At 41.7% G+C, this 72,089-nt stretch overlaps 2 protein-coding genes across 2 annotated transcripts; one reads left to right on the top strand and one right to left on the bottom strand.

Annotated features, from left to right (window-relative positions):
* The first annotated feature begins 14,437 nt into the window (after positions 1-14,437).
* cldn23l (claudin 23-like) lies at positions 14,438-15,031 on the top strand. Its single transcript, XM_060847178.1, has one exon. The coding sequence runs from the start codon at positions 14,438-14,440 to the stop codon at positions 15,029-15,031; it is 594 nt and encodes a 197-aa protein (XP_060703161.1).
* Positions 15,032-23,011: 7,980 nt separating this feature from the next.
* LOC132830096 (cation channel sperm-associated protein 4-like) lies at positions 23,012-70,857 on the bottom strand. The gene is made up of 7 exons (XM_060847568.1): positions 70,804-70,857; positions 46,641-46,770; positions 40,043-40,176; positions 36,038-36,218; positions 31,997-32,208; positions 30,238-30,400; positions 23,012-23,365 (listed from the first exon to the last, which is right to left on the bottom strand). The coding sequence occupies exons 1-7, from the start codon at positions 70,824-70,826 to the stop codon at positions 23,258-23,260; spliced, it is 951 nt and encodes a 316-aa protein (XP_060703551.1). The 5' UTR covers positions 70,827-70,857; the 3' UTR covers positions 23,012-23,257.
* Between the last annotated feature and the right edge of the window lie 1,232 nt (positions 70,858-72,089).

Below are 72,089 nucleotides of genomic sequence, written 5' to 3'. Positions count from 1 at the left end.
TTCTGCTTGGGGACCCTGCAGCCTTCTAGACTCAATATCAAGTTAAGTAACTTTAAAACTTGAGCTCTCTCATGTCCTTGCCCCTATCCCAGGCCGTGTTATCACATAGTCTGCTTTTACACATAACCCATTGTTCCTCAGTAGCAGTCCAAATTAATTGCTATTCACCCTCCAAGCCAGATCATTATCAACTCCCTTGTCTGTCCAACTGTTCTTCTCTGTCTGAACTCTTTCCCCCCCCTATTGTTTACTTCTTACCCTCTCTCCTATCCTCTCTTCTGCATATAAACTGACATTTCCTAGCTACCATCAGTTCTGAGGAAGGGTCACTGGACCTGAAATGCTTACTATTCACAGATGCTGCCAGACCTGCTGCTCTTTTCCACAGTTTTTTTTCCTGTTTTTGTTTTTTTTACAGCATCCGCATTCTTTCAGTTTTTGTCAATAATCTGAAATTGTAAGATTCCCAGTTCCTCTACTCTTTATTCTGTGTAGAGCAGTTTTGAGAGGCCTGCAAATTAGTCTTTGACAGATTAGTGTCAACAAAGATAATTAGAATTGTACTTACTTCGGCAATTTCTATAGTTGAAGGATTTGCCTACACAATCCAAGCATTGTACATTGGCACTGGCCATTGTGTTGCTAAATCTTAGGTAGTAGCTTTGGAAAAGTATATCACAAATAAATGCCTTTGCCTTTTCGAAGTAGTGGGTGTATTCAGGTGGATATCTGTACACTCTGACTAGTTGATTTCCCTGCATTCCTGGTGACAGTCAGCATATACCATTGGTGAATATCATTGTGTTCTGTCAGGTGGTTATCGGGTGTGAATTAACGGATATATTGAGAAGGGGGTGCTTGGTAGGTTGAGTAATGAAGCATACGATGAAAGTTTATAGTGTATTATTATTTTTTGGAACTTGGATTATAAAGTGGGGATAAATAGGATTTTGGTTTTAGATGCTGTGAAGTCCTATTTCTTTTTAAATAAAGAATCAAAAAGTAATTTGGATCAGTGGGCTAAATAAAGAGAATAGAGAATAGGAAAGTTCTCTTGGTATCCAAGAGCAATATTTATCCATCAACCACCATAACTAAAACAGATTATCTGGTCACTTATCTCTTGCAGTTTGTGGGACCTTGCTGTGCGAAAACTAGTTGCTACGTTTTCCATCCTGCGGCCTTACTACAAAATTGCCTCACATGTTGTGAATTGGTTTGGGACATCTGGAAGTTTTGCTACAGAAATGCAAACCCTTACATATATTTACTGTGGACACAGAAAAATCCTTTCTTCCAGCAGTGTCTCCTTAGAAAGCTTAATATGTACAATGGTGCATGACCAGCAGAAATAGAATGAACATGCCAATTACCAGTGTAATGTGGCAGGAGGTTTTAATGAGTTTTAAATAGCACTTTTGGGCCAGTTTAGGAGCACATTGAAATGAATTACACACTCAACCTTTCCACTGATCCCTCCTATCTCATTTAATACACTTTTATCACCTTGATCTCTCTCAGTCATACTTACAGCTGCATTACAGGCAGCACAGAACCTTGTTCTATTTATTGCATGGTACTAAAGCCTTTTGTAGGACCTCATTCACCAGCACAGTAGAATCTGATATGGGATTTAGGCCCAGGGACGGTTATTAGACACAGTTGGAGGTCAGGAGACTTGTTGATATTTGGCTCATCATTTGACTATAGGCCACACGTTATGCATCTATAGGGATAGCTGCAGCAGAGTTGTTCATGGGGAGAAAACTCTGCACCAGGTTAAATCTGATCTTCCTGGTCCTGGGTAGGCAAGGTGAAACAGCATCAGGAATGTTGATGCTGGACACAAGATTCTGCTAAACAAGGGAGACAGTTTACTTCAGGGGTCAAAGCTTGATGTAGGAACCATGGGAATGGCCCTGCATGGGCAAGAGGCATGATTGATGCCAGGTCAAGTCCAGTGACGTTTACAGTTTGGAAAGGTTCAACAGTCCTGAACAAAGTGGAACATAGGAAAGTTGTGAACTCACAACAGGTGTGGGAGCAAAATGTGCCCAGCTCCTCGGAACAGTCAGAAAGGCTGTTGTAACCTGTGGGTTCTCCCTCTCCATCAGGTGTTGATGAGGCCTTGGAATCTGAACTGGCCATGGAGGATGTTGCTGCCTGAAGAAGAGAATGAATTTCTTCCGGAACTCTCCAGACATGAGGCCAGCTATTCTGCCTTATACGCCACCCGTATCTGAGACTGAGGTGGAGGAACCTGACCCAGTGCTAAAACACCCCAGGAAAAGCTACAAGAAAAAGAACTAGCCTATGCCCTCAGCCTCAGAAGAGGAGGGATGTAGTGATTATAATGAGGAAGGCCAAGTGGACCTCAGAGAATATGAGTTCTCTGATTGGGGTTGTTAAACTGGTCCAATCAGGAACCCCTGGATAATCAATAAAAATAGGAGATCAGATATCCTGTTCATTATGAAAGCTGGCTCTGAAAAAGCTGGCTTGGTGTCAAGGGCTGTCTGTGTGTAAATAATGTGTGACTTGATGATGGGTCTTGGCCTCAGTGGAGTTAGTTCATCCTCCTTCTTGAGTCAAGCTCCTGTTGCACTAATCCCCAGCTCAACACCTCCCTCTTCCCTATGTTATTTTGTATACATACTTATTATAATCTTGTAAATGTGATTTGTTAGACCTTGGTGATTGGCACATTGGTGTATGCTATGATCCCAGCTGTGGGACTATAAACTGGTGTTGTGTGATTTTTATCATGATCCCAGCTGACAGTGACATCGGACAAGTCAGATTCCAAAGTGAAACCTGGCTTGATGGACTGTAGGTATTATATTTGCAATTTGACTACCATGTTGTTCAGTCACTGAATATAATCACAAGATGCTGTCAATGATTTTTAAAATAAAAGAATACACGTTTGTAATATAAAAGAAAAGGAACAAAAATGTTATGTATAAAACAATTTGGACGATGTTATCATAAATAGTGAAAAGAAAGATTCAATCTCTGACCAAAACTCTTTAATTTCCTACTGAATTGACAAGGCTGCAAGCATTTCCTTTCAGTAACCTTGGGCACATTTATCAGATGTGATTCTTTTCATTGCTCCCAGAGACACACAGACACAGGCTGACTTACTGACATTTTGCACTGAATTCTAAAAAAAGCTCAGGCATTTTCCAGTGCAGTTCTCAACACTACTATTCTAGGACTACTAAATCAGCCTAAGAAGTCTTTCCAGCACTGATGGTATGGAGATTGCTAAGACGAAATTGCCTTTCTGCTGCTATGAACCTCTGCCCTGTCCTTATGTAGATGATAAAAGTTCAAATTAGTTAACAATTCATCAATTATCTCACCAGCCAGCTTTATGTTGTCATTTAGCTTACGTCACATGATTTCTTAGAAATGCTGTTTCAATCCTTAAAAATAAAATCACTTTCACAGAATTAAAACCAAAATCTTAGAAGCCAAATTCCCGAATAATAACAATGTAGTATAAACCTTCATCATATCTTCCACATCTCAAAGTGAAAAGATACTTCTAATTTGCATTAAGGTCCTCATCATTATCGGTATTCTACTTTAGTACACACAATATGTAATAACATTATTACATTAAGTACACAAGCAATTTAATAACAATTATATTCTTTACAAGTCCATTTGTCCCACAAGATTCATTTCCCTTCATATTTGCTCTTGATAAAATATCCACTATAATATTCGCTTTTCCTATGACTTGAATGATTTTCAAATTACATATTTGTAGCATTGAACTATGATGAAAGAATCTTGAATTCTTGATGTGGAATCTTGTTAAAACAAACCTGATGGATTATGGTCTGAGTCTGTATAAATGACAGTCTGTGCACAATTGTTGAGTATGTAGACTTTAAAATGTTGGAAACCCAATGATAGACTCAGTGGCTCTTTCTCCAACATTGAATATTTCTGTTGGCACCAACTCAGTTTTATAGAAACATGAATGACTGGTTTATAGGTCTCCACATCTTATAGCAACAGTGCACCAACAATGGTGTGACTATAACCAAAAGCCAGTGTTAAAGTCTTATCATAATTTGCTGATATTAAAGCTGGTGTGATAGTCAGTAGAGCGTTTAGGTTGTTAATCAGATATTCTTTTGTCCATTCAAATTTCTTGCCTTTCTTTAACAAACTTGTTACATGAGCCACTACAATGCTGAGATTTAGAAAGTGCTTCTGATAAAATCAACTCATTAATATATCACAAAATTTATTTTTTGCCTTAGGTACAGGAAAATTTTATTTTGGTACTACTTGGTCTTGTTTCACAATGTGGCCAAAATAAATCATAGTTGCTTTGGCAAATACACTTTTAGCTAAATTTATGACCAATTGTCTCACTATAATCGAATAAATGTTTTGTTCAAGGGTGTAAACATCCCTCCTAGATTTAGCCAAACATTACAACATTGTCTATATGTACAGCACAGTTGTAAAGTCCTTTGATGATCTTGTTGGTTAATCATTAAAAAAAAACATTTTACATTTCATTGAGTTTGCATTGATAAAGTCCATCTAGTGTTACAAAAGCTGATTATTTCTTTGATTGTATCAGTCAATGGAACTTGCCAATAACCTTTTAATTAGTTAATTTTGTAACATTCCAGACTTGTACAATCCTCTCAAAACAGTCCTCTTTGACTTTATGCTAATTGAACCATGATAGTTATGGTCTGTTCACTTTTAACAATGTCACAGGAGATAAGCTCCAGCTATTATGTCACGATTCAATAATTTAATTGACCATCATAAAATTGATTTCTTCACTTACTTAGGTGAGATTGTAAGGCCATTGTTTTATGGGTAATACTTTCCCGACATTAAAATCAAATAAAGTCAAATATCATTTTTTTTCTGACCAAGGTAGAGAAGCCAATTAATGAATCTGCAAAAGCTTTTGTACTAACTTTGATAGTTTCTGAGAGGTAATCATATAACCCGTTGAACCTTTTAAGCACAAATGTTTTGTCCAATCTGATAACTGTACAGTCAACCTTTCAATTTTCAATTTCTGATTAATTCTTGAATTGTTCTGAATTTTGTTTTTACTTCACTCTATTTATTTCACCACTATAAAAATACACTTCTATTCTTGTGATCCTGCCTGTAACAGTATTGGTTTAACATATGAACATGACACGCTTGCTGATTTTTCTTCCTGTCTTGAGTACTCATTGCATAATTCACATAATTGAGTTTCTTTTTGACTTGTTAAGGCCCAGAGAATCTCACTTTTAATGGTTCCCTGAAGACAGGTAATAATACTAACATGTTGTTTCCATCAAACAAAATTCTGAATGCTGGCCTTTTTATCTGCTTTAGTTTGCATTGTTATCACTTCTTAAATGTTTTAGATTTTTCTTTGAACTATGGCACATAGGTCGGAAGTGCAGCCTCTGAGCTTTCGTTAATGAATTTTTCTGTGTTTCTGTTAAGAGGTCCTCTTATACCATGTTTGTTTATCAGCTCAAAGGGTCTGAAATTTGTGGATTTATTAGGAGCATACATGGCAAACAATAACTAGGGAATTATTTTACCTAACTAGTCGGGCATTCTTGTGAATAACCTTTAGTCATTTGCTTAAAATTTTGATGACAGCGATTCTTGAGATTGTAGATGATAAGCTGAAGATTTAAGTTGTTTTATTCTCAAACTATCTATTACTTTATTAAATATTTGCAACATAAAATTTGAACCTTTATCTGATTGTATTTCTTTGGGAAACCATATGTTTAACAAATTGAATTGACTTCTCCACTGTAGTTTTTGCTGTAATTTGTTTCCTAAAGGCATTGCTTGAGGAAGTCTGGTTGAAAGATCTGTGACTGATAAAATATATTGATTACCATTCCTGGTTTTAAGTAGGCACCCGACAAAATCAATTAAGACACTGTCAAAGTGTTCTTTGAAAGCTGGTACTGGAAGGCACAAGTTTAATTGATGGTTAGGCTTTTCCCACTACTTGGACTGTATTGCATGCCTGGCATAAATGTATTTATATCATCCTGGCCAGTAAAGTTTGTAGTATTGGAACCTCCATTTCAAAGTACTTAGGTGACTTGCTGTTGGAATTTTGTGAGACTTTCATAAAATCTCATGGTACTCAAATATGTCCCAGGCCATAAAAGAGACAAACATGCATACGCACAGAGAATACGCAGCCCTTTTCAGGGGAGTGGCGATATGCAGAACATGTGGAAGGGTATTCAGGCCATTACCAACCACAGAACAGCATCGCCTGCTTGTGCTGGTGATATCTCCCTCCTGGATGAGTTGAATAGCACCTATGCACGGTTTGAGGCACAAAATGACGTGGCAGTGAGAAAGACCATCCCCTCTCCTAATGACCAGGTGCTGTGTCTTACCACGGCTGACATGAGGAAATCTCTATGCAGAGTCAACCCAGATAGGGCTGCTGGACCAGGTAACATCCCTGGCAGAGTGATCAGAGGGTGCTCTGATGTGCTGGTGGATGTTCTCATGGACATTTTTAACATCTCCCTGAGCTGTGCCATACTTCCAATGTGCTTCAAAGCTGCTACCAACATCCTTGTGCCGAAGAAATCTTCAGCATCCTGCCTCAATAACTCCTGCCCTGTTCACTTACACCCATCATCATGAAGTGTTTCGAGAGGCTTGTGATGCAACATATTAAGACCCTGCTGCCCCCCTCAATGGACACCCTGCAGTTTGCATATTGTCCCAACCGCTCAACAGATGATGCCATTTCCACCACACTCTGTCTGGCCCTCACCTGCCGGGACAAGAAGGACACCTACGTCAGATTACTGTTCATAGACTTCACTTCTGCATTTACACTATCATTCCTCAGCACCTGATTGGAAAGCTGAGTCTGGTTGGCCTGAAAACCTTCCTCTGTAGCTGGATTCTGGACTTCCTGACTGGGAGACCTCAGTTAGTCCAGATTGGGAATAGCATCTCCAACACCATCACACTGAGCACAGGGGGTCCCCCAGGGTTGTGTGCTCAGTCCACTGCTGTTCACTCTGCTGACACATGACTGTGCAGCAATGCACAGCTCGAATCACATCATCAAGTTCGCTGATGATACAATGGTACTGGGTCTCATCAGCAGGAACAATGAGTCAACATACAGAGAGGGGGTGCAGCGGCTAACGGACTGGTGCAGAGCCAACAGTCTGTCTCTAAACATGGACAGAACAAAAGAGATGGTTGTTGACTTCAAGAGGGCACAGAGTGATCACTCTCCACTGGACATTGATGACTCCCCTGTTGAGATTGTGAAGAGCTTGAAATTTCTTGGCATCGACCTGGCGGTGAATCTCACCTGGTCCCTCAACACCAGCTCCATAGCCAAGAAAGCCCACCAGTGACTCTACTTTCTTCTTAGGTTGAGGAAAGCCTGTCTTCCATCCCCCACCTCCCACCCCCCATCCTCACCACGTTCTATAGAGAGTTCATTGAGCAGCTGCATCACTGCCTGGTTCGGGAATTGCACCATGCCGGATCGGAAGACACTACAATGGATCGTGAGGACAACTGAGAGGATCATCAGGATCTCTTTTCCCTCCATTACAGACGTTTACTCCACACGCTGCATCCAAAAGGCTAATGCATTGTGGATGACCTCACGCATGCTTCATTCAAATTCTTCTCCTTCCTGCTATCTGGCAGAAGACACCAGAGCATTCGCTCTCTCACGGCCAGACTGTGCAATAAGTTTCTTCCTTCAAGCCATTAGGCTCCTTACACAATATGTTCACACTCTATTCCATTTACAATTTTCGGACGACCTTTTGAATTGCTGCTATAAAATGTTTTATTAATGATAATTCATTGCTACAGTGTAATTTGTCCACCACTGTGCCTATTGTCTTGTCAAGAATTACTGTGCAGTCTTGCATGTTTTCCACTTCTGTTTGCCCTTTATGCTGCCTTGTGTATGACTGCAATCTCGTGTCGTCTGTGTGTTTAAATAGCACCTTGGTCTGGAGGAACGCTGTCTCATTTTTATTTTACCGACTGTATATGGTAGAAATGACAAATAAAGTTTCTCTCTCTCTCTCTCTAAAACGGAACCGTCATCTGATGGATTAATGCCCATTCTGCATTGGTTGGTATCAAGGTGGTTTCCATTTCTCACTAGCACCTTACCTTTTAAATAATGAAACTCAGGTTCTGATTTAACATCTGAGTCAGCTTGAGAATGTATATAGTGTATAAGCAGGCAGAGAAGGAGTTAAGTTCTGAGTTTGTGAAACAAAAGGTTCAGCTGAGCATGACTCAGATCAGATAAGAACTTACAGTTAACAATGGGGTGCTGGAGGTAAGGGTAACGGGTTAACAAGGGGAAAAAGCAGCCATTACCTAAAGCCATTTAACAAGATGAGGTAGCATTCAATATGTGAGGTCAGTTTAACAAGGTGTTAAGTATTTATTATAGGACAAAAAGTTGTTGAGTTGAATTGTCAACAATGGCACGGTGGCACGGTGGTTAGCACTGCTGCCTCACAGCACCAGAGACCCGGGTTCAATTCCCACCTCAGGCGATTGACTGTGTGGTGTTTGCACGTTCTCCCCGTGGGTTTCCTCTGGGTGCTCCGGTTTCCTCCCACAGTCCAAAGATGTGCGGGTCAGGTGAATTGGCCATGCTAAATTGCCCCTAGTGTTAGGTAAGGGGTAAATGTATGGGTGGGTTGTGCTTCGGCGGGTCGGTGTGGATTTGTTGGGCTGAAGGGCCTGTTTCCACACTATAAGTAATCTAATGTAAATATACAAATGTAGGCATTAAATGCAGCTTTCTAGTTAAATGAACACCTTAATTGGAATAAGAATCATTTTCTGAGTCATTGCTGCTTCTTTCATCCTTTTTATTGCAAGCTTTTCTTGAGAGTTACTGGACTCAAAATGTTAACTGTTTTCTGTTGACAGATGCTGCCAGACCTGCTGAGTTTCTCCAGTATCCACATTCTTCATCTTATTCTAGCTGAGCCATATTGTCTGATTTACTTCTCTCTTTGAATTCAGTCTTTCTCAGATTGTATTTCCTATTCTATTTTTCCCCTCATTTTCCTAAGTTCGAGCAATATTATTTCTATAGTTCTCCTTTCCTTTATTTCTCCTTTCTTTTCTATGTTCTTTTCTTCTCTTTTTCTTCTATTTCATGTTTGTTTACATTTCAAACTGAACTCTACTTATGATTGGAGGTGCTGGTATTGGACTGGGGTGGACAACGTTAAAAATCATACAACACCAGGTTGTAGGCTAACAGGTTTATTTGGAAGCACTAGCTTTCAGAGCGCCGCTTGTTCATCAGGTGGTTGTGGAATCTGATGAAGGAGCAGCGCTCCGAAAGCTAGTGCTTCCAAATAAATCCGTTGGACTATAACCTGGTGTTGTGAGAATTCTACTTAATTATAATAGTCATGATTTGGAGATGCCAGTGTTGGACTGGGGTGTACACAGTTAAAAATCACACAACACCAGGTTATTGTCCAACAGGTTTAATTGGAAGCACACTAGCTTTCGGAGCAACGCTCCTTCATCAGGTAATTGTGATGAAGGATTGTGATGAATCACCTGATGAAGGAGCGTCGCTCCAAAAGCTAGTATGCTTCCAATTAAACTTGTTGGACTATAACCTGGTGTTGTGTGATTTTTAACTTAATTATAGTAGTTATGCATCAATTTCTGGTTTCCCTCTTTTTAATTCTAAATGCTGGATAATCACTTAAAGCATCTCATCCTTATGAGATCTTAACTCTGCAATGTGACCTTGGTATATTAATAATATTTCCTAATCCCAATAAAGTCTCAGTGAAGGTCAAATCCATTTTGAAAGTTCAAATCATGTAACATAATTAACAACAACTTTGTTTTTATGTCCACTACATCCATATACTTGTTCTCCTTCAAGAGTCACACATCTCTCTCAAATCCAAAGAATTTCTATCCCACTAGGAATTCCCATTATGTAATGTTCGCAGTTGATGGGAGCAGTAGAAAGTTAGATTCCAGTCCATGACTTCATGGACTGTAACTTTTGTTTTTGCAATTTGGTTACCGTGATGGTTAGTCACTGAACACATTTATGAAAGGCTGCCAGTATACCTTTAATGAAAAAAGTTGTTACATGAAAGGAAAGGAGAAAAAGCTACATTAATGACATTTGAGAAAGATGAGTCATATAGTACTGAAACAGACCCTTCGGTCTAACTTGTCCATGCTGACTAAGTTTCTCAAACTAAACTAGTCCCATTTGCCTGCGTTTGGCCCATATGTCATTAAATCTTTCCTATCCATGTTCATGTCCAAATGTCTTTTAAATGTAACTGTACCTGCATCTGTCACTTCTTCTGGCAGTTTGTTCCATACATAAACCACCCTTTGTGTGTAAAAGTTATCCCTGATCTCTTTTAAATCTTCCTCCTCTCACTTTAAAATTATACCTTCTAGTTTTGAACTTCTCGGGAAAAGACCTTACTATTCACCTTATCTATGCCTCTCATAACTTTATAAACCTCTATAAAGTCATCCCCAACCTCCCACATTCCAGTGAAAAAAGTTCCAGCTTATCCAGCCAATCCTTATAACTCATATCCTCCAATCCAAGCAATATCCTTGTAAATCTTTTCTGCACCCTCTCCAATTTAATAATATCCTTTCTATAGCATGGTAACCAGAACTTTACACAGTACGCCAAAAGTTGCTTTGACAAGATGTTGCACAGAAGGCTGCTAAATAATAGCCCATGGTACTAGGGGCAAGGTTCTGGCATGGATAGAAGATTGGCTGGCTGGCAGAAAACAGAGTAGGAATAAATTGGTCTTTTTCAGGATGGCAGCAGTGACTAATGGAGTTCCACAGGGGTCAGTGTTGGAACTATAACTATTCACATTATATATTAACAATCTGGATAAAGCAACTGAGGGCGCTGTCTCAGTTGAGACAGAGTACATTTCATGTGATTGAGACAGAATACACTTTGTGTGATTTATCAAACAAAAATGTTGTTACAAGAATGGTTCCAGGAATTAGAGGTTTCCAGGACTTGAATAGACAAGAAAAGCTGAGATTGTTCAGTAGGGAGCAGAGAAATCAAAGAAGATTTTCTGTCAAAGATTGTGAAGTGTTTAGACAGAGTTAAGAAAGAGAAACTGTTTCCTGTAGTTAAGATTTGGCATGTTTAGCATGAAAGAATATTGAAAATAGGCTCATTAGTACCTTTTCAAAGAGACAAATACCTGAAGGTGAAAGCTTTTCATGGGGGAAGAAACTATTCTATTGTCAAACAATCCTTGTTTTAATTTATTTATTGTTATGTGCTTCATTGACAAGGCCAGCAGTTGTTGCTCATCTATAATTGCCTCTTTTAATGATCTTGTTTGTTGATAAAATCCCAAGCTGCCTGGATTTTTAATTGTCACTTTGATGCCGGACTCAATCATTTTGTCCACTTTCTGATTTAATTATCCCTGCATCTGTTTTACTTTTGTCTGAAGCCCTTCCAAGTGAGGTTTGAAAATGTTTGGTAGTTTCTGTTGAGTTTCAAAATGCCTGAGGATATTTTCTTCCATTAGCGATCCTACATAAATGTATCTTGTTTTTGTCATTTCTATTTTTCTTGTTGCTGATGTAGGTTCTTAAGGTCCCCTGCTCCTGGGCCTGGGGCAGTTGGATTGATACTGTAACTGGGAAAGTACTTATAGGAATCTTTTGCCAATACATGGAGTAAATGGGCACAGAGACCATTCATCTTGGCAAAAGGCCAGCTTATTAAGTATCGCTTAATTTATGAGATTGGTGTATGAGGAAACAAATGCTGTTCTGGTTATTTTCATGAAAAGAGTTGGCTGAGAAATGGAGTGAGAGACAGCTAGACCTCAGAGTTGAAATCTCAAGACATTAATTAGTTGAATTATTGCTGGACTGTTAATCCAGAGACCCAGGTAATGTTCTAGAGATATAGGTAGAATCCCACTATGGCAGATGGTTGAATTTGAATTCATTAAAAATCTGGAATTAAGAATCTAATGATGACCTTGTATTCATTGGCAGTTCTTGAAAAAATGATTATGCTCACTAATGTCCTTCAGGGAAGGAAACTGCCATCCTTACCTGGTCTGGCCTACGTGTGACAATGTGGCTGACTCTTAACTGCCATCTGGGCAATTAGGGATGGAAAATAAATGCTAGCCTAGTCAGCAAGACCCTCATCCTGTGAATGAATTTTAAAAAAAGAGATGACTGATGACTTTGACATTTTTTCTTTTGAAATTGGTCTGCCTAGTTCTGGAGTTAAGGACATCTCCTTGACTCTGGAGAGAAACTTGGAGTGGGATGGGAAAATCGAGCTGTTGTGTTCCACTTTCACACCAACTACATAGATTAAGAATAAGGAAAATATTATGTTCAGGCTGTATGAGCAGCCAGGGACTTAATTAGAAACCAGACCACAAAGTTAATATATGGATTACCCCAAGCAATTTGCAAGTTAGCAAAGGGTTAATAAAATCAGACAGTTGAATGTGTGGCTTTAAGATTGGTGTGGAACAAATGGTTTCCAATTCATGGGGACTCACAGACTCACAGAAACAGATAAAACTGAAAATTGAAAATGATGGAGAAACTTATACATCTGGAAGCATCTGTATAGAGTGAGAGCAAAATAGTTACTGGGTCAAGGCCTTTTATCACTCCTCTTTGGAACTGAAGAAGAGTTCCAATGATATAGGACTCAAAACTTATCTTTCCCAGGTGCTGTCCGAGTCGCTGAGTTTCCCCAGTAGTTTCTGTTTGAGATTTGTTGCATCAGCAGTATTTTGTTTTTACCTTTGAAAGAGGAAATCTTTTGTTGGGGACAGGTTTCGATCGAAACGTACTGGGAGCACAGTCCTGTCGAATGCCTAAGGTGAAGGGGAAATTTATAAAGTTAGAGAAAAAGGACAAAGCAATAGTGCAGGGTAGTGTCATGGTAGCAATGAAAACCTGAGTATGACAAGGGGAAGAGAGCATATAGACATAACAGAGATCTGTCCAAAGTAGGGGAAAATGGTAAAAAGTCAGAATTAAAAGCTCCTTATCAGAATGAAATATAGAGATACATGAAGTGATTACACAAATAGAAATAAACAATATGATCGTCATTATAGAGAAGTTATTACAAGGTGTCTGATGCTAGTTGTTGAATATTTAAAGCTCTAGATGTTTAAGGATATTTGACATTCTAGTGGACAGGAAAATAGGAAATGGAAAAATAAAGAGTTGAGTTAGCTCTGTTAACAAAGATTGAGTGCTGTACAGTGGTGAGATGTGATCTTGGTGTAGAAGATTAAGGTGTAAAATTCACTTCAGTTGATGTAAGAAATATCAAAGGAACAAATACACTGATGAGACCTTTAATAATAGTTACACTGTAGATCAGAGTATGAGTCAAGAAATATTAGGAGATTGCAAGAAAGATACTGTGATAATTATGAGTGATTTTAATCTTCATATGGATTTGACAAATCAAATTGGACAATCTATTATTGATGTTGAATACATGGAGTATATTCTTAATTTCCTAGACCAAAGATAAAGAAGTTATAATCCTACCAAACCATAGAGCTGCTCTCTCACTTGAGAGAGAGAGAGAGAGAGAGAGAGCTTGTGGTGGTTTAATCTGAGAATCACCACACCTCAGATAAGGTAGAGGTTGAGAAGGAAATTCCTTTGTGATAACCTCAGCCAGATTCAACCCTCTGAGTGAAAAATAAACTGTTCATCTTTACCTCAAATGGGAGACCCTATATTTTGAAACAGTCCCTTATTCTAGTCTCTTCCACAAGGTGTGGATCCTTGAGGCATCCATCCTGTGAAAATCCATAGGGATCTTATATGTTTCAATAATAACACCTCTCACCTTCTAAATTCCAGTGGATACGATTCAACCTCTCCAACATTTCATTATAAGATAACCCTCTAACTCTATGAATAATCGAGTCAACCTTCAGGGAATTGCTTCCATTATAATTCCATCATCTTTTAAATAAGACCAAAACTATCCACTGTATTTGAGATGTCATCTCACCGATGATCCATACAACAGTACCAAAAGTACATTCCATTCCTCTTGCAAATAAATACAACATTCTAATTGCCTTCCTAATCACTTGCTGTATCTGCATATTAATGTATAATGATCTATGCACTAGAACACTCAGATCCCTCTTTGCCGTAGAGTTCCTCAGTTTTTCTCAATTTAAATGATATGCTGCTTTTCTGTTTTCTTGTCAAAACAAAACATCCATTTACTAGTCTGCAGCTGGTCACTTTGCTCAGAATGCTCTTCACAATATGCACTGACCTTTTGTCTCTTCTCCTTGCAGGTTCTGGTTGGATCCTGATTAGTCAAAACATGCGGACCCCACCGCCGATGATCATCGGGATTATCAGTGCTCCTCTTGGGCTAGTCTTGGTATTTGTAGCTGTGTTAACCCCACAGTGGCGCCAGGGGTCTGTTAATCTTGGGAAAAACACAGCCATGAAGTCTGATGGTCTGTGGGAGTCGTGCCTGGAACTGCAGGACACCAAACAGTGCTGGCCGGTGACCACAGTGTATCAGAGGGATGAAATTGTGCAGTGGTCCAGGGCCCTCATGCTGAGCTCCCTCTTGGTCTGTGGAATGGGGATCATCGTGGCCAGTGTTGGGATACGTTGCTGGATGGACTTCCCCCTTCGTAATGTAGCTGGAGCTAGTGGAGTTGTCATTATCCTGGCTGGATCTTTGTGTATCACCCCACTGACTCTCTACATGATGTCCATGCAGGAAATCAGCCCTGACACCCACACCCAGTACCAAAGTGGGAGTTCACTGTACTTTGGCTGGGCTGGAAGCTGTATTGAGATCTTTGGAGGAATAGCTCTCGCTCTGAGCTTCACCTGTCCAACATTTGAGAAATGTAGAGAGTCAGGACAAAATGCCAAAAGACCCTATGAGGTTGATTACTAGATCAAATAATTGGGCACCAGCCTACCCTGATCATTTTTAACATGCTGCTGTATATTAAGGCATGTATTAAATGTTAAATCCCAACCAACTGTATGTGGCATCATCATTTAATTACTAGCTTTAGTGTCCTAGCTGGGTATGTATTAACTATGATGAATAAGATTGCCCTTGGATTTTCCTGAACTAAAGGTTAATTTCTATTCACTCTTGGGAGCACTTAGGAAAATAAATTACTTGATATTAAAAAAATTCTTTGAACAAGTGTTCTTCAGTTTTAAACCTATTTGCAAAGAAGAGGCTAAATGGCAGGTGAGGATCATCCAACAATATATGAAGTGAATGTAGCCAATAGGAAGAAGTGGGACAGTGCAGTAAAGGGGCATTTAAACCTCCAGTCATGTATGCAACCAGGTTAGCAACCCTAGTGACTCAAGTAGTCCTACCTTTGTTCAGTCAGAAAACTTAATGCATCTAAATTTTCTCTAAGGAGGGTCACTTGCACATTTTCTCGTGAATGAACCAGATGCTGAACCAGATGATAATACCTGTCATGTGTTAAATTAAAATAAAAAATGAATTGAACCAGTTGATTTCATTCCAGCAGAAGCTAGAAATGAAACATTAAACATGAGCCCTGCTTCTTTATCTTCTCAAAAAATATAGCTTACATATAAAAATTTTGCAAAAGCGCATTACATATCAGTTCCAACTTAGCATTACACAAAAACGCAGTAAGGTGCAATGTCTTTCAGTATAGTACGTGACAATCACTATCCTTACGATTACTGCGTGTGTTAGCTTTACAATACACATCTGATATCAAGCACCTTCTCATGCTTATGGTTTTCAGCCCGATGGACTTTTATGTTAGTGAAGGTGGGCGGTCCTTCGCTATGGTTGTCCTAAGCCTTATTTGCATTGCTTAGCACAACACTGGCTTGCTTTGCAAAACCACCAGATTTCAGGCAGAACAAAGCATTTCCTTCATCCATTGATGGTCCTCCAGGAACAGTTATGTTTATCTTGAAATGCATTTCTGAGAACAACCCAAGGAGCTCAGAGTCCTGTGTTACGGAGCTGCTCAGAATGAACCTTAACAAAAGTAATTACATTCTTTTCTCCACCAGAGTTCAGTTGCAATTGCTATTCATTGATCTCTGCCTGGGTGGTGGTACGTGATTGGATCGAGCTCAAATACGATACACAATCAAATATCCTGCTGGTGTTTATTGTCAGAACTCTTACTTGGCTACTTGAGTGAGGTAACCAGGCACAACCAATGTTCATGGATCTGTATCCCGGGATCAGGAAGAAAGTGAAACATTGTATAAAAGGAAACACTTGAAAATAATCTGTCGCACACACACAAAATGGAAGATTATTCATGATGTCTGCCCACAATCTGATGATAGGTTGGGGAATCACCAAGTTCTACTTATCAGTGAAGGAAGTAACAATTGCAATTTTCCCTTAGATGCACTCTAAGACAGGGGTCTTTTTACTTACTGCAGACATTTATTTAATCTGGCTTCTGTGTTGGAGAACATAGTATCTGCTCTGTGCTTTGATGGAGAAGGAAAATATTAGTATTGGCGATTATAAATTAGATTAGATTACTTACAGTGTGGAAACAGGCCCTTCGGCCCAACAAGTCCACACCGACCCGCCGAAGCGCAACCCACCCATACCCCTACATTTACCCCTTACCTAACACTAAGGACAATTTAGCATGGCCAATTCACCTGACCCGCACATCTTTGGACTGTGGGAGGAAACCGGAGCACCCGGAGGAAACCCACGCAGACACGGGGAGAACGTGCAAACTCCACACAGTCAGTCGCCTGAGTTGGGAATTGAACCCGGGTCTCAGGCGCTGTGAGGCAGCAGTGCTAACCACTGTGCCACCGTGCCGCCCAATATGACTGGCATACTCACCAGAAACTGGACTGCTCTCTGTTGTGCACATCCTTGTGTGTTATGGCTTCCTTCTTGCTCAGCAAGCTGATGGACATATTTATCCTGGGTAATGTCACCATTCAAAAGGAAATCTTACTGCATGATCAATTTCATATTGACTTCAATCAATACCTCCCCAGTTGTTATTAGCTTCCCTTAATGGAGCTGAACTTCAGTCCAAAACTGGTATCAAGATTTCTATAGTTACAGGGTAGGCTATTACTCACATTCTAAATGTAATAGACCAATGTATTCTAGCATCAGTCAATAAAACAAGACTTACAATGGCTAACGCCAATGCATGGCAAATCTGCCACGTTATGGTTTGTGAGAACTTCTGCAATAAACAGAATGGAAAATAGAAGGCACCAATAAGGTGAAATAATGAGAAGTTAGATAAATGAAATTGAGTTTATCAAATTGACAGAAGATTTTGAGATGGGGTAAAAAACATGAAAGAACATTTGATAAATCAGCAATAAAGCCACAAAGGATTATCACATTACCATCCATTTGAGTAATGCACTGTAAATCAACTCTGCTATTCTCAGAACTGGAGATGTCGGTGTTGGATTGTGGTGTATAAAGTTAAAAATCACACAACACCAAGTTATAGTCCAACAGGTTTAATTGGTAGCACTAGCTTTCGGAGCGCTGCTCCTTTGTCAGGTGGTTGTGGAGCACATGATTGTAAGACACAGAATTTATAGCAAAAATTTACAATGTGATGTAACTGAAATTATAGTGCTTCCAATTAAACCTGTTGGACTATAACCTGGTGGTGTATGATTTTTAACTTTATTCTCAGAGTCATATTAAATTTTTTTAAGGTGCGCACTGTACTCCAGTTTACAATGGTTCAGACAAAGGTTGATAGAAAGTACACACCAGGTTTCTGTGCTAAACAAGACTTACTATATATTATAATTAATTAGATTTCAACTACAAGTAAACAGATGTAAATCATTGGCATATAACACCACTAACTAAAACTCTAATCCCCTTATAAGCTTCCCTTACCCACACACATTGACAAACAAGTAGGGAAGGTAGATTATTGGCTGAGGTAGAAAAACCAGATAGTCAGTTCAATGGTCTTTGCTTTCCAATATTGAAGTTGCAATGATCTTTCTTTGGTTGGCCATGCCCTTGACATTCAGTTGTCTTACCCTGAAGGGTTTTATAGGTTTGTAAGAAATAGGGAATGACTGATTAACTTGCAAAATTTCTCTGATTAGTCAATTCAAAAGTCCCAGCTCATAGCAACTTTTGCAGGCAAGGTTTACTTCAGGTTTAAACTGAGATTTTTTATTGCAGAGAGCAGACATCTTCTGATGTGGAGAATACTAGCACACTGTACTGTGTCGCTTTCTTTGTATCTCTGTAACTTATTTCTTAACCAACTTGTTCAGCTAGCTGAGAACCAATTAGCTTCACTTGTAATCAACTCTTCAGCTCCTGATCATCTGCACATTGTAACAAATTCCTTACTGCGAAATTATGCATTCCCTGTTTTTAAAAACAGTTCTTTCTGCTTGCAGTCCCAGTTTTGGACTCAAAACATACACACTAGGACAACAGGGGTGACATTCGAGGAAAAATTTCATTCGAAACATTAATGGGACAAAGGGTTAAAGATGTTTTAAAGATTATTGGATAAATATTTGAAAAGGGAGGATGTAAAAAAGAAATGGAATTTTGCAGCTGAACCTTGAAACAGCCAAATTATTTTATAATTGTTTTTATCTTTATCACAAATTGCCTTCTATTTATTTTTGTCATTTGCAAATATTCCATCCCTTCCTTTAAATCATGAATATATATTGTAAACAGATGTGGTCCCAGCACTGATCCCCATGAAACTCGACTGGTCACAGATCACCAATTTGAATAAGAACCCCTTATCCCCACTCACTGTGTCTTCTCCATGAGCCAATTCTCTCTTTGTGCCAAACTACTACCTTCGTTTAGTAGGAATAGGAACTTCACTTTAATTTAGCTCATGTGCAGTGCTGTATAGCTGCCAGACAGGCTTATTGTTAACTCAATACCAACATTTCTCTTCGGGTGGGCAAGTGAGCTGACTGCCCCACCCCACCTCCTTTTTAACATTGATCTCAATTTTAATATTGAGTCTTCCCAATATTTAATTGGAAGAATTTTCTCCTTGTCCAATTCTGAATGTTGGTCAAAAGATTTGACAATTTAGAGACAGGAGCAGGATTTAGAAAGGTGAAGAAGAGGTAAAGTCTGTGTGCATCTGAAAACAGAAGTGCTTCCGATGATTTCATTGCCAACAGTATATGACTGAAAAACATCAGGAGGCCAAGGATAGTTACTTGGGGGCATTGGAAATAAAGATGTAAGAATCAGAACAAATATGTTACAACTCACTGGGATATCATACTGGAAATCAAGTCCCAGTATTTATGGAGTCATCACAAAAGGGAAAGATTTTGTAAAGTACACAAAGCTCCGGATTTATCTTATTTTCAGACCCAAGTTGTTTGGACCTAGTTTCTGTACTGGACAAGAACTCCCCCTCCCACTCCACCAAGGACATGCAGGTCCTTGGACTCCTCCATCGCCAGACCATAGCAACACAACAGCTGGAGGAAGAGTGCCTCATCTTCCACCTAGGAACACTCCAACCACAAGGGATGAACTCAGATTTCTCCAGTTTCCGCATTCCCCCCCCATCTTGTCTCAGTCCCAACCTCAAACTCAGCACCATCTTCCTAACCTGCAATCTTCTTCCTGACCTCTCCGCCCCCACTCCGGCCTATCACCCTCACCTTAACCTCCTTCCATCTATCACATTTCCAAGGCCCCTCCCCCAAGTCCCTCCTTCCTACCTTTTATCTTAGCCTGCTTGGCACACTTTCCTCATTCCTGAAGAAGGGCTCATGACTGAAACATCGATTCTTCTGTTCCTTGGATGCTGCCTGGCCTGCTGCGCTTTTCCAGCAACACATTTTCAGCTATCATTTACCTGGCCTATGGGTAAAATACATAGAGAAGGAAGGGCATTAAGTGAGCTGCTTGCCCAAGGGTCACTGAGACCAAAGTTGCTAATGAAGAGACCATCACCCCACTGGAATTTGACCTGTCACAGTGACCATCTCCAGTCTTTTTGCTAGGGAATGGGGTTGTCCTTCCTTTTGGGTGGCACAATGCTTGATGAAGGCCTTCTCCTGGAAACTCCCAAGCCCATATCCCCCCACCTGCCCTGCCAAGCTACACACACACATAAACACACACTTTTCAACGAAGTCTGTCAGCCTCCTGGCTCTGCTGGGACCCAAGCTTAATTTTGGTTTGTGTTTCATAGGCTTGTCATCTTCAATGACAGTCTGCAGTTCCAGCAATGAACACTGCTCCTAGTGGCACACCTGGGATCAGTGATCAGATTTGGTTAGGCAGCAGCTTTTTGAAGTGGGTCTCGCTCTCTAATAAGGGTGAAAATACCACCTGAAACAAATTAATGGCTTCTTGTTGTAAAATTACTGCATGGAAATCTGGTTCAATGGAGAGAGACTCACTCTCTGACTTTTACACCCAGATGATGGAACTGCCCCTGCTTAGAATTCAGTCCATTAACCGTTTTCCTCTCTCCATAGATATTTTCTGACCTGGCAGCATTTATTTAGTTCAAGCATTTTTCATTTAGATCAATTCAGTTGCTAAACCCACAGCATCCCATGATTCTGAGAACAGTAGATCTGATCTAGTTATTGAGGTCCAAAACTTTAGTGTCCATTTCATTTATGGGTATTTGCAATACAGGAATATTCACAAATTAAACACAAGCAAAACTACACCTGAAGTCATAAACACAGCATAATGGAGGAAAACTGTCCCCCAAAATCAGTGCTGGAGTACAGTTAACCAAGGCACCTGAATTAGATTTTTAAAAATTACCCTCTGACCTCTGCAAGGCTTTTCTTCCCAAAAGCATATCATATCCATCTTTGTTCCCCAACATATCTACAAGATGTCCACACTGGGCAGATTTGAGGAGGGAGATTCTGGATTAGTGGTGCTGGAAAAGCACAGCAGTTCAGGCAGCATCCGAGCAGTAAAATCAACGTTTTGGGCAAAAGCCCTTCATGGATTAGATTACTTACAGTATGGAAACAGGCCATTCGGCCCAACAAGTCCACACGGACCCGCCGAAGCGCAACCCACCCATACCTAACACTACGGGCAATTTTTTAGCATGGCCAATTTACCTAACCCGCATATCTTTGGACTGTGGGAGGAAACCGGAGCACCCGGAGGAAACCCACGCAGACACGGGGAGAACGTGCAAACTCCACACAGTCGCCTGAGGCGGGAATTGAACCCGGGTCTCTGGTGTTGTGAGGCAGCAGTGCTAACCACTGTGCCACCGTGCTGCTCCTAAGGGAAGGGCCAGAGGTTTTATTCCCAAAAACTGACATGAGAACTAAGGCAACGCCTACTACCAACAAAACCTTGAGTGGTTCCTCTCCATTCTGCCTTACCATTATTGGACTGTACGTTTGCAATGTTACATTACTAGGGAGTCACCCTCACAATCTTCTGTCTATGAGAAATGCCCAACTCCCCTGCTGTAGCTGCAAGCTTTCATAGCTACAGTTACCTCTCATTAGGCCTGCGGAACCAATATGCCAACCTAATTAGGATGGTGGATCTGAAGACACCAAACAGACCATCTTCTGCAAGGTTGCATGGAACCGCAGACACATTCATGCTCTGGATGCATAAGTAGCCCATACTCATGAAAACAAACTACTTTCAACGTTCTAGCCAATGAGTCAGTACTGGACAAGAACTGTGGAGAACAGGTCAGATTTGAATCTAATGATCTAACACTGTTGTGGTTCTGTTCGCCAAGCTGGGAGTTTTTGTTGCAAACGTTTCATCCCCTCTTTAGGTGACATCCTCAGTGCTTGGGAGCCTCCTGTGATGCGCTTCTATGCTGATTCCTCTGGCATTTATAGTGGTTTGAATCTGCCGCTTCCGGTTGTCAGTTGCTGTCCGCTGCAGTGGCTGATATATAGGGTCTAGGTCAATGTGTCTGTTGATAGAATTTGTGTATTTGCCCTATAATAGTGGTGTTGTCCCAATCGAATTCATGTTGTTTGTCATCTGAGTGTATGGCTGCTAAGGATAGCTGGTCGTGTTGTTTTGTGGCTATAAATGCCGAGGAATCAGCACAGAAGCGCTTCACAGGAGGCTCCCAAGCACTGAGGATATCACCTAGAAAGGGGACGAAACGTCTGCAACAAAAACTCCCAGCAGGGCGAACAGAACCACAACAACGAGCACCCGAGCTACAAATCTTCTCACAAACTTTGATCTAACACTAAATGGATGTAGGACTGTGCTCGAGGTTCCAAAATAATGAGCTCTGGAAAGGCTAAAAACTTCAGGAGAGGCAACCATTGTTCAACAAAATAACTCTGGTGCTGAACAACAAGAAAATGAAGACTAGCATTAATTTCACTTTTGGCAGGAGGACTACATTAAAACAATGGACACTGTAAGTACTTAATAAAACCTTTATTCATATTACATATCATAAATTAAGACATTATTATTCGACTGAAAATACATGTTGCTATTTTTAATTTTCACATCTATCTGATTTACAATAAAGCATGATTATGCACTCTTGGTGCAGTACAGGATAGAAACTTTGACCTGGTACTACACAACATGTGTGCAATTTTACACCTCTCTGCTTATCAAAGCATGATGCCAAAACCTGGGAACTGGGCCAGAAAAAGCTGATCTGCAGCTGTACGGGTGGGGTTTAAGCATGACATAGATTCTGCTAGACGCTGGCACCAGTAGGAATGTGTACATCATCTTCCCCAGTTTCCATTTCTACTGAGTGCAATGTTCCTGTTAGTAGATTCTTGTCAGCTTGATAGCAGAACTAACCTTCCTTTGTGTCTGTGAAGAAAATGATTCAGGAAGGACAGGAGACAAAGACCAATACAATCAGAACCAGATGTCATTACAGAACATTGGCTTGTGCACTGCTCTTGTGGGCTTGGAAAGAACTTGAGTCATTCCAACTGTCCTGCAATCCATCACCTTATGAAGAGATCCTGACTGGAGTTACCTTTACATTCCAGCCAAATGAATGCTTCCAATCTACTCAGACCACATTCACTTCTGCCCTGGGAATGATATCTTCATAATGACATTGAACTGTTCCTCAACATTGCAGTGCCAAGTTTGTATAACAAATGGTGCATTGAGTTTGATGCCTAGTAACTAGTTATCAGGCACATGCCTTATAATGTGTGATGAAGACTGTGGAATGTCTGATGCTCTTGAGTATAGACTGCTGCCCGTATTGCTGTTGTTTACCCTTCGTACCTGCTGTTAAAAGAAAGGTAGAGTGAGAAGCAGGTCACCATTAAGATTATTCTCTATTTCCATCCCATTGCTCTCATGTACATAAAAGGTGTCAGTATTGGCAGAATGGTAGCCCTTTTGCTTCTTAATTGGAGGTCTTGTGTTCAAAATCCACTCAAAAATCTAAAATGCTAAGCCGGACATTATATTGGATCATGTGCACAAATTGGAGACTACACATTCACATATAAACAATAATTACAGATCCAAAAATAATTAAGTTCCTATAAATAACGTCACGATATCCTGAGATGTGATAATGCATTTATGTACAATTTATTTGTTTAACGTAATCTAAATCTGAGAAATACACAAAGAATGGGCTGAAGTTGTCTGTTAGTGCATAGTTTTCTGTCCCTCGGCAATATTCAGAAGTGGAATTTGAGTAATTAAATCAGAAATTAAGGTCAGCTTAGATGTAGGCAGAGGAATTCAATCCCAGTCAACACTGCAAGACATCTATTTACATTAAACATTTTAGAATAAAAAAGAAACTTCTCGGGGATCTAATAATGGTGTACGGTTATAAAAGAAATTCATTCAAACGATGTAGAAAGGATAGGTAAGCAGCACCGGTTTGCCTTATTGAACTTTTAACTAACAAGGAGCATAATTATAAAAGGTGAAGGACAGAAGAGGCAGGAAACCTCACAACCTTTATAAAGTATATGTATGAACACTTGAAATTTCATGTTATTCAAGACTATTGACTCAGTTCTGGAAAGTGGGATTAGCTTAGATGATTGTATAGACTGAAGGGCCTCTGCTATGCTTTGTGACTCAAAGCTCTTAATCATGAAACTGATGTCAAGGTTCAAAGGTTGAAAATGTGGATACTGAGTCAGTAACAGAGGAAGATTGAATCAATTAGCAATGAAGATCACTGAAGCAGGCCATTGAAGAGATCATTGATCACTCTCTGCCCCTACTTTGGGCAATTTGCTGCAGAATATTTCTGCAATATGTCCTTGCAAGCCGCATATTCATCTATTCTAATATTCTTCAGACTATTGACCTATTATTCCTTTGTAAACTTGAACTCATCCAAGCTGTGCTGCTCACATTCTTCCTTGTACCAAATCTTGTTTATCCACGAGTTCTGTGTTCGAACTTACAGTAACGCAGGAGAAAGTGAGGACTGCATATGCTGGAGTATCAGAGTTGAAAAATGTGGTGCTGGAAAAACACAGCAGGCCAGGCAGCATCCGAGGAGCAGGAGAATCGACATTTCGGGCATAAGCCCTTCTTCAGGAATGAGGCTGGTGTGCCAAGCGGACTGAGATAAAAGGGTAGGGGGGAGGGGCGCTGGGAATAGGATAGGTGGAAGGGGGTGAGGGTGATACGTCAGAGGGAGTGGGGGCAGAGAGGCCGGGAAGAAGATTGCAGGTCAAGAGGGTGGGGTGCTGAATCTGAGGGTTGGGACTGAGTTAAAGGTGGGGTGAGGGGAAATAAGGAAGCTGGAGAAATCTACATTTATCCCGTGTGGTTGGAGGATTCCTAGGGGAAGAGGAGGCGCTCTTACTCCAGGCGTCGTGTGGCCAGGGTCTGGCAATGGAGGCGGCCAAGGACCTGCATGTCATTGGCAGAGTGGGAGGGGGAGCTAAAGTGTTCAGCCACAGGGACGGTTGGGTTGGTTGGTGCGGGTGTCCCAGAGGTGTTCCCTGAAACGTTTCGCAAGTAGGCAGTCTGTCTCCCCAATGTAGAGACCACATCAGGTATACAGCGGATACAGTAAGTGATGTGTGTGGAGGTGCAGGTGAATTCGCGATGGATAAAGAAGCATCCATTGGGGCCTGGGGGCGGGGGGGGGGGGGGGGGGGGGGGGGGAGGTATGGACGCCAAGATTTGCACTTCTTCTGGTTGCAGGGGAAGGTGCTGGAAGTGGAGGTTGGGTTGGTGGGGGACGTGGACCTGACAAGGGAGTCGCGGAAGGAATGGTCTCTCCTGAATGCTGATAGGGGTGAAGAGGGAAATATATCCTGGGGTGGTGGGGTCTGTTTGGAGGTGGCGGAAATGACGGAGGATGATACGATGCATCCGGAGGTTGGTGGGTGGAAGGTGAGGACCAGTGGGGTTCTGTCCTGGAGGCGATTGGACGGGCAGGGTTCAAGGGCGGAGGTGCGGTGGAGAGCGTCAACCACGTCAGAGGGGAAATTGCGGTCGTTGAAGAAGGAGGCCATTTGAGTTGTTCGGTAATGGAATTGGTCCTCCTGGGAGCAGATGCGGCGGAGGAATTGGGAATATGAGATGGTGTTTTTACAGGGGACAGGGTGGGAGATGGTGAAATCTAGGTAGCTGTGGGAGTCGGTCGGTTTGTAGTAAATGTCTGTGTTGAGTCGGTCGCCCGAGATGGATAGAAATGGAGGTGTCTAGGAAGGGGAGGGAGGAGTCTGAGCGTCTCAAACTCCTCCCTCCCCTTCTTTGACCTCTCCTTTTCTATCCATCTCGGGCAACCGACTCAACACAGACATTTATTACAAACCGACCAACTCTCACAGCTACCTAGATTATACCTCCTCCCACCCTGCCCCCTGTAAAAACGCCATCCCATATTCCCAATTCCTTCGCCTCCGTCGCATCTGCTCCCAGAAGGACCAATTCCACTACTGAACAACTCAAATGGCCTCCTTCTTCAAAGACCGCAATTTCCCCTCCAACATGGTCAGCGACGCTCTCCACCGCATCTCCTCCACTTCCCGCACCTCTGCCCTTGTACCCCGCCCCTCCAATCGCCACCAGGACAGAACCCCACTGATCCTCACCTTCCACCCCACCAACCTCCAGATACATCGTATCATCCTCCGTCATTTCCGCCACCGCCAGACAGACCCCACCACCAAGGATATATTTCCCTCTCCACCCCTATCAGCATTCAGGAAAGACCACTCCTTCCGCAACTCCCTTGTCAGGTCCACACCCCCCACCAACCCAACCTCCACTTCCAGCACCTTCCCCTGCAACCGCAAGAAGTGCAAAACCTGCGCCCACACCTCCCCCCAAGGCCCCAATGGATCCTTTTATATCCATCTCAAATTCACCTGCACCTCCACACATATCATTTACTGCATCCATTGCACCCGATGTGGCCTCCTCTACATTGGGGAGACAGGCTGCCTACTTGCGGAACGTTTCAGGGAACACCTCTGGGACACCCGCACCAACCAACCTAACCGTCCCTGTGGCTGAACACTTTAGCTCCCCCTCCCACTCCGCCAATGACATGCAGGTCCTTGGCCTCCTCCATTGCCAGACTCTGGCCACACGACGCCTGGAGTAAGAGCTTCCGCCAAGGAACCCTCCATCCACCAGGGATAAACGTAGATTTCGCCAGCTTCCTCATTTCCCCTCACTCCACCTTTATCTCAGTCCCAACCCTCGGATTCAGCACCCCACCCTCTTGACCTGCAATCTTCTTCAGGACCTCTCTGCCCCCACTCCTTTGGCCTATCACCCTCACCTCCTCCCACCTATTGTATTCCCAGCGCCCCTCCCCCAAATTCCCTCCCCCCTACCTTTTATCTTAGCCTGCTTGCCACACCAGCCTCATTCCTGAAGAAGGGCTTATGCCCAAAATGTTGATTCTCCTGCTCCTCAGATGCTGCCTGGCCTGCTGTGCTTTTCCAGCACCACATTTTTCAACTTACGGTCACGCAGCCCAGCAATGACTTGGCTTTAAAATTCTCATTTGATGTTAACATTTTTCCACGCTTTACCCCCTTCTATTCCTGGAAGCAACTCGAACTTTAAAACCTTCTGATATCTCTGTGCTGCTCTTGTTTGCGCTCCTTTCATTCTGGCCTCTTGAATATCTTGAGAACACTCACCTTTGCTCCACTGCTCTTTTTTAAAATACATTTTTCTCCCTAGTTACCTTCTGGAGGGAGCTCAGTCACAGAGGCAGCAGCAGAGACTGAGGGCCCAGAGCAGGGACTTTGCCTGTCAGCCATGGGGCACTTGGTGTGCCCAGGCAGAAGTGGGTGGGGACCCGAGTGGCATCAGAGAGGGACTCTGGCAACTGGTGAGCCCAGGTGGTGGTTGGTGGTGAGATGGCAGTGTGGTGGTGCAGGGATCGAGAGATCACGCCCTTTTGGGGATAGCCAGTGTGGAGCTACTGCAGACCCATGGCTAAGGAAGGACTGTAATTTGCAACTTTTAACTTCATTTCTTACTTACTACTTTATACTGACAAGAAATGTAATATTGGACTTTTAACTTATTTCTTTATTCTCGTACTCAAAGTTTGGTACCTAGGTATCTTGTACCTAAGATGGCACCGTAAATGGCAACCTTGCAAACTTTTCAGAGTACACATGACAATTAAATCTAATTCTAGTCTCCAATTTTCTTCACTTTAACATTTCTAACCAGCTTCCTGGGCAGATGTTCTGGACCTTCCTTCTCCAAAATCCCCACCCCTTCCTCTCACATTGAAGGAAAAACACATTAAAATCTAAATGTTTGACCAAATCTTCGGTTACCTATCCTTATATCTCTTGACTGAAAACAACAAATGCTGGAGATCACAGCCGGTCAGGTAGCATCCATGGAGAGAAAGTAAGCCATCACCGTCCTTTCACCCTCAGCAGTCTACACTCCATCGCACCCCCCCCCCCCCCCCAATGAAAGCATGAATGCTGCCCCCTCCGCACTTCAAGTCAGCATTGAAGAGTCGAGACTTGAAAAGTCATATTCCAGCATCTGAAGTAATTTGCTCCTATATTTCTTGATGCAGCTCATTGTCACATTTTGTCTGATAACACTTCTTTAAAGTTCCTTGACAGTTTTTAATCTTATTCCATTGAGGTAAGTTGCTGTTGATATCACTTCCCAAGACAGAAAAGAATATGAGGTTTGTTTAGAGGGAATTAGACCGGGTTGTAATCAAACAAAAAGGATGCAGTGATTGAGCTTTTCATCCAAAGGGAAGGACTGGAGGTCAGGACCTGCATCCGTTGGACATACAAGTGTCATACATATGACATGGATATCAACACAGAGTACTATCATGTTGATGGGCAGATACTTGTATATTTGAGTTGCACCTTATTTCTGGTGTTATGCTAAAAATGCTTTAAACAAGGATCACTTACAAGCATATAGCTATCATATGGGATTCTCTGTGGACAATAGGATCTAATAAACAACAGTGAAAATGGCCACTTAATAGGTTCTTTTGCTCATAATGGCTGAGGGAAGAATATTAGCTAAGAAATCAGGCAACCCTCTACTCTTCTTCAAATAGATCCAGTTAAAAAAAAATCACACAACTTTGTCCATCCCAGTCCACACGGCACCTCCAAATCATCAAACAGACCCAAGAATCCTTAATATTTCCTCATCTGTATTGTTTTAGAATCTCAACAAAAGATAGTTCCAAATTTTCAGAAGGTTCTGTTAGATTTTCACTTCAACTCGAAGCAGCAAACTTAATAGGCAAGACCTCAAATCCCAATGTTTCAGAGGATTCTGTGTCAAACTTCTGCAAATATGCAAGTCAAGACTTATTTTCCAAACATGCCAATTTAGAGTTTAACTTATTTTTAAAATTATTTTTCAGGATGTGGGCTTTGCTAGCAAGACTGGTATTTTTGCTGTTTCCTAGTTGCCTTGAAAAGGTGGTGATGTGCTTTCTTGAACCACAATGGTCCATGTTGTAAAGTGCTCTCACAATGCTGATGGTAGGAAATTTCAGGATTTATTCCAGTAACAATTACGTAATGTGATATATATCTAAATTAGATGTCTGACTTGGATGTGATAGTATTCCACTATGCATCTGCTGCCATCATCTAAGGTTGTGGGTTTGGGAGATTCTATTGAAAAATACTTCATGTGTAGTTGCAGTGCAGCCTGTGGTTAGTACAAACTGAAGCCAATCAATGTGGTTGACTGTTTAGTGGCCATTCAGTTAAAGAACAATTAGGCATACGCAATAAATGCCAGACTGATGAGTGATACCGTCATCTCATGAAAGAATAACTGTGTCACAGTAGTAGAGTTAAGAGTATGCCGCTGGAGAAACACAGCCGGTTAGGCAGCATCTGAGCAGCAGGAGAATTGACATTTCGAGCATTAGCTCTTCATCAGAAGTGGGACCTCATTCCTGATGAAGAGTTTATGCTCGAAATATTGATTCTCCTGCTCGTCAGATGCTGGCGGACCGGTTGTGCTTTTTCAGCACCCCATATTCTGATCTCCGGCATGTGCAATCCTCACTTTCTCACAGTAGTCGTGTTCACTGTGTCAGAAGATCCAGCTGCCCCAGTAACATGTCATAACACACTTGAACAAATTGATTAAAAATACCTATACTGAATGCAAGGTGGGCAGGTGCCAGAAGGTTAACTTCATGGATGAGAGGCTAATTAAACCAAACACTTTTTAAGAGTTTAAGTGTGATGGGGAAAAAAAATCACAAAAACATCAAATGACTGCTTTGTTTTGGATAGTTCCAAACACCTTATGACCTGTTGCTGCTAAACCAATCAGCCATATGGACCGTATTACAGTCCTGTCTTGTGCCTTATAGAGGATAGAAAGGCATTAGGGAGTCAGGTGCTGAGTAATTCACTGCAAATTATTCTAAAGTGCAATAGTAGTCACATTATATAAGTTGATAGTCCAGCTTAGTCTCTATAATATAAAACATAGATTACAAATGACAACCTGTTGGCTGCTCGGCCCAGTTTGGCCTGAACTTGTCGAATTACTTAAGGTGCAAATAAGAAAATACAAACAATAAAACAACAGCTGCCAGCAAGGTGAATCAAGCACATGACTAAAGAATTCTGTGGGGTCTACAAGTAACAGGCACTGCATAATGCTAAGATTTTTACCTTTTCCATTACCAACAAATTGCTGAGCATTTCCTTCTTTTTGAATGTTGGCATATCATTGGTGAGTAGAGCCTCAGTCACATCCAGTATCCTTTTCTCATGATGCATAATCTGCTTTTGTTGCTCACGGTTAAATAAAATATCACGTAGCTCTTTTACAATGCTGAATAGAAAAACCAAAATAATAATTAAATGCACCAGATGCAACACATGCTGAGGATCAGGACAGTGACTATAATTCATGCTGCAGGAATATATGGCTTAGTGAGAGTAAATATAACTTACACGGTAGGTGAAAGTGACCGACAGTAATTCATATTGAGTGGGTCACAGTGCCAGCAACATACACTGTGATGGATCAGACTGATAGTAATTCACACTGGAGATGGGGGTGGGGAGACGGTTGAGAGAGTAACAGTAATTTACATGAGGTTAGGTGAATGAATACCCATAACTTACACTGTGGATGGGGGTGTTGACCATAACTCAAATGATGTAACTCCGAGTAGCGGATCAGAATGACAGTGACACTGCAAAAAGTGAGTGACAGTAACCAGGTTGTGGTGGGTCAGTGAGCAATTTACTTGGTGGAATAGAGTGATGTGAAAATCCAGATTTTCACAAAGCTGTAGACACTCCATGGGCCCTTAAAAATGGTGAGCAGCATTCAGGGTCGAAGTTATGCTGTGATTTCTGACATTCAATTCTGGCTGATTGGGGAAGGGAGCATAGTGTGACTCACATTAAGGAAACTTGAACTCAGCAGGGCCATTTGAATTTACAAGAGTTCAAATCATTTTATGCGGTAGCAAGAGCTTAAACCCACAGAGTGGGAGACAAGGACTTTTACAGTTAACATTATTTCTTGGACGACTGACAAGATCTATAAAACTGTCATGATGTGAAGTTATTTAAACACAGAACCTTTGAAAATGGAAACAGCATGCCTGTGATACTGCATAAAACTTTGTTCTGCTAGTTAAGCTGCTGTTTGTTCACACTACTCCAAGGGCTATCATTATATCATGAATGCCTGGCAGTTTCTCACAAGCTATAATTATCTCAGCAGCAGGTCATAAATTCACTTTTATTAACAGCTCAAAAAGATTATTTAGAGATTAGTAGTCTCTGATGTGCAGTAATGAATAGTTTTTTTTAATGAGGGCTTAATAACGCAAGGACATTTAAAAGTTTGAATAGGTTTTCATGAATGGAAACTTTTTTTAAACATGGTGAAGGCTTTAATAGATATTTAGACCTTTATTTTATTCAACTACAACATGCCTTCTGAGTTCAGTTCATGATGGACGTTGGATGAGTTGAAAAGATGAGTTTAAGGACTAGGGGTACTGAGCAGGTTGGCAAAGTTGATATTATGTTCATTTGGGACTATAAGGGCCCAAGGGCTGGGTAAAGGGTGAGCATGAGCTGGCATGGGGTCATGAAGGTTGCATTCAAAGTGGGTGGGGTGGGTTAAAACTTAATAGAAAATGTTCAAACCATGATGCCTTTTAAACAGATCCTTCAGCACTCAACAATCCTTGTGGCTATTTGCACATCTGTAGTGCAGCAGGCCTGACTCTATCCTGGAACCACACTACATACATGGGAGCGAAGGTCCAATCTAATTTTCACTGTGGTTGACCAAACTGAAAGTAAACGATGCTCTCAGTTGGAGCGAGCAAAGCAACTCATGCTCCATTGGGTCAGAGTGAAGCTGCTTGCATTACATGTTATAAACCACAGAAGTAGTATCCACCTATTGAGCTCAAGGCGAATCTGCTTATAGTGCATGATGTTCCTCTGGATAGCTTCAAGCACTAGACAGAATTCCTCGTATGTTGTGAGATTGAGATTTTCCAGAGAGCTGTACTTCATTGGTTGCTGTTTGTGAGCCATGATGATCTGCCTGATACAGTCTTGTACATGGATCAAGCGCATCCTAGGCCCTGATTCGCCCTCATCTTTCAACTGAAATAAAGAATTTCACAGCATAGTATTAAAGGGACGTTTACCTCTAGGATAAATCTAAAATTAAAGTAAGATGTACAGGCAAAAATGAAACCTGGGTTAATAATTTATATCAACAAATTCTATCAATTACATGATAGATGACTTACCATGAAATTTGTAATCCCTTTTTATTTTTTAAAATCTTGGACCAAAAATGGGAAAAGGACTACTTTAAAGCAAGAGCTGTTGAAGGAGTTGCTGCACTTTTAAAAACAGTTTACTGGAACTCATTTTGCGTTGTATTTACAGTATTGCTTTGTTTAAGCAGTGTGGGAGGATGGCCAAGAGCACCATGAGCATGTGCTTCTCCCAGAGACAGTATTGATTGGTTTATACAATCAGGAACAATTGTGGAGGCCAGGGGTTATTATATGATAACACTCGGAATAGCTCCTGGACAGATGAACAGAGAGCGAGTTAACAATACAGCGGTAGACGTCTCCATACTGCAGAAGTCAGCATCACCTTTTCCCTGCAGTGAAGTAACCATGATGTGGAAGATTACTTCTTCCACTGACTATAAGCTGTTGCTTCTAACCAGTGACTGAAACACTGAATGAGTATGCAAATAGCCCTATGTCTGCAGGAAAGAAATGGAAGAACTTGGAAAGAATAAGAAACCTGAAGATTGTGGAGAAAACAATAAGATACCTTGTCGAATCCTGTAGACTGGTGCTACTGAATTGCCTTCCACCAGTATTTTTCCCACAATCTACAGCATCCATGCTTTTCGGTTGTAATATGTGATCATAAGGTTTTAAGAAGGGGATTACAGGTTCGGCTAGTAGACTTAAATGTTGATAATTAAGAGGTTTATTTGCCTACCATTAAAATAGATTTCTTTGTAATAAGAAGACTCTTGTAAACTACCAAATCTTGGAGTTTATCTAACAAGAAAACTGGGGACATTGAGTAACTTTGTGAAATCTTTAATTTTCATGATGACCCTAGGTGTGTTGGGGCTTGAATATATTCCCATCATTTTTTATTCATTCATGGGATCAGGGCATCACTGGCTAGGCCAGCATTTATTGCCCATTCCTAAATGCCCAGATGGCAATTCAGGAGTCAGCATGTCCTTCCCTTAAAGGACATAAGTGAACAAGACAGGTATTTCCCCAACAATTGACAATGGATTCATGGAGATCACTAGACTCTTCATTCCAGATTTTTATTCAATTCAAATCCCACCATCTGCTATGGTGCAATTCAAATCCAGAACATTACTTAGGCCTCTGGACTAACAGTCCAGTGATCGTATCACTAGGCCTTGTGTCCCCTGAAATATGTACTCACTGAGGTGGATTTAAATGCTAAATTCAGAAGTGTGTATCTTATTCTATAATTTATGATGTTAATAATTACTTTATAATAAAAGCTGTGGTTGGTAACTAGAAACAGAAATTGATTTTTTTTCTGAAAAATAACTAAGTTACCATTTTAAATCGTGTTAATTTTCTTACTCTTAGTACAAATAATTGTTATATAAATGATTGATTGCTCCCTATGAAATGCAATTTGCCTGTATAGATGCAATATCTAGTAACACTGCAGTGCTCAGGAGCTGAAATGTAACTTGCTCACTGGGATCTTTGTCAGCTGTCTGATGTCTTCTCAGACTTTGGAAGATAAATTGCTTTCCGACGACATGGCTTTGACCATAATATTTGAGTAAAGATTATTACATGACAAGTTAAACAGTAAAATAACTGCCAATTCATTAAAATTACAAACTGAAATTTAATTCCTGATTGTAAACTAATAAAAGAAGCCATGTTTTATTAACCTTAATAACACTAAGGCTGAGCCAATGTTAGCAGCCCAGAACACTGACAAGGTGGTTAGCTTGAAAAGATAACTAACTCTAAATTGGACAAATGATGCATATTTCTCTGAGTGTCAATCAACAGGTAAAAAGTGAGGTCTGCAGATGCTGGAGATCAGAGCTGAAAATGTGTTGCTGGTTAAAGCACAGCAGGTCAGGCAGCATCCAAGGAATAGGAAATTCGACGTTTCGGGCCAGAGCCCTTCATCAGAAATGAGGAGAGCTCTGGCTCGGATGAAGGGCTCTGGCCTGAAATGTCGAATTTCCTGTTCCTTGGATGCTGCCTGACCTGCTGTGCTTTAACCAGCAACACATTTTCAGCAACTGTCAATCAACAGTCAAAACATAAAACCGAAATATCTGCCAACAGAAAACTCAAAGGTATTGGTGGTTTAGCAATCATCTGTTTCTGTAAACAGGTGAACATCCTGAGCTGAGAAATTGTCAAAGACCACTGATAATATCTGTTAATATCCGCAGAAATAACACCTCACTATTCAAGAGCCCTGAGCTGTCTCATTCTGATCAGTCACCTCCCACCATATGCGAATGAGGCAATTGAAACAACTATTACATTCCATCTAAACATGCAAATATAGCTTCTCTTTCAACAATAATAATTTTAGTGATTAATTTAAAATGATCTCAAAATCTTGATAAAAAATATACGTACATTAAAAGATTTCTATATCAAAGGGGACAAATTTTTGATTTTGCACCCAGACTGTTACTATTCAAATAAGAGCATGCCTGAAGTAGTCACATAACATACCAACCACTATAATCCTTCTTGGTTGACTGGAGTTCCAATCGGCTTTTTTTTTGGTGAAGCTTACTTTGTCCCTTGATCAGTTTGTTTAGGGAAGCCCTATAGTTGCTCATATAGCTATTGTTAGTGCTGTTTGACCTGTGCAGATGTTGCACTTTACATTTCAGGGGGGGTTGTGATTTTCAAGTGTTGGTTAGCTCAGTTGGCTGAACAGAAGGCTTGCATTGCAGAGTATTGGCAGTAGTGTGGGTTCAATTCCTACACTAGCTGAGGTTACAATGAAGGACTCTCCTTCTCAACCTCCTCCCCTACCTGAAGTGTGGCCTCCCTCAAGTTAAATCATCACCAGTCATTTCTCTGTACTGAAGGAGCAACCCATGGCTCACTAGGATAACAGTGACCTTACTTTGGCTGTGATTGCCACTGACTCAACCGAAGCAGAACACACTGTCGCATTTAACAACTTCTGCCCTTCTGATGACAGGAACAAGATAAAATTCATGAATAATACTGTTCTACTCTCCTGTAGCATTACACCATAATATAACAATGCAAGATCATCAAGGTGAAGCATATTAGTGACAAGGAATGGAATAAATTCAATTGCAATAATAAACTTGCAAGGTGAAGCCTCTGAATTTTCTTGCAACAATGTGCTTCAGCCACTGACTTTACACACCCAAAAGTAATCTAAATGAGAGAATGCATTGGTTTTTAGCAAGTTTTGAGATTGATGTTTTTCAATCAGGGTTAGAAATGGAGTTTTTGATTCTGATCAGAATTTCTCGGTCCCATATTGTGCAGTTAGACATTTTTTCTGTTTTCCACTCCTATGATCCACATTGCTATTTTGAAAAAGGTTTGCACCTAGCACTAAGTTAGAAAAAATTTTGTGCGTATGTCAGTTTTAAACTAAAGACAGATGGCTAATCATATTTCACACAGGAATCATACATAGAATTTGATTCGTTTGGAAGCATTAGCTGATGAAGGAGCAATGCTCCGAAAGCTAGGGCTTCCAATGAAACCTGTTGGACTATAACCTGGTGTCGTGTGATTTTTAACTTTGTACAGCTCAGTCTAACACCAGCACCCCAAATCATAGAATTTGATCTCAGAGCTCTGCACTAGGAACTACTGTTCTATGTTAGTGCTGCACCAGAAGTATTTTTGCTTCTTGGCTCAAGTCATACCTCAGGCATTAGAGATGTATCGTCAGTCAAAGTATGCCTCTTCTCCTCTTGCTCTATCATTGCTTGCTCCAGGTTTGAAGTCACTGCGGCAACCATAATGTTTGCAAAGATAAAAGATGCTCCAATGATGAAGATGAAGAGGTACAGTGCACCCCAGTACATTGTTGCTCCATCCTTTTCCCTGGAAATAAGACAGTTTTGTGAATGTAAATGTGCCATTCTTTTCCTCAGTGGCACTGTTTAGTTGGGAGTTGTCATAAACAGGACACTTAAGTATGGTGTTGCAGCATCTGTTACATAGTTTGTCTGACAGTCTTTCAAAACTGCTGGAAGGACCAGATCAGTCCTTGGTCTATGTAGTTGAATGAGAAGATTCTGGCCACAGTTCATCTTGGGAATGAAATAATTTCCACTCTTCATATATTCCAGACTGTAACACTAGAAAAATCAACTAAATTTGCTAATTCTATAAAGGCTAGTCTGAATTCTAAATTTTGCACAGTATACTTCATGTTAAAAAGGTGTAGATGTGAGTACCATACATAGAAACTGTAAACCACTTATATAGGATAAATACACCATAATGACAGATAGTTCAAGGACAAAGATGGAGAAAATTGGGTAAAGTATTCTGTGGACTTTGAAAAAAAAAGAACAATTTCAAGAAGCTCTTGTGGTGCAGTGGGAGTGGACAGGGCTTGGGAAATGAATATTCAAGACGACATGTGCTATCGTAAGGACAGACTGATGGGCAGAGGGGGTGGGGTGTCCTTGTTGGTAAGGGAGGATATTCGGTTCCTTGCGCGGGGGAACTAGAGTCAGGGGATGCAGAGTCAGTGTGGATAGAGCTGCAAAATACTAAGGGTAAAAAGACCCTCTTGAGAATCATCTACAGGCCCCCAAACAGTAGTCTGGATGTCGGATGTAAGATGAATCAGGAGCTGAAATTGGCCTGTCGCAAAGATGTTACTACAGTTGTTATGGGGGATTTTAACATGCAGGTAGACTGGGAGAATCAGGATGGTATTGGACCTCAAGAAAGATACTTTGTGGAGTGCCTCAGAGATGGATTCTTGGAGCAGCTGGTGCTGGAGCCAACCAGGGAGAAGGCAATTCTGGATCTGGTATTGTGCATCGAACCAGAATTGGTCAGAGACCTCGAAGTGAAGGAGCCATTGGGAAGTAGTGACCATAATACATTAAGCTTCAATCTGCAATTTGAGGGGGAGAGGGTACAGTTGGAAGTGACAGTACTTCTGTTGAATAAAGGGAACTATGGAGCTATGAGGGAGGAGCTGGCCAAAGTTCAATGATGCAATACCTTAGCAGGGATGACCGTGGAGGAACAATGGTGGATATTTCTGTGTATAATGCAGAAGTTGCAGGATCGGTTCATTCCTAAAAGGAAGAAAGATCCCAGGAGGAGGCATGGGCAGCCATGGCCGACGAGGGAAGTTAAGAAACATATAAAGTTAAAAGAGAAAAAGTATAACATAGCAAAGATAAGTGGGAAAACTGAGGACTGGGAAGCTTTTAAAGAGCAACAGAGGTTTACTAAGAAGGAAATACGCAGAGGAAAAATGAGGTATGAAGGTAAACTGCCAATAATATAAAGGAGGATAGTAAAAGCTTTTTTAAGTATGTGCAAGGCAAAAAAAATGGTTAGGACTAAAATTGGGCCCTTGAAGACAGAAACAGGGGAATATATTACAGGGAACAAAGAAATGGCAGAAGAATTAAATGGGTACTTCAGATCTGTGTTCACTGGGGAAGACACAAGCAATCTCCCTGAGGTAACAGTGGCTGAAGAACCTGAACTTAAGGGAATCTATATTTGCCAGGATTTGGTGTTGGAGAGACTGTTAGGTCTGAAGGTTGATAAGTCTCCGGGGCCTGATGGTCTACATCCCAGGGTACTGAAGGAGGTGGCTCGGGAAACCGTGGATGCGTTGGTGATTATTTTCTAGAGTTCAATAGATTCGGGGTCGGTTCCTGAGGAATGGAAGGTGGCTAATGTTATACCACTTTTTAAGAAAGGTGGGAGAGAGAAAGCAGGAAATTATAGACCAGTTAGTCTGACCTCCGTGTTGGGAAAGATGCTGGAGTCTATTATAAAGGATTAAATTACGGCACATCTGGATAGTAGTAACAGGATAGGACAGAGTCAGCATGGATTTATGAAGGGGAAATCATGCTTGACTAATCTTCTTGAATTTTTTTGAGGATGTAACTCTGAAGATGGACGAGGGAGATCCAGTAGATGTAGCGTAACTGGACTTTCAGAAAGCTTTTGATAAAATCCCACACAGGAGGTTAGTGAGTAAAATTAGGGCGCATGGTATTGGGGGCAAAGTACTAGATTGGATTGAAAATTGGTTGGCTGATAGGAAACAAAGGGTAGTGGTAAACGGCTCCATTTCGGAATGGCAGGCAGTGACCAGTGGAGTACCGCAGTGATCAGTGCTGGGACCGCAGCTTTTTACAATATATGTTAATGATATAGAAGATGTTATCAGCAATAACATTAGCAAATTTGCTGATGATACTAAGCTGGGTGGTAGGGTGAAATGTGATGAGGATGTTAGGAGATTACAGGGTGACCTGGACAAGTTAGGTGAGTGGGCAGATGTATGGCAGATGCAGTTTAATGTGGATAAATCTACGGTTATCCACTTTGGTGGCAAGAACAGGAAGGCAGATTACTACCTCAATGGAGTCAATTTAGGTAAAGGGGCAGTACAGAGAGATCTGGGTGTTCTTGTACACCAGTCAATGAAGGTAAGCATGCAGGTACGGCAGGTAGCGAAGAAGGCTAATAGCATGCTGGCCTTCATAACAAGAGAAATTGAACATAGAAGCAAAGAGGTGCTTCTGCAGCTGTACAGGGCCCTGGTGAGACCACACCTGGAGTACTGTGTGCTGTTCTGGTCTCCAAATTTGAGGAAAGACATTCTGGCTATTGAGGGAGTGCAGCGTAGGTTCACGAGGTCAATTCCTGGAATGGCGGGATTGCCTTACACTGAAAGACTGAAGTGACTGGGCTTGTATCCCCTTGAGTTTAGAAGACTGAGAGGGGATCTGATTGAGACATAAGATTATGAAAGGATTGGACACACTGGCAGCAGGAAACATGTTTCCGCGGATGGGTGAGTGCCGAACCAGAGGATACAGCTTAAAAATACGGGGTAGACCATTTAGGACAGAGATGAGGAGAAACTTCTTCACGCAGAGAGTGGTGGCTGTGTGGAATGCTCTGCCCCAGAGGGCAGTGGAGGCCCAGTCTCTGGATTCGTTTAAGAAAGAGTTGGATAGAGCTCTCAAAGATAGTGGAATCAAGAGTTATTGAGATAAGGCAGGAAGGGGATACTAATTAGGAATGATCAGCCATGATCATATTGAATGGCGGTGCAGGCTCGAAGGGCTGAATGGCCTACTCCTGCACCTATTGTCTATTGTCTACCTCTAGACTAGAAGACCCAGTTTCAAGTCCCACTGCTCCAGAGGTGTGTCATAACATCCCTGAACAGGCTGATTAAAAATACCTGTACTTCACTGGAAGGACTTCTGATGATGCATTATTGGCCATGGGCTTCTCACATATAAAAACAGCAGCTTGTAAACTGAAGTAGCCTGAGCCCTAGCCACTGGCTTGGGCTGATTGGAACTGGTTCAGCTCAGCTCAGCTCAGCTCAGAGGAAAGCAAGGCAAGTGATAATTATAAATCCTTATTTTGTAGAAGATTAATGAGATTATGCTAATAATGTCCTTGGGCTGGAGCCTACAATGAAAGGCTGGGATTCTTTGAATTGTCATCCATGTTAGATTCTCACTTTGCAATATATTTGCAAATCAATAGAGTACATAACTTGGAGAAAGATTTGCACATAATACATCTATATGTAACTGCTTCCTTTGTTCTTCTAAAACTGTTCTTACAATTAATCTTGTGCTCCAAAGTGAAAAAACAAACAAGTCTGGAATGTGTCTGGAGAAGAACAGACTTACACAAATTGTTCATAAATTTGCACCCATCCATCTTGTGTGATGCAGATGAACAGCGAGAACATAGCTTTCTCCAAACTCCCAAATGATTCTGGAACTTCAGTACTAAATATGATCACCCCAAACACAGCGAATACCTGCAAAACGAAAGATCTCATTTTCTGCAGCTTGAATGGGAAGATATTGAAGCTAACAAAGGAAGTTAAGTAATACCCACAGTGCTGGGTAGTTGTAATGAGTTCAATGAAATAAGTGGATATAGCTTAAGGCTTACAATAGAATATATTATTGTACAAACCCTTTGGATGGAACTTTAAAATTTGACAGGCATGTTAAACAGGTGTTGTGGAAATAATTGAAGTCGAGGAAAACAAAAATAATTTCCAGGTTATGGTGAAGCCAGGGTGGTATTTAATGAAGGTGAAGGGAATGTTGCCTGCTGGAGAGCTGGCAACATCTCATTCCCTTTTTAGGGAAGGTTGAATTAAGTCTAAGAGTGTGGTGCTGAAAAAGCACAGCCAGTTAGGCATCATCTGAGGAGTAGGAGAGTCGATGTTTCGAGCATAAGCTCTTTATCTTCCTGCTCCTCAGATGCTGCCTGACCAGCTATGCTTTTCCAGCATCACACTCTTCGACTCATCTCCAGCATCTGCAGCCCTCAATTTCCCCCGGTTGAATTTTTCAGGCACTTTATTGGAGATTGAACGATCTTCCCTGGGATTAGTGGCTCTGTGGGCAGAGGTGCTGCCCAACAACAGGAGTGGTGTGACACCCACCAGAGGTGTAGGATCATTGCTGTTTCCAGGCCCCAGGTGGATGATGGCAGATGAGGGATTGGGATCATGGGATCAGCAGCAAAGGCAGGAGTTGGCTCTCAGTAGACCTTCTCCTTCCTGAGACTGGCTCCATCAATCAGGCACTGTGACACTGGATGAGGACAGCCCCTCACACCCTCACTTGCCGTTCCCTAACGGGTCCACGAAACAAATCCCACACCAGTCTGACTGTAATACTCTCTATATGTTGAGTTCACTGCCAGTTGCATTTTTCACATCAGGAGTGGTGGGATGAAGCCCTTAAGTGGGTGGCACGGTGGCACAGTGGTTAGCACTGCTGCCTCACAGTGCCTGAGACCCAGGTTCAACTCCCGACTCAGGTGACTGACTGTGTGGAGTTTGCACATTCTCCCCATGTCTGCGTGGGTTTCCTCCCACAGTACAAAGATGTGCGGGTCAGGTGAATTGGCCATGCTAAATTGCCCGTAGTGTTAGGTAAGGGGTAAATGTAGGGGTATGGGTGGGTTGCGCTTCGGCGGGTCGGTGTGGACTTGTTGGGCCGAAGGGCCTGTTTCCACACTGTAAGTAATCTAATCTAATCTAAACTAATGGCCACTGAAGGCCCTCAGTTGGCCACAGGTCAGGAAGGTGCATGGTCCTCGCTCAACCAACTCAATGCATCCTGTGACTAAACCTACCCTGGTGAAAAACAATAAATTTGGCTCAAGATTTTCTTTTTAAAAGAATGGAGAATGCAGTAAGAAGAGGGGATATAGGGAGTTGAGGAGCTCCAAAGCTTTGAGAGGAATGTATTCGAGCAAGGGAAGTACACAGAGTAACAATTTCACCAATGTAGGGATTCAGGAAAGGTGAAGAATGGGTGAGATGACAAAGATCAAAAGTTCAGAAGATGATTGACCATAACAGTATCAATAAAGTTGGGACAAAAAAAACTACTATTCGACCAAATAATACAATATATTTAATTTCAGCAATGGATACGGTTGTTGATACGGTGCATAATAACACTGCCATCTACTTTGGAAAATAGTGACATGCTCAAGGAAAACCTTCAATCCTGGCAACATTTAAAATGGAGATAACCCAGATACTGTGGAAAAAGCCAGAAAGTTAAGCCACCATTTCTTTCATTTACCTTCCATTACAAACCTCTTTAGTATTTGAGAATTCAATTCTGGTTCTTTAAATGGAAACATAGTTTTGTTCTGTGCCTACCTGTGATGTGGTGAGGTCTAGCTACACCTCAGGAAATAAATTCATTAATTTCTATGCATTACCACAGTGCTTCCTTTCTGTGTGAAGTAATGGAATAAGCAATCAACAGTGACATTCATCTGTATAAGCACATCCTTGTTATCAGCAACTGTCATGGATTCAGCATTAAAACTCCCGATTAAATGATTTTTTTAAAAACTTTTTGAGCAAGTGACAACACAAGTGAATTATATTAAACTCTGCAGTGAATTTCAATTTCCAAAAGGCTTTTAATTTTAAAAGGCTGCAAATTTCAAGAGCAATGGAGATTCATAGTAATGCATAGAAATAATAAATTTATTTTCTGAGGTGTAGCTAGACCTCAAACCACAGATGATCACAGGTAAGCACAGAATAAACTATTCCTTGAGCGTGTCACCATTTTCCAAAGTAGACGGCAATGTTATGCGTTATATCAACAGCTGTAATCATTGCTGAAATTAAACATATTGCATTATTTGGTGGAATCGTAGATTCTGTCACTGGACTAGCAATCCAGTTGCTCAGACTAATGGTCTAATGGACAAGGGTACAAATCCCACCACAGCAGCTGGTGGCATTTAAACTTAAATCAATAAATCTGCAATAAAAAGCACAAACTATCACTGATTGTTGTGAAGTCCCTTTTGGTTTGCTAATGCCCTTGACAGAGGGAAATCTACAATTCTTACCTAGTCTGGAAAGCTGTCTGGTCTACCAGACTCTCAGCCATCTGGCTGACTCTTAACTGCCCTCTAAAATTTGCTAGCAAGCTACACATTTCAAAGGCCACTTGGGATGGGCAACAAACGGTGGCTTGCCAGCAATGCCTACAACTCATCAAACAATAATATAAAAAGTGGGTCTGCAAGTGCCTCCATCTGTTTTGTCAGATCTTTTTTAAAAATACAGATATCATATTAACCCATTTTCTGTCACATCCCTAACGTTCACTGGCTTTCCATATTGATTATAAGTATATCATAAATCTTTTAATGTGTCTTAGTACTTTAGGATAATTAACTATCTCTGGGGATGTATTAGTTCAACTAGCTTAATACTTTATCTTATTTGTAGAAATATTATTTTACTTGTAATGCATCTGTTTGGAGAGGGCATATCCTTCATGTCGACCCTTCTGAATCCTTAATCACTCAAATTATTTTGCACTTATTCAGTTTCAAACAAATTTTGTGATTTTCACCTGTTCTCTTGTAGCCCGCTTGTTGCTGTGGTGTTGAAACCATGTTTTACTGTTATTGCCTTGGCTGCTGTGCAATATTCAGGTCTCTCTATTTTAGTCTGAGCATCAAGTAATGGTCTTATGTTTGCTGGCTAGGTTACAATCCCCAATTCCAGGTCAGCAGCCCAGAAGTAACACGCAATGGGAAGCTGGTGATCTTCCCAGAGGTGGCCAGTTAAGAAGCTGTGTTGCTCTTTGGAGTGCTGATTTTGCTCCAGGTGCGGGTGTGAGAAATTCCCTGTGAGGCAGAAAGAGGCCAGGGATCTGGCCTGAACAGCTCCCCCCATGTTTCTAAACTCCTCACCTCCAAATATCTCCACAGAGACAGGAAATTCAGCTAAATGGGTTTTTTGCATTTGCCTCAATTAGCCACCTTTTTACCCCCTACAGACTGTGGAAAACAAACGGTTCTCTTCAGCCCATCTTTAAGAATGGGCTTAGCATTCACTTAACACCACAACTGCTTGGTCCAAATTAACATCTGGGCGTAGATAATTTTCAGTTACTCTGTATATCGTTTCCATTTCTTATACATTTTCTTGACCAGTTATATCTTCCAACTGATGAGACAATTTAGATTTTCCAAAATAAATAATTTTGTTCTTAAATATCTTATGAACTCTCTTCAAAGCATAAAACTGCACTTACTCTTAAAGTGACCTGCAGTCTACACAGCATATTCCTCATGTTAGTTTGCATTTGTAAACTCAGTGATGATTACCCAGATTTTTGCCTTGTTGGAAAGGCTGGCATTAGCTGTCTTCACAGCTGTGTGATTACAGTGAAGTAAGTGTTTGAAAGCTAAACTGTGCAAAATTAATCAGGTAAGAGTAAGTCTGTACTTTGTGGATTTGTTTGGATAGCCAGGGTACTTTTTTTGGAGGGAAGGTTCCACTTTGAATTTGGTCCCAGGGCATTTTAGGGGGAAGGCAAGTTGTCTTTTGGAAGAGGTAAGGCACCTTTGGGAGAACTAAGGTTCCCTTTGAGATTATTAAAAAGTAGACGAGCATAAACCCATTCAGACCGTCATGCTGTTAAAGATATCCAAAAAAATTAAAACAAAAAGTTTAAAGCAATTTAGTCTACTGCTGACATAAGACATAATAGCATTTGATGAAGGAATTCCAATGAATTGAATGCGTGTTTAGGTAACGTTTTTAAAAAACAAACATACAATCAATAGACACATGAAACTCAGCATGAGGTTTCCCTATGTTGGACGAGTTGGTAAGGCCATTGTACATCAAGGGAAATAGTTGCATTCTCTATTGTTTGAGATGGTCTTAAGCTCACAGGAGTGAGGCCTTTCTGGAGTACTGTGTGCAGTTCTGGTCATCCTGTTATTGGAACGATATTATTAAATTGGAGAGGGCTGAGAAGACATTTACTAGGATATTCCCAAGAATGGACGGTTTGAGTTATAAAAATAGGCTGGACAAGATGGGACTTTTTTCACTGGAGTGTAGGAGATCAAGGGCTGATCTTATAGAGGTTTATAAAATCATGATGGGGCAGAGATAAGGTGATTAGGAAGCGTCTTTTCCCTAGGGTGGGAGAGTTCAAAACTAAGGGGCAATTTCTTTTTAAAGGTGAGAAGAGAAAGTTTTAAAAATGACACAAAGGGCAATGTATTTACATAGAGTGGTTTATGTGTGGAATGAACTGCCAGGGAAAGTAGTGGATAGAAGTACAATTACAAAATTTAAAAGACATTTAGAGAAGTATATGAAGAGCAAAAGTTTGGAGTGGATAGGGGCCAAATGCAGGTAAGTGGGATTAGTTTATATGCAACATGGTCAGCGTGGACTAGTTGGACTGAAAGGTTTGTTTCCATGCTGTATAACTCAATGTCTCTATAAAGTATCTGAGGAGTCACAAATGGAGCTGAACACTGTGCAATCATCAACTTTTTTTTCTCAATTCTGAATTATGGTGGAGGCAAGTCAATAGTTGACCTGCTAAAGATGTTTGGGCCCAGTAGATTAGCTTGAGGAACTCCTGAACTGATGCTCAGAAACTGAGATGACTGATCTCCAACAACCATAACCATCTTCCTTTGTGCTACATATGACTCCAACCAGTACAGAGAATTTCATGATGATTCCCTTTGACTTCAGTTCTGCTTGGACTTCTTGATGCTATACTGAGCCAAATGCTGTGTTGATATCAAGGGCAGTCACACTCACCTCATCACTGGAGATGTTCATGTCGTATCTCCAAATTATCTGACCTTTCCAGCTTATTTGCACATTATTAATAACATGATTCAGACATGTTATTCCATAAGATTTAGCCCGTTGAAATCAGTTACTCAATAGTATAATCGTGGGAGAACCAGATATAGTCCGAATGTAGATGCCCGGCTAATCAGTCCATTTTTGATAGAAAAGAGTCAACAGCTCAAGTATTAGCCTTAATTTTGTATATTTTATATTCATTTTCAGTTTATCACACTTCACAGATGGGGCACAATGAGTAAAACAGTTCTCACTTGACATTATTTTCTGTTTGTGTGAATAAACAGCATTGTTGAGAAATGAGACTGCAACTTACACAAGCTCTTAAATGTAGAACAAAAACTCTCGTAGTAGCATCCCAGAATTCACAGCTGTGAGCATGGTGTATAAAAAAACTAAGAACATGGAGAAAGGTTGCCTGTACCATAATACATGGTCTTAACATCTGGACTATCTACTTCTGATACTTAAGGATAAAATCTTATAAATGATTGAATGCAGTAACAAACATTTAATGCTTTGGTATCATACTAAATCAATTATTCCTGCATTAAAACTACATTTTCTAACTGCACATTCATATTAGCCCGAGTGGTTTCCAGACTAGAAAAAAAATCTCATGGTCTTCAGGATTGTGGGAATGAGGCAGCAATATAATAATTAAAAAAAATGTACATTTACTGATTAATTGGTAGGGGTCTTCAAATGGGAAAGCCACGCATCAGCTTGAACTGAGCTCACTACACCTGGCTGGAATCCAATACAAATAGTGACACAAAAACTGTATTTTTTATTAATTTTCTGACGCGTGCCACAATCGCAAATGGAATTTTAGATGACTATCATTCTTAACCTCACTAATACCTTCTTGATTTCAGTCCTGACAACCCCAGAGTCAGAACAATCACAAATAAACCTTTGTTTGTTAAGGTTCTATGTTTTTAAAAAAAATAGCAGATATCACAAATTGTCCTAAAAGGTTACTTGAGAAAAACAGTCGCACTAGACAACAGGAGTGTGCTGTACGAGGTCCTTGAGACGTATTATGAGTAGCACCTGCATAGATGCAAACGTTACTTACTTGTACTCACCAATGTGATCAGGATGAGCAGGAAGATAACATTGGCCATGTCGGAAACTGACTGGATGATTACCTGCACCATAATGGCCAGACCCTGGATGGCAGCTAAACTCCGCACCATTCGCAGAGCTCTCAGTACTCTAGAATAATCAACAAAAGGGCCTTATTTAATCACAAGCTTTAAATGAAAAACTACATGTTAGTCAAACATTTCAAAGCAAAATAATTACTGGACTTCTTCATGAAAATATTCATAAATTCAACAGTACTTACTTTTTAATTTAATTGTAAAACACATCAGACTTGCTTTAAGCAAAACTGATGTTCTCCGTTCCATGTGAAAAATGTGAGTAGATTTTGCTCTATTTTGAAATGGGAGCAAACAACAAAATGGTGTTTTGTCCTGCTTTGTACAAACTAATTTCATCAATGGCGTGACTAAAACAAAATCATTAACCATTGTGCATCAATAATAATCCTCTTTCACACTTCAAGAATTAACAGAAATTTAAACCCAGTAAATACTGATGTTAAAATAATCTTTCAAACTATTACAGAAAATTTTAAGAATGATGATATAAGCTTTTTGACTTGCATTTATCAGGACAATTTGCAAGAAAACCCAAAGGAGTGTGTTAATTCATTGATAAGGGAATTCTGATTGGTATAGATATTATCGTGGATCTTGCGCCAGTTAATGATGACTGCCAAGCTTTGTTTAATTTTAAAATAGGCAGATTGACTCCAATTGTCAAGGCATTGTCCTGAGAAATGAACAAGTGAGTGACTGTCACCTATTTTATTGAGTGTATATGTCTTTTTTGTCTGTAAAGGTCAGGGTCCTGTCTGAATTAGGATATAGCTTCCTGTGCACTGAATGTGTCATATTGTAATCCCAACTTCGACTCAACCAATATAGATTTCATGTTACAATATTGTCCAGTCACAGAATCACTTCTATTACTAGACACTGTGTTGCGAGTTCAGCACTCTCTACTCAAACAGCATAAATGTTGATTTCCTGTAGCAAGAGCATTCTTGTGAATTGTCCTGAGAAGTGCAAGACAAAATACTTTGACAAATTGTATTTTTTCTGCAATACTCAAGTTTTACACCACTGAACAACTGCTAATTGTGGAATAATGAAATTTCACAGACATGATCATACAGTTTAAAAATCACAACACCAGTTTATAGTCCAACAGGTTTATTTGGAAGCACTAGCTTTCAGAGCGCTGCTCCTTCACAACCACCTGATGAAGGAGCAGTGCTCCGAAAGCTAGTGCTTCCAAACAAATTTTTTGGGACTATAACTTGGCGTTGTGATTTTTAACTTTGTACACCCCAGTTCAACACCAGCATCTCCAAATCAGGATCAAATAGGCGCTTGATGACTGAGCAATTCAGAAATTAGCTTTTTTGATGCACAAGCATGCATAACGGTATTCATAACACACATCAAATCAGGCTCGGCGAGAGTGGGAAGTCGGGAGCAGCACATTTCTCCAATTAACAAAAAGACAAAGGGAAGGCATAAGTAACAGTTTGTCCTGATCTGGAGTTAATGGCTGCATAGGGAAATAACACCAAGACTGTACTGTTAGAGACAAAAAAAAATTAAAACTTTTTTAAAATATTTAATTTTACCAATTTCAGGGCATAATTTGCCAGCAGGAATTAATCCAAAGAATGGGGCAACGGAATGGATCAAGTTGCGATCCCGGGAGGTGGGGGGGAAGAGGGGGGATTTCCAAGATGGCAGCAATCAGTAGGTTTGCCCTGCTCTGCACCAGAACCCAGACAAAGTGGGGCACTCACCCTCTCTTTATTATCTAATGCGGTCGAAATAATTATTTTTGACCCCTAGAATTATCCCGTGTTAATTTAAATTTATTAGGAAAATGACCAAAGTGAAGGGAATGCGAGGATCGCAACAAGCAGGGACCCCACTCCCCAACGCACCAGTGGCTGCAGCATCAGCCTCCACGATCACCCCAGGGGACTTACCTACGGAGCAGAGCCTGATCTCGGAGTTTGTGAAAATCTGAGAGAAGATTGATTTGTCAATGGGGGAGACCCGGACCAGGCTTGAATTAATCTTAGTCATGTTGCAGAAGCACAGCCAGGAGATCCAGCATCTCAGGCAGCATGTCGGAGAGGTGGGGCAATGGGCCGCGGCCTCTGAAACCGCGACAGAATCCTCAGGGGGTCTGGTCCAGGCCTTGGAGGAGCAGGGTGATGACCTTGAAAATAGAGGGTCGAGTGGGCCCACTAGGTCGCAGTGCACAGGCCTGGATTGGGCGAGGGCCCCCGCCTGGTCCTAGTGCGACTCCACCATTATAGAGATAAACAAATGATGCTGGAAGCCTCTAGAGAACTGGAGATGGATCCTTAGTCTCTGATATACAAGGGATCACGAATTATGCTTTTTCAAGACTTCTCTATGGTCGTGATTCCTAAGAGGAAGGCCTTCGATGAGTTAAAAAGACAGCTGAGGCAGCAGTATTCTGTTAGATATTGGGCAATACTACATTTTAGCTACAGAAAGTCCATGTTCAATTTTTACTCACCGGAAAAGGCGAACAACTTCTTGGATGCTTTAAAATATACTGGTTGGCGTGAACAATATGGACAATTACGTTTATTTTGTTTTTTCTCTGTAATTTGCCTTGTTTACCTTTTTAATATATGGTGGTCTTTTTTAAAATATATGTCGGGGTCACACTTGTTTCCTTTTTTCTTCTTTTTCTCTCTCCTCTCTCTTCCTGTCATCCTTTGTTTCCCTGTTTTTATTTATATTTCCTTTTATTCTTTTTTTCTGGCATTGGATTAGTTGGGGCGTGGTTGGAGGAAGCGGGAAGAGGTTATATATTTTTGTTCTACCATGAGTGCTTAGGATTATAGTGTGGAGAGAGCAGGTTGAGTACCCATTTTTAACTTTCCTGTCATAAGATGTTTGTATTTTTTCTCTTATTTTGTGTTGTCTGGGGTGGGGGCATGGCTTCAGCTAGACGAAGCCATGGAGGGGTTAATGTGTGGTATGAACGGCCCCTGTGGGCAAGGGGGAAGTCTCCTTTCATTTGTGTTACATGTTGGTATGCTGTAGAAGTAGCTGTTGGTAATTTTGGAAGTTGTATTTTTAAATTTACACAAACTGTTTGTGGGTTTCACTTGGTGCGCTATGAGTGGGGATCTTCCTCCCGGATGGGGGGTCCATGGACTGTTTTGGACGATCATGGCTAGCCGTTCATTTAAATGGTGCACCTGGAATGTTAAGGGGAGCCATTCACCAATTAAGAGGAAAAAAGATACTGTGAAGCCTCAGAAAAGAGAGGGTCAATGTAGCCTTGCTGCAAGAAACACATTTAACCAATAAGGAGCAACATGGAGGGTTCGGCCAGGTGTTTTTGTCATCCTTTAATTTGAAAAGTAGAGGAGTTGCTATTCTCATCCGGAAGAACCTGCCATTTCAAATATTAGACCAAATTAAGGATGAGTGTGGGCAATTTATAATTCTTAAAGCTTTAATACATTGAGAGGAATATGGGATTTTGAGTGTATACTGTCCCCTGGCCCACCCCATTACATTTTTAACGATACGCACTTTCCAGGTTGATGGCCCCTGGGGCGCGTCATATAATTATATGAGGGAGACTTTAATCATATTATTGGCCCCTGAGTGGACAGGATGCCTAGGGTCTTGCGGGTATATCCCTGCAATGCAGGCAGTTGATGGACCTGAACAGGGAGCTGGGGTGGTGACGTGTGGAGATATCTTCACCTCAAAAGGTAGGGATTTTTTTACTAATCCACATAAGAGCCATACTAGAATTGACATTTTTTTTGTCCCATTGACCTTTTTGAATTCGGTGCTGTCTTGCAGAATAGGGAACATAGCCATTTCTGATCATGCAGCAGTGGACACGGAGGTCAAGACCAGTGGTAACAGGATAGGCTCCTGGCCCTGCCGCATGGACCCTTTCCTCCTGAAAGATAGCAAGTTTATAGAGTACCAGAAAGAAGAATGCCCCCCAATCTATTACATCCATCAAAGAGACTGCTGGTACTCTTACTTGCAATGCCAAAAAGGTTAATGCAACATTTAGGAAGTTTTACTCTGAGCTGTACCGGTTCGAGGGCTGTGAGGACAGACTTATGAAGATGGAATCCTTTTTTAAGGACTCTGGATCTTCCAGGTGTAACTTCAGAGCAGACGTCTTTTCTGAATGTCCCCTGACAATTCAGGAAATACAGGAGGCGATGAGGCTGCTCCAGATGGTAAAGCGCCCAGTTCGGACGGATTTCAAAGGGTGTTTAATAAAGGGTTTATTGACATGCTGGCCTGGCCACTCTTGGATATGTACAATTACTCAGAATCAGGACTGCCTCCCATCTTCTTTGAGAGGAGCAAATATTTCTCTTAGTCTTAAGAAAGGAAAAACCACAGAGGATTGCACTTTGTACAGGCCCATATCGTTACTGAACGTGGATTTTAAAATTCTGTTGAAAATGCTGGCGTTGAGGCTGGAGAGGGCATTGCCTTTCAGTGTAAAGGTGGATCAGACAGGTTTTATCAAGGGTCATAGGCCTACTAACAACATTAGAAGAGTATTAAATATGGTCCAAGTATGCCAGCAAAGATCGATTCCAGGTTTGGTAGTTTCCCTGGATGCAGAGAAAACATTTGACTGGGTGGAGTGGCTAAACCTTTTTTATGTCCTGGAACAATTTGGTCTTGGAGGGGTCTTTGCCAAGTGGGTGGCAGTGTTATATAGTGACCCAAAAGCAGTGGTTCTCACGAATGATAAGGTCAGACAGTTTTAGTGTTGGCAAAACAGCCGACAAGGGTGCCCTCTCTTGCCACTATTACTTACATTGGTGATTAAGCCATTGGCGGAGGCCATCCAGAGGGATCCCAACGTAATTGACCTCAGAGGTAGGATCAGGCAGGCATAAAATTACCCTCTATGTGAATGTCGTCCTTCTCTTTTTAATCAATCCAATGACATCTGTGCCCTCTTTAAAACAAGTCTATTTGGCTTGTTCGCAAGGTATAAAATTAATTTCATGAAGTTGGAGGCCATGCCTGTGGGGGGCCTTATTAGTATATCTGATTTTGGGGATGGAACCAGTTTCCCTTTCCGGTGGTCACTGGGAGGTTTGCTGCATTTAGACATTGATCTTCGAGCAATTATGTAAGGCTAATTATATGCAATTGCTAGAGAAGATAAGGCAGGACCTTCAGCACTGGGAGGATCTTCTGATATCTTGGTTGGGTAGAATAGCTCTGGTCAAAATGAACGTTCTTCCTTGCTCATTATATCCCATGTGAATGCTCCTTTTGATTGTGCCAAGGCAAGCACTATGGAGGCTTTACAGTTGGCTCAGATCTTTTATCCGGCGTCGTAGGCAGCCTCTTATTAAACTGGATAAACTGCAGCTCCCGCAGGGGAAGGAAGGTTTGGATTTCCCGGACTTTAAGAAATATCAATCAAGTTTCTTACTATTCTATGTGGATGATTGATTGCTGGACCTGCCCAGACCTGCAATCAAAATAGTTGGACATTGAGGCCTCCCAGGCAAAATGCCCCCTCATCAATTTGTTGTTTATGGACCACAGCAAAAACCAGATTGTCTTTAACACATTTAAAGCATGGCGAATGATGCAAGGTGTGGGCAACTTACAAAAAACTTTTCCTTTCACACTCATAGTGGGAATGTTGGGACTCTGGCTTTAAGTTCTCGGAGTCTTGAGGAATCTCCTGTTTGAGAGATTTATTTGATGGGGAGGTCACAATGTCTTTTGAGCAGCTGGGTGAGAAATTCGAGCTACCTAGGAGAGATTTCTTTTGTTACGTATACTAAAAAAGACTACATCGATGGTTAGTCCTGCTAAGTCAGATATGGAGAGGAGTGCGCTCTGGTCTATGGGTGCCCTCTTGGTCAGCACCCTCAATCACTTGTTAGGATGTAATGTTTCAAAGGACATCGAGCTGCTATGTAGAATCTGGACTCAAGAATTGGGGGGCGAAAATCTCGTTAGAGATATGGGAGGATATTTGGGAGAACGTTAGGAAGATTTCAATTTGTAACAGGACCCAGGCTATCCAACTGAAGATACTCCACAGGGCTCATTTGGCACCGGAACGGCTTGTGAAATTCAAGACAGGAGTGTCTCCAAAGTGCTCCAAATGTAAAATGGATGTTGGCACTCTTATTCATTGCTTGTGGTCATGTCACAAGCTTCGCAGGTATTTGGATGCCATAGTGAGTGTTTTGGAACAGGTTTTGGGAACTGAGGTTAAGTTGGATCCAGTGTCCCTCCTCTTGGGTCTTCCAAACCTCCTCTCTTTGGACGTGCATGGGAAGAAATGATTTAATATTCTTCCATTTTGTGTGAGGAAGACCATTCTATTGAGCTGGGTGTCGGAGAATCTCCCAGGAAATTTGGGCTGGTGTAGATTAATTATGGAGCAGACCCCCCGGACTTCCTTACGAGAATGGTGCACCAGAAAACTGAACTGTTTTATAGAACATGGCGGCCCTTTCTGAATTATATTGATTCAGACTTGTTGGCTATATTGATCAGGGCTTTCATGTAGCCTCGAGAGCTATGTCTGGCGGTTTAGGGGCCCCATGGGGTGGTGGTGTCCTGAATAAATATGGGTTTGCTTACTAATGCTCCCAGTGGTGGAGAACTTTGGTTGGATTGTGCTGAATATAGTAACTTAATTGAATAAAATTTAAGTTACCTTGGTATAACTTGGCTTAATTTTATTTTGTTTGCTTTTTTTAAACTTTAGTTATTTATTGAATTGTTGTTTTTTCCTCTCTCGTTTCAGCAGTTTGTGGAGTAGTTAGTAGTTTGTTTCCTATTATTGTCATTATATCAATAAATTTGTCACACTATTTTGTAGTGGTTTTGTAATTTTGTAAAATCGCAATAAAAATATTTTTCAAAAAAACTGTGATCCCAAGAATAAACCAATTTCACAAGCATAGAGAATACTAAATTATTAGTAAAAATTTCTTAAATATTGGACCTGATAACATGGTAAGATTACATGATGGACACCTATAATATTAACCATGCATGTTACACTGAAATGTGCACATTTACACAATGCATTTAAAAGTTTATGCATAAAGTCAAAATGAACAAGAGGAACTATGGCAACGGGATTGGGGAAGGGAAGAACTAACTCGTATGCAGCAATGAGATAGGGCCTTTAAATCAGTCTTTAACTCACAGAGTGACACTGAAATCTGAGTTTTGGTTCCCATCCAAAGAATTTGTCAAAGGAAGGTATTCTAGCTAAAGCAGGAAACAATGGCCTAATAGTAGCATCGATACATTACTAACTCAGAAACTCAGCTAATGTTCTGGATGCCCCAGTTCAAATCCAGCCACATCAGATGGACTTAATTTACTAATGACCATAACAACATTGTCAGAAAAACTCATCTGGCTTGCTAATATCCTTTAGGGAAGGAAATCTGCCATCCTCTACTGGTCTGTTCTCCGTGTGACTTTCGATCAACAACAATGTGATTGACTCTGAACCAACCTCTAAAATGGCCTAAAAAGCCAAAGCTTTCTCTAATGCTTGATGGCAGCTGCCCTAGGCTTTCCTCAACACACAATCCTGGACCTTGAAATGTGCCAGTCTGCAAAACTCAGTCAAGGTCAACGCCTTGTTCTGAACGGCAAACAGACCAAAGATCATCTTTCTCCAGGTTGATGATCCTTCAGGCACAGCTGACATTTGTCTCATGTGCGACTCAGGGAACAGACTGCAGAGCAGAGTCCCATATTATGGAGATGCTCAAGATGAACCTTGACAAAAACCACTACCTCTCTCTCTAGGCTTCCTTTAAAGAGGAACATTCCAGCAGGAGACGTGTGACAGTGGTGAAAACAGTCCAAGCAGGCATGGAAGGTCTCATAGGTAGTGGCCTTCTCACCACCTGCCAAGTGAACTCTTGGTGTTTGGGGAAATGTTCTGGCATTGAGTCTACTCACAGAACAATCTGACAGGATCAATCTTCTCCTTTTCCCATCGAGTCTCAAGGACGGTATATACTGACCACATTCCGATGAACCTGCAGTCAAAAGGTATTTTTTTGCAAATTTCTCCACGAAGGACACGTGATACGAAATGGTCCAACTATTTGGCAATGAGGCCAGTCCCATCCTTCGCAACAGCAGGTAGAATCTTAGTACCAAGTGACATTTAGTTTGCGTACTGAGGGTCTACGCACAGCTTGATGCTGCCTCATACAAAGTTTGTCATCAGGATGAGGGTGACATTGGATATGTTTTTCACCCCTTATCCAGATCCCTGCAGACACAGTCTACCTTAGACCTTCAGGTGAAGTGGAAGATGGCTCAGGTGACTACCATGGCACAGCTTCTGCAAATGACCAGACCTACACCATCTACAACAAAGAGTGCCTCATACTGGATGACATGGTTTTACCTGCAATGGAGAGGGAGCAATGCTCCCAAAAGCCCAGTTTCTGCCTCACCTTGGTGATATGCTCCTCCCAAGAGTTTGCACAGGCCCCAGCCCCTCTGAACCATATTCCCAGGGCTTTCAGGTAGTCTGTCCTACTGGTGAACGGGATAAAGGATCGGTGGGCCTAGTTCCCAAAGAACATGGCCTTGCCTTTGCCTCAATTTACATTAACTCCTGAGGCCAGCTTGAACTGGTTGGAAATACTCAAGTCTGCACACTGTACATTAGAGCAGAAAATGGCAACACCATCCATGTACAGGAAAGCTTTGACCTGCAGGCTTCAGCTTCCAGGAATAGACACCCTTCTCAGGCTCACATCCTTCCTGATAGACTTGGCAAAAGACTCTCCACAACATGCAAACAAGGCAGGAGAGGGTAGGCAGCCCGGCCTTACTCCAATCTTATCAGGAAGCTTTCAGATTCCCACCCATTAAGGGAAACTGCATTAAATGTTGATGTAGAGTAGTCAGATCCAGTCAGCCAGGAGGACGCAGCTTCAGAGAAGAACACTGGTATCTGACCAAGAACACACGGGACACAGAGGAAATCCATCCTTGAGCGATAGACATATCTGACCGCGACCAGATGTATCTACACTGCACTCGATCTGCAGAGGTGCTGAAGATATTCTGCAGCTTGGTCATTTTAGGTGTTTCCAATAGGAAAGTGGATGTGACGTCCGGTTTGCTGTTAGCCCCGCCGGATCTTCCATCTGCATTGATGATGCAGAATAGCTGGCCTGGGTGTCGCCAGTACCAGTGGGAGCTGCTGCAAGATAGCCAGCTGCTCACTCTTTACCACCAGAGTGTACACATTAATTCGTCTCAGAGGAGGGTTTCTGTACATAACATCTACTACAAGGAAATGCCTGCCACTACCTCCTTGACCGAGAAGATGGTGAGGCTGCTTCCTTGCAGCAGAATCCCCAGGTCGCAGGAACAGCTATCATTTTCCCCTACCAACTTGAAAGTCTGTGGGTCCATAAACTTGACTATTTGTTGTAAATGCTGAGGTGCAGTATCCCACACTTTTGCAGAAATAGGAGGTTGACCAGGTAAGTCAATATGGAAATACATCACATAGCGGATTTAACACTACGCACATCAGTACTGGCAACTGTAAACCCATTTTGAGAGTTTATATAAGTACCGGTAGACCCAACGTCTATTCACCCATGGACTCCCTGCATCCTCTTGGTTTTGGCAAACTGTCGGACACTCACTGTACTGAGGTGGTTGCCCTGTTCCTCAATCAGGACACTGACCCCAGATCAGGGCATTGGGGAGAGAAAGAACCAGATTTCACTGGTTTCGGAGTCTGACAGAAGGACTCTTGGGCTCTGCTCCTGATTGCCCGGAGCAGTGGTGAATGGGTACCTAGTAGTTCCCGATGGCTGAAGGGTGGGGTTCATCATGCCCTTTGTGAAGCCAAGTGTTTCCAGGTTGGTGGGCGTCCCTCCTCTTCTCTCTTATGGTGCTGTGCATCTTTTTGTTGGTGGTCATTGCTCCATGTCTTTATCATCAGAAGAGCTGGTGTTTCCATCATGCAGCTGTATCTTTTCATTTTGTTGCAGACCTGTTCAGGCCCAATGTGGTTATTTCTCATTGGTATCCACTCCCCTGCCTCATTTGTTTCCTCCTCCTCCAGTCTGTTCAGGTGGAGATTGGGTCGGTTGCTGAGCCTCCGCACTGGCTACATTTTCCTCCTCTCCGGCCTGACCCTTGCTTCAGTTTTGGTGCTGGATGGTGCACCTTACTGTCTTTTGGGGATCTACAGCTTGTGTTGCCACTTTGGGCCATTTGAGTGTATGTGACAACCCATCTTGGGCAGGCCTTGTACAGGTAGCCGGCATCATACAAAAAGCTGTTGGAATCCTTGCATTGCTTCACACTCCTGAAGGTCATGACAAAGTAGCCCCTCTGGGGAAATCTTTGCAGACATAAAATATCTGGTTGGAATCTGTAGCAAGCTAGGAGGACTCTTCACGAAAACGGTCTGGTTGACTGGTGATCCTTCCTCCACCTTCTTCGCAGTTACTCTGACTGTATTGGGGACCCCCTGGCCTGCGGCACAGGCATTTGCAGAGGGCATAGTTCTGGTTGACTGGTCACCGATTGGCAATAAGCCAAAACCAGCATAAAGATTCACCACTGGAGCTCAGCTCGACCAATGATCCTCCAAGTTCTGCTCAAAACCGCAGTCCAGCAATGAATTTGAGATCTTTCGGTGATAAAAGTTCTCAGCTTAAATTTGTCCTGGGAGAACCACCTTGTCAATCATGGTATCTCCCCTGCCAGGGAAGTGAAGAAAGTACACCCTCACAAATGTTGTATACAGCAGTCTCTAACTGAGGCAGGGCTGCAATTATTCAGTTTCACAGATTATTGGTTTCCCTGCCAGTCAGTTTGACTCACCATGGTTATTGCTGCACTTTTACCTGAATAACCTTTAGTGAGTTCCACACAGCTTGGGAAACTTAAGCTCTGGCCTTCAGAAGTCTGAATTCTCAGCTGAAACATACAAAACATTGTCTCCTTATATATGTTAAATAAGTAATCAATATATCCTCGGGGCTTCCCACATACCTCTACTGTGCCCTAGTGACATCTAGATGTGGGGTGTGTGGGGGAATCATAACAGGTTCTTGACCCAATGACATTTCCACTGGAGTTCGAAACTCCAATACCTTTCAGATTTTGATAAATCTGCACAAATCTAACAATTTCCCATTTTTACTTTGGATTTTCATGAACTGTGGCTTAGGCTTTTATTTTATTTCTATGCAGAAATATCAACTATTCCATTAAAATTGTCCTCCTACCTCAATACATAAAAGAGCTCATGATTCCTCGTGAATGACGCAGTGGAACCTATGAATAAGGCGGTTGTGACGAAGAAATCTGCAATGTTCCAACCATCCTAGAAAAATGTCAGGCCAAAAAAAAAGAACTTGCATTTCTATGGCATCTTTAACAACCTCAGAATATATCAAAGAACTACACAGTCAATGAAATACTTCTGAAGTATAGTAACTGTATAGGTGAATGGTAAGGCCTTAAGCAGTGTCATGGAACAGAGGAATACAGGAATTCAGGTTCAAAGTTCTGGAAAGTGGAGTCACAGGTAGACAGGGCAGTGAAGGTGGCTTTTGGCACACTGGTCTTCATCAGCCAGGGCACCAAATAAAGGCGTTGGGAGGTTATGTTACAGTAATAAGGACGTTGGTGAGGCCGCACTTGTAGTATTGTGTTCAGCTTTGGTCACCTTGTTATAGGAAGGATGTTATTAAACTGGAAAGTGTGCAGAAGAAATTTTACAATGATGTTGCCTGGACTCGATGGTCTACATTATAGGGAGAGGTTGAACAAGCTATGAGGGGAAAGAATAAAAGGAAACCCGAGGGGCAACTTTATTTTTACACAGAGGGTGGTATGCATATGTAATGAGCAGTCAGTGAAAGTGGTTGAAGCGGGTATATTATCCACATTTAAAAGGCATTTGGACAAATACATGGAGAGGAAAGGATTCGAAGGATGTGGGCCAAGTGCAGGGAAATGAGGTTAGTGTGGACCGATATTTTGGTCAACATGGACCAATTTGGACCAAAGGGCCTATCTCCATGTTGTAGCGCTCCATGACTATTGTAAGGCAGGAAGAATGGAAGCCAGTTTTCACAACAAGGTCCAAAAGCAGCAATGAAATAAATGATAACCAATTTTTATGTTTAGGCTTATTCATCACAGAACATGCATCTATTGCCCGTCCTTACTTGCTCGAGAAGTTGGTGGTGAGCTGCTTCCTTAAACCGTTGGATCCCACATGCTGTAGGTTGACTCTCATGCCCTTAGGCAGGGAATTCTAATCTAACCTCTGTTATTTTATGTTTAGCGTTGACATTTGCTAGGACATTGGAAAGGATTCTCTTGCTCTTTGGAAAATGCTGTGGAATTTCTTATGTGCACTTGAATGGACTGGCCTACGAGAACCATGGAAAAAACTAAAGCATGTGAATCAGTCTCCAGTGGAAGTAGGCAAACTAGGGCCAAATATATACAGGAGAAGGGTGCCTGGAATCACAAACTTTTCCTCCAAAACAGATTTTTAGGGGAGGTGGTTTGCCCAAATGGGGACTTAACACACAGAACACCAGTCAGGAGATCTCAATGTGAAATGACTTTGAACACCTGTTTAATAAGCAGGTATTTCTGGGAGATTCCAGAAGTTGTTTCTGATTGAGAGGGGATGCTCCCATTAGGTCTTTCTCCAAAGCCAAAGGGACTTAGACTGCGAAATTAATTTCATCTAGTTGCCGAAAGCCAGCTGACATTTTATGCACTTCAGTTCTAAACTTCAACTTTATCGTGTGTCCCACCAGTTAAGAGTGCACCTGTGGACCTTTACTACCTGCTGGCAATTGAGACTCCAGCCTAGATTTTTTTTTAACATTCCTGTTGCAACAGGTCCTACATTTCGAAATAATCTGGAATAAACTAAGTGATTTGAATTCATATTAGGTGAGGTGCTTGAAAATACAGTTGATTTGGGTATTTTTAAAAAAAGTGGGGAGTGAAGGATGGAGTATTTTCTTTTTTTTAAAAATAATCACTTATTGGATAAGGGCGTTGCTGGCTAAGCAGCATTTATTGCCTGGGGCAAGTTAAGAGTCAATTACATTGTTGATTGTCTGGAGTCACACGTAGGCCAGACCAGGTAACTATGGCAGTTTCCTTCCCTAACGGACATTAGTGAACCAGATCAGTTTTTCTGACAATTGATAATAGATTCATGGTCATCATTAGTTTCTCAATTCCGGATATTTTATGGAATTCAAATTCCACCAACTGCCTTGGAAGGATTAAAACCAGGTTCCCAGAATGCTATCTGGGTCTCTGGACTAACAGTCCAGCTATAAAACCACTAGGCCATTGCCTCCCTTGTTGGAATGATTGGAGGAGCAGGCATGGTTGAAGCCTTTTATTGAGTCATTCCAATCAAAGGGAATATTACATTGTTAAAATGCTCACCAGTATTTGGATTTTGGATACTGCTCCAAATCACTGGAATGAGAGTACACCTAGAATGGCTCCTTCACTAACTCCTTGGTCTTATCCAGACACACCATATGCCTCAGACAAGCACATCTGCAGCGAGTATCACGAACAATACAAGCTGGAGCTCCAAGTAGAAAATCAGAGTTTGGTTAAGAAGAGGAAGGAAGCATATGTCAGATATAGACAGGAGAATTTGAATGAATCCTTAGAAAAGTATAAAAGGCGGTAGGAGTATGCTTAAGAGGGAAACCAGGAGGGCAAAAAGGGGACATGAGATAGCTTTGGCAAATAGGGTTTAGGAGAATCCAAAGGCATTTTATAAATATATTAAGGACAAAAGGGTAACTAGGGAGAGAATAGGGCCCCTCAATGATAAACAAGGCAGCATTTGTGTGGAGCTGCAGGAGATGGAGAGATACTACACAAGTATCTTGCATTAGTGTTTACTGTGGAGAAGGCCATGGATGATCTAGAATGTGGGGAAATAGATGGTGACATCTGGAAAAATGCCCATATTACAGAGGAGATGCTGCTGGATGTCTTGAAAGGCATAAAAGTGGATAAATCCCCAGGACATGATCAGGTCTCTGTGGGACCTAGAACGCTGTGGGAAGCTAGAGAAGGGAATGCTGGGCCCCTTGCTGAGATATTTGTATCATTGATTGTTACAGGTGAAGTGCCAGAAGACAGGAGGTTGCTTACCATGAAAGGTGGTAAGGACAAGCCAGGGAACTACAGACCAGTCAGCCTGAATTCGGTGGTGGGCAAGTTGCTGGAGGGAATCCTGAAAGACAGGATTTACACGTATTGGGAAAAGCAAGGACTATTTAGGATAGTCAGCATAGCTTTGTGCATGGGAAATCATATCTCACGAACTTGATTTGAACTTTTTGAAGATGTAGCAAAGAGAATTGTTGAGGGCAGAGCAGTGGATGTGATCAATATGGACTTCAGGAACGCTTTTGACAAGGTTCGTCATGGTTAGCAAGGTTAGCATGGAATACCGGGAGAAGTAGCCATTTGGATATAGAACTGGCTTGAAAGTAGAAGACGGAGGGTGGTGGTGGTGGAGGGTTGTTTTTCAGACTGAAGGCTTGTGACTAGTGGTGTGCCACAAGGATCAGTGCTAAGTCCACTGCTTTAGAGGGATGTGGACTAAGTGCTGGTAAATAGGACTAGATTAAGTAATGATATCTGGTCAGCATGGATGATTTGGACCAAAGGGTCTGTTTCTATGCTGTGTACCTCTATGACTCTATAACTTGAACAGCAGCTAGAATTGCGTTTGTGCGCGCGTGCGTGCGAGTGAGAGACTGGAATGCCACAGAAACAGGGGATTCCATTGTCAGGTGATCTGACAGGCTTTTCTGCTGCATTAAACATGACCCTCTGATGGTGTGTAACCTCCTTAGTGCCAGGGGAAAGTCAGTCATGGATGGCTGCAGGACATCCTTCTAGAATAGGGAGATCAGATAGTAATCGTGGCCCACATTGGTACTGATAACATAGGTAGGAACAGGAGCGAAGTGCTGAAGACAGATTTCATGGCGTTAGAAAAAATTGAAATGTAGGACCTCGAGTGCAATCAGGATTTTTGTTTTGTTCATTCATGGGGTGTGGATATTACTGGTTGGGCCAACATTTACTGCCAATCCATAGTTGCCCTTGAGATGGTGGTGGTGAGCTGTTTTGTTGAACCACTTTAATCCATTTGCATTTAGGAAGGGAGTTGAGGATTTTGACTCCGTGACACTGAAGGAATGGCAGTACATTTTTAAGTCAGGATGGTGAGTGGTGTGGAGTAAATTGAAAAGCAATCATAAGAATACTACTCGAGGTCCTGCTTTTTAAATTTGCTTCCCAACTCATGGGAGAAGTCAACAAGGCCAATATGGATGTCAGGAGCAACTTGCTGCATCTTTTATGTGGGTTTCTTGCCAGCAGCAGTGAGTCAACAAATAAAAGGAATAATTGCTTGTTAAGTGCCTTTTTAAATAGCATAACTCACCTCATCAATATTGATTTTACTATCTTACCAACAAACTAAGCAGGCTAGACATCAAGAATTCCCAACATGAAAATCAAGTAGATACCTGGTGACTACAGCTTGCCACTAGAAGCAAGGAGCTTCCATGTTGCTCAACATTAAACAGCATCTCACAGCATGACCCGTAGGTATCAAACACATGCACGTCTTGTCCATGGACACTGGCATCTTACATTTGCAAAGACCTCACAATCCACTTGGAGGATGGATTGGGGACGGGAAGGAATAACAATTGTGAAGTTGGAATGATACAGTAAAACATGGATACGAACAGGGTATCTCACTGTAAGGAGCATCTTGACTTCAAGGGCGTTACCACATTTAGCATGGTCACCTTAAATACCTGGAACTGGGAGGATAGGGGGAAGGTGGGCAGGTGTAAGTTCATGCGATGGTTTGGGTGTGGACCTGGGGAGATGCAATGCTGATTGGGTTTACAAAAGACGACAGGGACGGGGATCTGAATGCTTGGGATCTCACAGACACAGCAGCAGGGGTTGCAATCTACAGGCTGAAGTGTTTACCGTCATGTCCTGGTAATCAGAATATGTAATGGGGAAGAAAATGGCTGCACCCACACCAGGAATGGACAGGATAAGTGTCTGAGGGGGACTGGGCTGTCAGACCCTCTGATGTGAACCATTTTAGAGGGAAACATTACACACAGACCCATGCACAGTACAGGATACAGACCTATGGACCCCTGCTCCCTGGCAGTTGGCTTCCTGTGTGCTGCACACCTCCTTCCCACAGACATTACTGACCACTTCATTCACACCAACATTTCTAGATGCAGAAAACAGGGAAAGAATAGGGGTGTTTCAATGTGAGAACAGAGGTGTTAGTAGAATCAATTGCCAGATTTGCACAGTATTTATCTTGCTTCCAGATGCTGCAGCTGGCACTCAACACACTATCTACACAGAATGTATCCATGCCTCACAGTCACATTGGGAATTACACAGACACTCAACCTAGCAGACGTGGTACAAAATCAAATTTATACAAATGTAATATCCCTCTGCCACCGAAATGATCTCAAAAGGTTTTGTTTGTTTCTTTCTTTTCCACTTGATCTTGATGTTGACTGAGCTTGCACAGCTGAGGTGGAAGCAGAATGGAACCCATGGGCCCTGGATGTTTGGTCAGGTGACCCCTGGCTGTTTGTTTCTGGTTGGCCCAGACATGCTGAGGTTTTAGGCAAGTGGGCGATCCTCAGCCTGAGCGGATGGGGGCAGGCAGGATGGAGGTGGAGGGCCCAGCCACCTATGGAACATCCTGAGGGGAGAGGTCTTCAGGGCCTGCATATGGTTCCTCCTCTTACTGGGTGCTTTATGGCATCGCCCTGTCTTCTTGTGAGCAAGGGCCACCTGGATTGCATGCCAGCTTCCTCGTTCCCCTACTCACCATATCTTTGGCTTTGAGGACCAATGGCTAACGTGTTGAAGTATGTGCATTTATTAAGCAGACCCTGAGACTGCAAGATCTATCTCTACCTGGCACCTGTGTATATGGTCTAATTCTTCAATCGTTGACACCAATGGGTCATCTCCTGCCTCAGATTGAGCAGGTGCCTGATCTCCGACAGTCCTCAGAATACAAGCAGCCCCAGGCTTTACTTGGTCAGTTGGCTGCAGAGCTGTTATAGTGAGGTGCTCACCGGCTTCTGCTGCAAACATTTCACACCTGACGTTCTCACGGAGGTGTGTGTGTGTCTGTCTGTCTGTCTGTAGGAAGCAAGCTTGCAGTGCTTCCTCCGAGGCGTTGGTATTTTGGTCAAGGAGATGGCTTCTGGTAGACCAGGCTATTTCTTCACCGACACCATGGATAACCTCCTGGCACATGCAGGAGGTAGATGAAAGCCAAAAGGGGAAAGATGACATAGCAGCCAATGACTAGAAATCGTGCCCAAGGAATGGCACGGACAGTAGGATTACTGTCAGTCGGTGGGATATAGATATCTTGGCATTCCTGCAAGAGTGGTCCAGTCTTCTCCTGCACAGGACAGGATTCTCTCCTTGGAGTGAGTGGGCAGCCTGTTGCCAGGAACCTCTCTAGCCTTCTTGGCTTCAAGAAAAATAACCGGAGTCTGTGTAGTCTCTACTCAAAGCTGAAATGTCCTAGCACTTGCAACATCCTGGTGAATGCCCTTTCACCCTCTCTAGTGCAATCACACCCTTCCTATAGCCTGTAGACCAGAAATGCACAGACTACTCCATCTGTGGCCTAACCAATATCCTGTGTAGTCCATCATAACCTCCTAATATTCTATTGTATTAAATGCCTTGGCTTTACAACAAAATCCCATAGGCCTATGGTCCACCAGTCCTACTGTCCACACGGATATATGCACAAGCACACCAAGGTCCTGCTGATTTTGGTACTATTCAAGATCCCATGATTTATCATGTACATCCTTGATAGTCCTCCCAAAATACATCACTTAAAATTTTTAGGATTAAACTAAATTAACATGATGTTCTCACTTTACCCTCAGAGGTCACAATTTTGCAAATTTGCAAACCCTGGTTGGTCCTATACCTTCCCCATGTAGAGGTCAGAGTGATCTTGATACATGGGAAGTCCTTCTTCCAGAGCTGGCATGCTCTATGACCTCTCCCTGAATCTTCTATCTAGAATTGACTTCTATCACTGTCATCATTCCCTCAGTGATCAAATACAATGAAGCCCATCTACAGACTTAAGTTACCCACTTAACCCAAGATTCCATGAACATCTTCCTAAGGAATAAGAGGAAAGATGGGACTGAATGAAAGTGAGTGACATAGATGTTAGGGCTAGTGCAGGTGGTCAAAGATGGTCAGCATCCTGGGTAAGTAAGTAGGTAGCGAAGAGGCCATACAGGGGTAGTGGCCTGAGATTTTTTTTGGGGTGTGCGTGTGCACACGAGGATGAGGGGCACAGTGGTGGCAGAGGGAATGTGAGGAATGATGTTGAAGACAATAAAAAAAGTGGTAGAAAATGAGCCTTCTTGGTAAGTATAGTAAGAGATACAGAGTCAATGTGAGGTAGTAGACAGCTGGCAGCATGAAGGTGATCAACGATCTCTTCTTCGTGTTGCTGGCTGTTCCTCCAGACTCAAGACCACACTGGTTGGTGAACTCTGACTAGTTACTATTGACTGGTGGTGTGGCCTCCTCCGTTGCTGCCCTGTGAAAGAATGCCCATCTACATCACCCCTTCATCAGAATCCCCAGGTACCCATTGGAGAATTCAGGATAATGAGTCTATCACCAATCAGGGCAGCTTTGGAATGCAGTGCTTGTCTAGGTGCACAACAGCCTTTTAAATATGGCGTGAGTGCCAGGGATGCTGGTCTTTGAGTGGATATCTGCTCTGGCTACAAGAGGAGATAAGATGGGATAGGAGAAACACCACAGGGTGACTAAGTAACGAACGAGGCAAATTTGGTAAGATATAGTGAGAAATCTTGCCAAGCTTCAGGTGAGGAAACCTTGAGAAAACTCAACATGAGCCAAAAAAACAATAAGATTTGGACCAATGCGTGGATACTGTTTGGGTGGAGCTCAGAAACAACAAGGGGCAACGGATGTAAACACAGAAAGATAAAGAAACTCAGCCAGTCTGGCAGCACCAGTGAAGCAAGAAACAAAGTTCATGCTTCAAGTCTGGCGTGACTCTTCGGAAGGAGAATCACACCAGACTCTATATTAACTGTTGCTTCACAGCTGATGCCAGACCAGCATTCTGGTTTGCTTCAGATTTCCAGCAGATGCAGTATTTTGCTTTAAAGGGCAGTAGGCCTCTTTAAAGACCCCGCTAGGGGATGTTGGAATTATTTACAGACCACCAAATAGTGGTAGTAATGTAGAGCACTGTATAAATCAGGAGATGACAAAAGTTGGTGACATAGGCAACAATAATCATGGATGACTTCAATCTACATAGAAATGGATAAACCAATTGAGTACTAAAGCAATGAAGGATGTGTTTCTGGAGTTTCGAAAGCAGCATGTTGAGGTGCTGACTAGATGAAAGGCTATTTTAGATCTACTTTTATGTAATGAGAAAGGACGAATGATTTGTTGTAAAAGAACCTCTAGGGATGAGTGATATGATAGCAATTTTCTATGTTTAAATAGGAGATAGTTAAATTTTGAAAACACAAGACACAAAATTAGTGAGTTGGATTGGGAAAATATTGTACACCAACAGTGGAGAGTGTTTAAATGGCTACCATATGATTTACACTAACTATACTCTCTTTCAAAGAGGCTCTTGTGGTATAGTGGTAAAATCCAGGAGGCATCCAGAGGCTATGGACACAGCTGAATAAAGTAATTTAAAAAACATTCGTGGTAGCCAAAACTCAAAAAATGGTCAGTTAACCATGTTTGTCAAAGGTTTGTATAAGATTAAATGAAAGGCCTACAATGTAGCCAGAAATAGAATTAAATCTGAGGATTGGGATACTTTTAGAATGCAGTTAAGGTAGGACCAAGAAACTGATCAAAAAGGAAGAATTGAATATAAATGAAACCCAGCAAAATATAAAAATGGACTACAAATGGGTATGTAAAAAAGGAAATGCTTGGCTAAATGTGGGTCAATTATGGACAGGGTCAGGAGAATTTTAAAAAAGGGAAATATAGAAATAACAGAGAAGCTAAATGACTACTTCATAGCTGTTTTTGCTGAGGCAGATACAAAAAAACCCAGCATTACAAATACAAGTGACCAGGGAGAATGAGCAGTTGAAGAAAATTGGTTATAGTAAGAACTTGGTCGAGAAGTGTGGCGCTGGAAAAGCACATCAAGTCAGGAAACATCCGAGGAGCAAGAGAGTCAACATTTCAGGCATAGTCCTTCATCAGGAATGTGGGGGGAAGGGGGCTGAGAGATGAGCAGGAGGGGTAGCTGGGGGAAGGTAGTTTGGAAGGTGATAGGTAGATGCAGGTGGGGGGTGATGGTGATAGGTGGGAAGGAAAATGGACACGTGGGGCAGTTCAAGACAGCAGTGCTGAATTGGAGACTTTAATCTGGGATGAGGTGAGGGGAGAGGAGCCGGGCAAATTAGTGAAATTGATGTTGGTGCCATGTGGTTCAAGGCGGAAGATGAGGCGTTCTTCCCCCAGTAGTTGGTAGCTAGGATTTGGCGGTGGAGGAGGCCCAGGACTTGCGTCTTTGGCAGAGTGGGAGGGGGAGTTGAAGTGGTCGGCCACATGGCGGTGGGGTTGTTTGGTGCTCCTTGGATTCTGTCTGACCTGCTGCCCTTTTCCAGCACCACACTTTTCGATTCTGATCTCCAGTATCTGCAGTCCTCACTTTCTCCTTATGCGAAGAACTTGTACTACAGAAATTAAGAGGTTGAAAGTTAGTAAGTACCCATGCCTTAACAGTGTACATTTCAGACTGCTGGAGAAGTGGCTATAGAAACGGTTGATGCATTGATGATTATCTTCCAAAATTCCATAGATTCTGGAATGATTCCTGCAGGTTAGAAGATGGCAAGTGTTACTGCTACTTAAAAAAAAAACAAGGAAAGAAAAAAAAACAGGAAATAAGGACACATTAAATGGTCATTCAGATAAAATAATCTAATTGGACATAGAGTTGATGAATTTGGAATGGAAAATAGTGTTTGATTGTTTATTTGAGGATGTTACTAACAAAACTGCTGGACAAGGTATATTTGGATTTTCAGAAGGCCTTTGGTAAGTAGATTGGTTAGCAAAGGTAAAGCCTGTGGGACAGAGGTACGTGCTGATATGGATTAAGGATCGGCTAACAGACAGAAAACCAAAAGTAGAATTAAATATAGGCATTTCTGATGTAACATAATGGTTGCATTCATGTGCAACCTTGCACTATAGAAAATCACAATACCTGTGTATTAGAAAGTTTGCACTATCCAAACCGTGTCCACTATTCAATCATGTTATAGCCAATTCGTTTGACAACACACACATTATATCAGATATACGTGTAGGTCATTCTCGTATTTACAGTTTGTGAATAGTGGGTATCATAAGAATCAGAATTTGGACTCTAGCTGTTCACATTATACAGTAATAATTTGAATGTGGGGGCCAAATGGAAAAGTTCTACTTTATATCATCTGCAAATTCGGAAATGTGTTTTGAAAGGAGGATATAAAGTGGCTTCTGAGCTTTAGGACAGGATTAGTGAATGGGCAAAAAGATGCAGATGAAACAGAACATAGAAAAATGAGAGGCTATCTACTGAGGTAAGAGGAATGAATGTGCAAATTATTTCTTAAATGGCAAGGGGTTGCAAAGTGTAGATTTTGCAAAAGGATCTGGATGTCCTAGTCAATAAGTCATAGAAAACTAACATGTAGATGCAAATGTGAGGACTGCAGATGCTGGAAACCAGAGTTTCCATTATTCCTGATGAAGGGCTTTTGCCCGAAATGTTGATTTTCCTGTTCCTCGGATGCTACCTGACCTGCTGTGCTTTTCCAGCACCACTCTGATCTAAATGCAGATGCAGCCAGCTACTGGAAGGCTAAAAGAATTGAGTACAATTGAGTACAAGGGTAGTGAAATCTTGTTGCAATTGTATAGCGGCTTGGGAAGACCACACCTGGAGTATCAGATGTGAAGATTTAGTCTCCTTACCTTAAAAGTAAACGATAAATATGCAGCCAATCCAGAGTATGAACAGTGAGTGCCACACCGCACATTTTATTGTCCCCCAGCTTTCCCATAACACGGAGGGCAACACATTTTTCACAACCAACTAGTCTTCTCTCTGGAGGCATCTCTGCCCAGCCTCATCTAAAAAGCTAACGCTCTCACTCTATTGCCTCGCAGTTGTCCTCCATAAATGGTGTCCTTCCTGCCTATCCATCTTTCTGCTTTCTCTGCTTGCACGAGAAGAGAGCACAAAAACCTGGCAAGAGGTTGACACCTATTAAGTAGGACACTCTCCGGTAACAGGCACTTAAAATCAGCCATTGTCAATGTGTCCACCTGCATAATCGGGAATGATGTCTTCTTACAGGAGACTGCTGATGTCACAATGATCGGTCATGAAAACCTGAGCTTTCTGAGGCACTGGCGCTCACACATCAAAAGACACAATCCTCTTGCCGTAGGTTTGTGTTGAAACTCTCGCCTTTTTTGAACTGCATCTCAATATCAATCCCCTTGGCCCAATGGAGGACACTTGGTTGAGGGGCCAACAGCTGATGGTAATGGCAGTGTTTCTATTCCTTTGCTTCATCAAAGATGGAAGATGGAACTGAATATAAGTTGTTTCCATGTTGTGGGTAGGACTGGCAGCCAGCAAGTGCAGATAAAAGGTGAAAGAAGACTTGAGAAGATAAAGTGCCTGCCATGAAGTTGGCAATACCGGTCAAGTAGTCATAACACTCTCTGAAAGAGCAGCAACTTCTCATCTAGCCATGTTCAGTGGTCTTCCCACTATGCAATCACATCAAATGACCATAGCGAGCTGCTGACAGGTCAGGAAACAGATGCCAAGAGCTGGGAAATCTATGATTGAGGGTTAAAACAATACTTAATTGGCTTAAGTATATAAATTACATAAACAGCTACATGCAAGTTCCCTGCTCAGCTTCAATGCTGCTCCAGTGTAACTGAAGATGGCAGGATGATGTCAGGATCCCAACAAAATATCACCTCTGAGAAATAACTCCCATATGCACACAAAATCTTACCCTTACCTGGGAAATTGTCCCTGGAAATCAAATTGCTGAAAGCTGTGACAACAGAGAAAAGTGGGGTCAGGAAGGGGAGGTGCACAACAGGCTAGCTTCAGAGAAATATAAATCATGAGCTAAACATGGAGCTAAAGGAGACTGTAAAAAGTAGGTTTATAATGAGGCTTAGGAGGAAATTCTGTGTGCTTGAAGCCTTTGATTAGGTGCGGTGTGTCATGGAACCAAATTAAGTTGGGGAGAGGGGGTTGCAGGGTGGGATGCAAAAGCATTGGACAAAATGCAGACAGTGCAGTTTTGGAGTTTGTCTAGGTTAGTATTCAAGATGCTAGTGAGTACAGTATTGGTAAAGTTCAACTGGAGAATATTGAATACATAGAGATGCATATTTTAAATGATGCAAGAATGTAAGGACCACTTGAGCCATCCAACATCTCAGTAACTCTATCCATCTACTTTCTTTAGAAAGTTCTTTAGCATTCGATTCAATTCCCAAAGTTAATTTAGTTCTAGTATATCCATCCAAACCACATTACCAATTTTCTACAGTGCTGTGAATTGCTCCTGCTCTGAAGAAGTCAAATTTAGAGCTTTGTCTTTCACCCTATACCCAATATCTCTTGTATTCAACTCTTATCAACACATCAATGTCGACTTAAAGAAATACATGAAAGAGATAATTTATGAAACTCTGACCTCACCTGTCATCAATACAAGTTTGGCATAACTTACCTAACACTTAATACTGGATGAGATTAGTACAGTCAGCTATCACTGTAGATGATAGCTTCATATTGACAAATCACTAATCAGTCCCAGATCATTTTCCTTAAATCATTTTATTCTGCTATAAAAGTGCCAGTATTTACCTTCCAGAATATCCAGAATCCATAGTACCATTTCAGCAACATTTCCCAGAGAAAGATAGTCACCAATATTTGTTCAAATATTGCAAAGAACGTGGCGTAGCTCTGTGCAGGGGAAAAGAGCAATTACAAAATAAGAAAATTGAATGTATGTCTGCAGGTTTATGACATAAGCCTACAAGTAGTGAATTACACTGGATATAGTCTAATTGGTTTTATTCAGGAGTGCAGTTATCTCTCAGTGATATTATCTATTGCTAGCTATACTAAGTTTCATAAAGAGGCCACCAAAACAAAGGATATATTCGTTTCCAGATAGTTTCACTGCTACCATGCTGCTAATTCACTCTAGGGGAGTTGTCATTATCTTGATTATTCCCTCCTTCTCTTGTCCTGTCTTTCAGGCTGGCCTCGACAGCAACTGGACCTTCCCTTTGCAGAAGCTGAAATAGTCTTACACTCATTGACATCAAGACAACATTCTGCAAGAAAACTTCCAAAACCTGAAAACATATTGGTATACTCCTTGTACTGCCAATTTAGTGTGCTGTAACACACTGCAAATCTCTCTGGCATATACAGGGTTACCAACCCAAGCTTTACACTTAATTTGACTGAGGTGAGTGGCATTTTCTGTCAGTCTGTGATCTGGAGTTGGAGTTTCGGTTGCGCTTTGTTTGAGCTAAACACGTGCCAAACGATGTGAAAGAACATTTCTTCCACTAAGCTTGAAATATTTTATGATTGAAATAATTGCACGAGGCTGGTTTCTCATCAGCAAATCACCCTCCACTTACATTGGAGAGTCTTTGACACTGATCCAGCTCCCTCAGAGTGAGCAGGATGTGTAACACTTCTGTTCTTATCAGTCAGCAAGAGCTTCCTGACTGGATCAGATTAAAAGCCCCAAACAGGGTACTCATTTTCTATGTGGTCTGCCTGGCTAATCAAGCTACAGCCACTACATCCCTCTCCCTCTGAGTCAGAGTTCATAGGCGAGTTCTTCATTTTTGTAGCTTCTCCTAGACCATTTGAGCATCAGCTCAGATTCCTCCAACTCTGCAAGTGGCTCACCTCTTGCACCCAGAGTGTTTAGGAAGATTTTTAATTCTTTTCTTCAGGCAGCGAAGGCATCAAAAGGTGGCAACATCTGCTATGCCCATTTCAGATTCTGAGGTATCTTCAATGCTGCCCCATTGTTGTGAAACAGTCAGAAAGGCTATTGAGGAGTGGGGCATGCTTTGCTCGCGCACCAGTTGCGAGTTTGCAGCTTTCGTATGTTCCACATG

This window comes from Hemiscyllium ocellatum, chromosome 30 (assembly GCF_020745735.1).
Source record: "Hemiscyllium ocellatum isolate sHemOce1 chromosome 30, sHemOce1.pat.X.cur, whole genome shotgun sequence".
NCBI classification, from domain to species: Eukaryota; Metazoa; Chordata; class Chondrichthyes; order Orectolobiformes; family Hemiscylliidae; genus Hemiscyllium; species Hemiscyllium ocellatum.
The sequence above is the reverse complement of the archived record's forward strand: the minus strand, read 5'-3'. Positions and strand labels throughout refer to the sequence as shown.

Coding starts and splice junctions, on each gene's coding strand:
- cldn23l (XM_060847178.1), top strand. CDS start 14,438: ATGCGGACCCCACCGCCGATGATCATCGGGATTATCAGTGCTCCTCTT.
- LOC132830096 (XM_060847568.1), bottom strand. CDS start 70,826: ATGGATTCTGGATATTCTGGAAG. Junction 36,219..40,042: donor CAAATTTATGAACAATTTGT/GTAAGTCTGTTC, acceptor TCTTATTTCCAG/GGAAAAGGATGGAGCAACAA. Junction 30,401..31,996: donor ATTCGCCTTGAGCTCAATAG/GTGGATACTACT, acceptor TTTTCTATTCAG/CATTGTAAAAGAGCTACGTG.